Consider the following 72,089-nt stretch of genomic DNA (forward strand, 5'->3'; position numbering starts at 1 on the left):
TCACTGCACAACAGATAAAGGTATGAAGAATTTCCAGAAAACATAGCATGTGGAATGTGAAGTTAAGAAATATTAGCCTGTACAAAAGGTGTACGTCTTCCTTTCCTACATCCCTGAACAGTGCAGGAAAATAGATTTTTTACCTTATAACTTACTTCCTGCTGACCCTTATGCCACTGCTGCAATAGTACCTATCAACTGTTAGGAGCTTGAGGGGGTCAACTTCCACCCTGTGTTTTGCCTCTTTTTCCCCCTTCAGTAGATACATTCTATATTTTGTGGCTCAATTGCTGTTACTATTCCATAGTTCCTGGAAGGTCACAGTCCTATCAGACATTTTTCACATTTTAAACAATTTATTTCCCTTTTAATGTACAAAGATGTAAATTAAAAATGCACACCAAGGCAATCTTTCAACGTATGCAGAAGTTTCTACCTTAGTCAACCATCAAACATTGGTATTAGAGGAAATTATACCAATATACACGCAGAAAAACAATGGCAAAATTTAAGGGAAAACCCCACACTCAGTATTTTATATCTATATAGAGAAATCAGATGCTGACATGAAAACAGTGGTTAGTGATGCTTCAGACAAATTCAGCACTGTCCCACTGCTGCTGATATACTCTATTGGATATTCAAGAGCGCTAGTGCTAATTTCTAACTAAATAACTATTATTTTAAAGTCCACCCCAAAGTGTAGATTAACATTATCTTGTCGTTTCAGGATGATGATGGATGAAAAAGTGAACATATCAAGCAGACAATCTAGAATCATTTTATTGAATTATAGTAATTTTCTGCAGATGCTCCACCAACACCAATTTTCCTTAAAATAGAAATTTCAGTAAGAGAACTAGGTAGAACACAAATCAATCATTATATTCTTCTTTCTGAGTCACTTTGCTAGGATGGAATGGAGATATGTTCCTTTTCAGGTCTTTCTTGGAGCGTTGATCCCAGAAGATTATGCTAGGAGACTTCTGTTCCAGCCTATAATTTTGGACCTAGATGGTGTCATAAGATTCCATCTTGTCTACTATACTTTTTAACATCTACATGGAACTGCTGGATAAGGGCCTCTAGGTGTGGGCCAAATGTAATCACTATATAATGTGATGGCTCAAAATGTCCCAGGGTGTTCCAAACTGACATTGGCATGTTTTGCACATCTCTTCCTATAAATTCATTCATTTGTTTTTAAAACGTTATGTGCCATCCTTAAATATACACCCCCAGAAGTGTTGAGTGTGTATGTGTGCTTTAGAGTGAGTATCTCTATTAATTTCCAACATTTTACTATTCAACATTGCTATTCAGCCTTAGGGCAATGTTTTGCATGGGATGTTTCAAGGCTCTACACTGCAATATGTGCCCTATGTCTATCTTTACACAGAAGAAATAATAACCCCATACCTCCATTTCTATGTTATGCATTTTAAATGTTAGAGGGGGGAAAAGCTACTAGATGGTTACAATCTGTTTATAGTTACTAGCAGGAAAACCATCTTATATTCCTTTCAATGACCAAATCAAGGCATGCATGTATGAAGATTAAGATCACAATTCAACACAGACTAAATGGACAAGCCTAAATGTGGTGTTGTACTGTGGATGAAGCATTTAACTGTGCACATTAGTCTGATTTCAGTAGGACTTAAGAATGCTTAACACCTTCAGGATTGTATGTAACAACATATGTGTAATACATATACACAGATCAATCATAGAATCGTAGAGTTGGAAGGGGTCTATAAGGCCATCATGTCCAACCCCTGCTCAACGCAGGAATCAAAATTAAAGCATACTCAACAGATGGCTGTCCAGCTGCCTCTTGAATGCCTCCAGAGTTGGAGAGCCCACCACCTCCCTAGGTAATTGGTTCCAGTGTCATACTACTCTAGCAGTTAGGGGGCTTTGCCTGATGTTCAGCTGAAATCTGGCTTCCTGCAACTTGAGCCCATTATTCCGTGTCCTGCACTCTGGGATGATCGAGAAGAGACCTTGGCCCTCCTCTGCGTGGCAATCTTTCAGTTACTTGAAGAGTCCTATCATAGCTCCCCTCAGTCTTCTCTTCTCAAGGCCAAACATGCCCAGTTCTTTCATTCTCTCCTCATAGGGTTTTGCTTCCAGTCCCCTGATCATCCTCATTGCCCTCCTCTGAACCCGTTCCACTTTGTCTGCATCCTTCTTAAAGTGTGGTGTCCAGAACTGGATACAGTACTCAAGATGAGGCCTAACAAGTGCTGAATAGATGTCAGTTTCCATTGTGAGCCCCAAGCAGCCATAAACAAAAGAGATTGAGCTACAAGTGGTAACTGTTACTCAAGTATTCAGTATGCTAATCTCATAGCATGGTTACGTTTATGGTATTCATTTAGTATAATAGTAATTCATTGTACAGGATCATTTATTTTCCATAAATGCTGAGGCATTTTGTAGCAGCAGGGGATCATTATCTTATGAGAAGCTTCTTTTAATGTGGGTAATAAATCTCAATTGTATTTTGACAAATTCTGCATCATAGGAAATTAGTGGGATTGCACCTTATCTTGGTGAGCGGCCTTAAAAGAGAACTTGGTCTTGTAGAGACATCAGTTAGAATGGCATTTTCTTGAAAACTATTTTGTAGTTTAAGCCCAATCCAAGAACTATTTCACTTTCCAAACAACTTTTCCCTACAACTATTCCACTGAACTTGAAATATTGGCTAGCACCATTAAGCCACCTAGTCTATGCTCAGCATGCTATTCTGCTAGACCATATGGGGCTCCTTGATTTATTACAGCAATTTAGTCTAGAAAGAACTTGCACTGCCCAGCTAGTCAGCTCTTCCAGGTAGGTCTGGTCTACCCTATATAAGGCTTCAGTTGTCTCTAGTTCATTGCAGATTCTACCAGTTTCCCTTGTGAGCCCAAAGCACCCATGAACACCATGTGCCATTGGTTTGTGTGAGGAAGAGTTAAATGTGCTTGTATGTCCCATTAAAATCTATGGATCTCAGAAGTTGCTGAAGTACCGTGTAACAACAAAGACTCTTGTAATACCTTAAAGTCTTCCATAGACTAGAGTCCACATCATCAGTTCAATCTGATGAAGTGAACTGTAGTCTGTGAAAGCTTCTGCTATTATGAATTTGTTAGTCTTTAAGGTGATAAAAGAATCTTTGGCTGCAGCTCTATGCCCATTTACCCAGGGGTAAAATCTACTTAACTCAATGGGTATTATGTTTTAATAGATGTGTATTGGATTGTGCAATTTGTTGGGCTGCACCAAAAGACTAATACAACTACATTTCTGGAAGTTTTTAATGTGTTCTGTGTCTGTGGCTTCTAGGTTTACTATATTTTATTACAGGATATAATGTATCTGTTTAGACAATGACAGCCTTTATCTTATGAAGCCTAAGCAACAAAGGTGAGCTGAAATCCATTTTTTTAAAAAAATAAGAATTAAAAGGATGGGTGGAAAGAAGTGAAAAGCAGAAATACCCAAGCCTTTGTATCTGATTATACTCACAGAAGATAAAAGTCCTCTGGTAAACTAATAATAATAATAATAATAATAATAATAATAATAATAATAATAATAATAATAATAATAATTAATTTGTTTGTCGCCTATCTGGCAATTAGCCACTCTAGGCGACGTACATTAAAAAAGATAAAATACAATAATTTCAGATGCAATCACATTAAAACAATAGATAGAAATACTGGACAGTCATCAATACATATAAAAGCAATTAAATTAACAACATACGATAGATGAGAGACTCATGACGATTTACCCATCCCAAGGACCTCAAAGGCTTGTTGGAATAGCCACGTCTTCAGGGCCTTGCGGAATACATCTAGGGAAGGGGCATGTTGAAGATCACATGGGAGGGAGTTCCAGAGAGTGGGGGCCACCACAGAAAAGGCCTTCTCCCTAGTACCCACCAACCTATCTGTTTTGGTTGGAGGGATTGAGAGAAGGCCTTGTGTGGCTGATCTAGTTGGGCGGCATAATTGGTGGCGGTGGAGGCGCTCTTTCAGGTAAGCTGGGCCGAAACCGTACAGGGTTTTAAAGGTTAAAACCAACACCTTGAATCGGGCCCGGAAAACAACCAGCAGCCAGTGTAGATCAGATAATACTGGCGTGATGTGGTCCCGTCGGCGGCTGTTGGTAAGTAAGCGTGCCACCGCATTCTGTATAAGTTGTAATTTCTGGGTCGTTTTCAAGGGTAACCCCACGTAGAGCGCATTACAGTAGTCCAATCGAGAGGTGACCAGGGCATGCACCACGAGCGGGAGCTGTTGAACAGGGAGTTACATAAATTACATAAATCTTCTGTTGTCATTACTTTCGTCTTTTTGAAATTCAGCTGTAGTCCTGCTTTTGTGCTTTCCTCTTTAACTTTCATCAGCATTTGTTTTAAATCATTACTGGTTTCTGCTAGTAATATGGTATGTCTGCATATCTTAAATTATTGATATTTCTCCCTCCAATTTTCACACCTCCTTCATCTTGGTCCAATTCCGCTTTCCGTATGATATATTCTGCGTATAGCTTAAATAAATAGGGTGATAAAATACACCCCTGTCTCACACCCTTTCTGACGGGGAACCAAATGGGTTTCTCCATATTCTGTCCTTACAGTAGCCTCTTGTCCAGAGTATAGGTTGTGCATCGGGACAATCAGATGCTGTGGCACCCCTATCTCTTTTAAAGCATTCAATAGTTTTTCATGATCTACACAGTCAAAGGCTTTGCTGTAATCTATAAAGCACAGGGTGATTTTCTTCTGAAATTCCTTGGTCCGTTCCATTATCCAATGTATGTTTGTAATATGATCTCTGGTGCCTCTTCCCTTTCTAAATCCAGCTTGGATATCTGGCATTTCTTGCTCCATATATGGTAAGAGCCTTTGTTGTAGAATCTTGAACATTACTTTACTTGCATGAGATATTAAGGCAATAGTTCAATAATTACTGCATTCCCTGGGATCCCCTTTCTGTGGAATTGGGATGTATATTGAACTCTTCCAGTCTGTAGGCCATTGTTTAGTTTTCCGTATTTCTTGACAGATTTTTCTCAAAATTTGGACAGATTGAGTCTCAGTAGCTTGTAGCAACTCTATTGGTATGCCATCTGTTCCTGGTGATTTGTTTCTTCCAAGTATTTTAAGAGCAGCTTTCACCTCACATTCTGAAATGTCTGGTTCTTCATCATACGGTTCCTCCGTGAATGAATCTGTCATCCTGGCATCTCTTTTATAGACTTCTTTAGTGTATTGCTTTTATCTTCCTTTTATTTCATCTCGGTCAGTCAGTGTGTTCCCCTGTTCATTATTCAACATCCCTACTCTTGGTTTAAATTTCCCTTTCATTTCTCTAATCTTTTGGAATAGGGCTCTTGTTCTACTCTTTTTGTTGGCCTCTTCTATTTCTATACAATAACTATTGTAATATTTCTCTTTGTCCCTATGTACTAGTCACTGTATTGTTGCATTTAGGGTTCTGAGTGTCCAAAATACCTACCTTGGGGGAAGCTATGACACTTAAAGTGGTGTTATAGTACTTTAAATGTATAGTGTGGATGGGGTCCAAGTCAAAACATTGATGGGTACTCTTGAGACTTAAATTAAGTTCTCCACATTTCTGCAGCAATTTGATTTTTTTTAAAAAAAAATCCTCATGAAAATTCTTCAGCATTTTAGTGCACATTTCTCTTTATGAACACATTTTTGTAGGCAGTTTTGACTAATGTACACATTTTTCAAGCAATTTCTCATCATATAACACATTTTTGTGTTATTTTCACTCATCTGTTCATTTTAATGAGCACATTCCCCTAGTATATGCAGCTTGGTAAACTTTGGTTGGAGAACTGCATCACAAAATTTGGATAAGTGGGAATTTTGAAGGCTGGCTGTTTTGGGTCTTGTTTCAGAAAAGGGTGAATTTGAGAGATTCGGCTTTAAATGTGAATTGGGTTGAATTTCTCCCCCATACCTAGTTTAGAGTCTTCCAGTTCACCTTTGACCTTTACTACATAATGAGTTCCCTGAACTATTACTATCAGTCTCCTCTCCCTCTCTTGCCACACCGAAGTGGAAACGTAGAAATCAGCCAGGAGAGGGGAAGACATGGGCTGCCTATTCCTTCCTCAATAGCGATAGCATTGTATTCTACATGCATAGCAGCAGGCACACAGTCTCTGAATAGTGATTAAATCCCCCACTTCCATGCACGGAGGACTTTCAACTCCATAACAGTCTCCTGAGATAAATCCATGTATGGAAATTTCATCCAATATGCTGGAATTCCTATCACTGAATTGGGGCACTATGGCTTAGAAGCTGGGAAAATGTTATGGATTGCAGTTCAACAAGACAATTTGTAAAGTCTGATGTCTTATGCACACTTACCAGAGAATAAGTGCTTTTGAACATAGTGGGACTTATTTCTTGATAAATATGCAGAAAATTGTACTGTAAACCTTCCCCCGCCCCATCAACAGCAGTTGCTATGTAAAGTCTAGTTAACTTTATGATAGTGAATATGCTTGGAAGACAAATAATCATTTCTTTACAATCACTGTCTTCCATATTATTATGGCCATTCCTATTTTGATTTTTTTTATATGACTTTATACCTATAAAAAGGCAGTACATCTATCTCAGAGCAAAGCTTCATAGGTTCAAATACTTTGGTTCAGTTTTGAAGATAAATTTGGCTGCTTGATCTCAGAGTTGTGTTGTTTATTAAAACAGACTCCAATATTTCAAACCATATTGTCTTTCAAATGTTTTATGGAGTGTTTAATATGCTGTAACTATCCCAGAATCCTCTCTCTCTTTTGTTCTTTATAATACATGGGCCCCTTTGTAAAAGCAAAGCAAAACAAAACAAAAACACTGTTGTGTTTGTGTGTGCTTTAGGGAATGATTATTTTTATATTATGTTCTCAGCTGCTTCTTTACAATAGCAGTTCTTAACCTTCAGCTCTGTTGTTTAATAATGATATCACCCCTATGAAAAGCTGCTCCCTGTTTAGAATCAAATTAGCTTGTAAAGCCAAAAAGAAGTACAGAGATGATAAGACTGTATAAAACAGAGGTCTAACGTATTGTTTTGAGTCATGTCAAGCATAGTATTGGTAGGTTTTGGTGGGTTTTGACTTTGGTAATTCTCAAAACCTTTTCAAACCTTTATAATCTGGTTTCCAGGTGAAGTTGAAAACAATCAGTTTGCTGATTTTTGAATTTCAAATAGGAATGAGAGAGAGAGAGAGAGAGAGCATCCGTCTTCACACTTTCACCAAATGCATGGAGGGAAAAGGCGCATTATGGCCACCATCCCCATTTCTAACTAGTACATATTCGGTGGGCTGTGTGAATAGAATCTACATTAGAACATAACAAGAGCTTGCCAGATCAGCCAATGGCCCATCTAGTCCAGCATCCTGTACTGACAATGGCCAGCCAGATGCCTGCAGGAACCCTTCAATCAGGCCCTGAGTACAAGAGCACTCTCCCATCCTGTAGTTTCCAGCAGTTGGTATTCAGAAGCATACTGCTTCCAACAGTGCAGGTAGAACATAGAACATCACGAACAGGAAGAACTCCTGCTTTTCCATGGATCCCACTTGTATAGAGAGAGTTGTGAATGAGTGTACACTTTCTTCATATCCGTTGGCCGTGGAAAGGGGCCCGTTGTGCTGTAATCCTGCTCCCCACTACATCCACATGGTGAATTCCAAAATGCTATCCTGAGAATAGGACCAGCATCTCTTAAAGATGCAACATAGCTAGCAAAGGAGCATGGAAGGAGGTTCTGTGGATGCTGCTTGCCTGAGAGGTGGGTGGGAAATATTTTGCTGCATTACAGACCAACAATGCCTATCGGTTTCTTCCCACTCAATGTGCATATTTGTAAATGAACAGATCATTTAAAAGGCATCCCAAGTCCCCAATGCTCTCCTATCCAAAACAAGGCTAAACCCTGTAGAGCTGTCCTTTGGACTTCTGCTCACTAAATGAAGAAGAGGGGAACATATAACAGTATCTGGTGGTAGACAAGTCAGGGATGCCTTGGTTAGCAGTGATGTATCTCTCAGTCCTGAACTACTCTCAGATAAACTGAGAAGAGGGCTGCTGTGCTTGCTCCCAGCCTATCTTGCTGACCTTTGTACTACAAAAGGTTTCTGTAAAGATTAGCTATGTATTTAGCACCTCCAACCAGTAATTGGTGCTACACTGATTTCCTTACTGCTTAGTTAGTATTCTCTATGTATCTATCTTGTCCTGTTCTGAAGATCTGGATGTTCAACCATGTTCTAGAATGAGACTCTCTCTCCCACTCCCTTCTCTCTTTCTGTTTTATTCTATTGTGTCCTTGGTAGTGCACATCAACACAAGGAAGTAAATTTGTTTCCCCATGCTAGTGTTTTCACTGGATTGGAACAAGAATCTTTAATTCCATTTCCCCTCTTTGTTAGAATTCTGTTAAAAATGATGTCAAACTCTTTCCTTCAGGTTCATCATTGTGTGTGTCAGCTCTCACGCTCTTGTGTTTCCCCTGTTCCTTTCTTCAAAAATTTGGAAAAAATAGATTTTTTTTTAAAAAAAATAGGTTTGTTTTAGACGCGAGTGGGTAGCAATAAACAGCCACTGGCTGGAAGCACCATGGAGGTAATATGGGGCATGAAATTTGGGGACATGGTAGTTCCTATAGAGGAGATTAACCCTGCCAAATTTCAGGCGGGTAGTTCTAGGAGATTTCATGCTAACCTTTAAAGTTTGCTTTTTCCAAAACAGACTAAAAAAAAAAGACTATGAGTGCTCAACATACCATACTCTTATGCTTCCCCTGTTCCTTCCTGTCAAGATTGTGGAAAAAAGTGAGTTTTTTTAAAAAATGAGATCTGCAATACTAGACACGTGTAAGTAGCATCAGGCAGATTTTTTTTTAAAAAAGACCCTGTCATATAGGGGCAGATTGCCAATAGCAATTGGAAGTAATAATGATAATAATAATAATAATAATAATAATAATAATAATAATAATGTGTAACCACACAAGCTGGCTGCTTCTTATTGTTATAACACAGACAGCTAACTTAAAATAAATGTAAATAAGGATGGGACAGAGATTGATTTGTAAAGAACGGAAAACATACACAAGCTGAACAAATTCCGCCCAACCCCCTCCAAACATTTCTGAGACAGAACTTACAAATGTTTTCAGCATTTTAAGACTTCACCCCTTCCAAGCACTGTGACTGGAGAGTGAAGCACTGTGATTGGAGAGTATTGGGTGGAGTGCTAGCATTCTACCCTTCTTCCCTATTTCCCCACTTGAAGTTCTCCTTAATTATGTTGTAATTACTCCATTTCAGAGACACTCTGTCTGGGTTCATTAGAAACTGTTTTGAGTACTGTGGAGAGTTGTAGCTGCTTCAACCTGATTTGGACAGGATACAAGTAGGCCCAAATCAGCCCTATTTGGTTTGTTATTTGTGATTTGTACAAATAAAGTGCACAGCTTCAATGCAAAAATAAGTATCTTTTGAACCTGTGTAAATGTAGTCAAAAATGTGATGCAGTTAGACAGAATGAAGGAGCAGTAATTTCCTGGGGCTCCTGGTTTGTTTCTATGGATTTACTTAATGAAGTAGTTGTTTTTAATATTCTGTTCTCTTAATAGATCCACATAGACAGCTTCCAACTGTGTGTCAGTTCATCTCCTGGTATTTTTGTAATTACCTATAATGCACCATTTTTGTATATTCTGCAGTCTTTTAGGGAACTGGAACAAAAATTGAGTATCTTAATGAGATTGTGTGTTGAAAAATCATTATGCAGTGGATGGGCTAATTTCCATACTTTCAAGAACATGCAAATGCTGTATACATCTTAATTTATTATTCCATTTTTGTCCCAGTAGAGCTATGAATCTGCTTCTGTCCAAAATGGAACTTGTAAACACAGAATACGCCAAATCACATAAGCCAAAAATGGCAATGTATGTGGAAAGACACTCACAACGCCTTGATAATTACAATAACATATTCTTCAAGTACATGGCTGCAATTTATTATGGGAAAATTCTGAGGCAAAAGATTGAATGAAAATCACAGAGTTTGTAGGAAATTATCTCTTGTTTGGAGGGTATGCATAAATCATTTACGAAAGTACTAAACTGCTATTTCTTTACGTTGCAGAATGTATTGTTTTCTCATATATGATAAAATAAAAGGCATAGACACGTAGGACATTTATTGGGTAGAATCTAATTGATGCCCTTACGCTCACAGAAGGGTTTTTGATCCAGGGGAGGGGTCCAGTAATGGAAAAAGAGAAGGGGCAATTTTGTCCATTCCCCCTTTCCCTGCATGCTGCCTGCCCTGTCACCTTCCATTCTATTCTGGAGGTTCCCCCATCTTTCTGGAGGGGATACTGAGGGGGCACTGGAGGCTTCAGAGGAGTAGCTGAAACTGGCAGAAATCCCTTCCCTACCACTTCCATTATTTATTTATCTATTAAGATTATATTCTGCCCTTCCTCAGGGTGGCAAATACAAAAAACACTCTAAAACATCTTAAAAACAAAAGACTTTAAAACATATTGAAACAAAAAGCTTTAAAAAATCTTAAAAAGTAATCCCAACACAGACACAGACTAGGGGTATGGTGCCGAAAAGATAACAGAGATGGTGCCTGCCTAATATTTAAGGGTAGGGGCCACAACATTAAAGGTCTGCTACCTATGTTGTGCACAATGAATCTCCTGATAAGATGGTATCTGCAGGAGACCTTCATCTGCAAAGCACAGTGATCAACTGGGAATATAAGCAGTAACATGATCTTGCGGTCATCCTGGTCCCAAGCTGCATGAGGTTTTGTACAGTAAAACCAGAACCTTGAGTTTGGCCCCCTAGCTAATGGGCAGCCAGTGCAATTCTTTCAGCAGGGTGGTAACATGTTGGCGATACCCTGCCCAAGGGAGCTTTCGCACTGCTACATTTTACAACTTCTGGACCAGTTGCAACATGTAGACCAACCGCAAAGGCAGCCCCACAAAGAGCCAGAGCTTGGAAAAGTTACTTTTTTGAACCACAAGTCCCATCAGCCCAATCCAGTGGCCATGTTGGCTGGGGCTGATGGGAGTTGTAGTTCAAAAAAGTAACTTTTCCAAGCTCTGCAAAGACCACATTAAAGTTATCCAACCTGGAGGTTACCAGTGTGTGGACAACAGTGGTCAGGCTATCCCAGTCCAGAAACTGCTGCAGCTGATTCAGATGTTATAGAGAAATAGAGCTGAGTATCATCAGCATACTGCTGACACCTCACCCCAAATCTCCTGATGACTGCTCCCAAGGGCTTAATATAGATGTTAAACAGCATGGGGGATAAGATGGTACCCTGCGACACCCCATAGCACAACTGCCAGGGGGCCAAAAGACAATCACCCAAAGCTATTCTGTGAAAATGATCCTGGAGGTAGGATCAGAACCACTGTAAAGCAGGGCCTCTAATACCCATCTCACCAAGTTGGCCCAGAAGGATACCATGGTCAATGGTATCAACAGCCGTAGAGAGATCAAGTAAGAATAACAGGGTCGCACTCCCCCTGTCCTTCTCCCAATAAAGGTCATTCATCAGGGCTACAAAGGTCAATTCAGTCCCATAACCAGGCCTGAACCCAGACTGGGATGGGTGAAGATAACCTTTCATTCAAGAGTACTTGCAATTGCTGTGCCACAACCTCTCGATCACTTTCTCTAAAAAGGGGGATTTGTGACTGGGTGGTAGCTGCGCCCAAGGCAGGCTTGTTTAGGAGTAGTCAGATCGCCACCTCTTTCAGGGTGGATTGAACCACTCCATCCCGCCAAGACACTTTACCACACTCTGGATCCACTCAGTCATACTTCTTCAGCAAGCTTTAATAAACCAAGAAGGGCAAGGGTTGAGAGGATATGTTTCTGGCTGCTTTGTTGCAAGCACCTTGTCTACATCACCAGGCAGCACCAACTGAATCTGAGCCCAAGAAGCTGCAGCAGACATTGGACTGGACACCTCACTGCGGGTCTGCCATGTCAAAGGCCCTTCTGTGATGAAAGGGCACCAATTGGATCCCACATTTTCTTTTTAAGGAACTCTGTAAATCAGGGGTCCACAAATGCAGTCTTCAGGTGGCTAATGTCAACCACAAATATTTTTGACAACAGTCTGCTCCTTGCTACCCAGAATGAAGTATCATTAGGAGGGGGATGGCTGAGAGGGTTTAAAAAAAGAAAAGAAAACAGTGACATACACAGAAATGTTGGAGACTGCTTGATGCTGATGTCACTGACAGTAAACATGTCTGCCATCAGCACAGCAAAGAAAGAATGACTGGCATGACAATAAGTCTTTTTATTTGAACAATTTGTTCTGGAATTGATGAGGTTGAAGTTTCGCTTGTCTCGCAAAACAGGAAAATCTTACATTTTCAATACATTATACAATGTTAGTATAAGCTAGATTTTTGCTGCTTGCGTTGAAAACCGTAGCTAGTACATGTTGAGAGAATTCCCATTTACTCAGATTCCTATTGGGCTCAGGAGAACAACTTCCAGTGCAATCCTATACATGTCTAATCAGAAGCAAGTCCCTTTGAGTTTATTGAGGCTTATTCCCAGGTAAATGTGTATGTGATCGCATCCTTAAATGATTATTCAGTACAAAAATTTCAGAAGATTATGGCTTCAGATAATCTTCAACCATTTCAATGGGGACAGAAGTAAATAATTCCCATTATAATATTTCAACAATTTTAGAGCAGAAAACTCTCAAAAATAGAGGCAAATTGCATTTAAACAAAAAACAGACTTCTGCCTTTAATAAATAAATGAAGACGAGCAAACAAACACTTAATGTCTGGTAGACAGCTTTTATATTTTGAACTCCTGGCTCTCTTTTCTCTATATATGTATTGATTTATATAATTTATATGGTGGAAGCTTGCTGTTGCCTGTCACACACGCATGCACTGTTATAGGCTGGGCCTCTGTGATGTCCCCAGGAGGCTTCTTGGCAATACCAGTATGTGCGTCTGTGTGTGTGTGTGTGTGTGTGTGTGTGTTGTTAAGCATTTTCTCTTTAGGCAAGCTTTTGAGGATCTTGCCTGATTTTGTGTCATAGACTGGGATGTTCCACAGTATGAACTATTACCTTTCCTGCTACTTTCTTTCTTTTCTTTGCTGTTAAAATTTACTGTGTTGTGATCTTACATCTAGGTGATTCAGCACTAGGGGATTTTTCTTTGGAAAAATGATATGTAAATTTTATAAATAAATACAATCAATCCTAAGAATCTACATTTTATACCTTTAGCATATTTTCTTGATTTCAGATGATAGGTTTAAAATATGCATGTTTCATTATAAATGAGTTAGCAAAATTGTTAGGAGTTCAGAATGTGGAGGATTGAGTTTTATGCAACTAATTTGCCACTAGTAGGCAATATCTGGGAAATCATTTTATGTTTCTGCCCAGTCACCATCTGCCTAGTGATAGTAAGGTATGAATCACAACCTGAATATTCCACGAATCTGTGGATCAGCAGCTCTGGATACAGAAGTTGTAGAACAGTGATCTGACTAGACATACTTGATCACACTTTGGATGCATACACACCATACATTTAAAGCACGTGACTTCCTGCAAAGAATCCTGGGAACTGTAGTTTACCCTTCACAGAGCTAAAATTCCCAGCACCCTTACTGCAATTCCCAGGATGCTTTGGGGGAAGCCATGTCCTTTAAATCAGCTTTAAATGTATGGTGTGTATGCAGCTTTGGTAAAAACAACAACTCTGGATTGGTAATGAAGTAGTTTGACAGTCTTTGACAGCTTTTTTCTACATATCCTCAAAATTCAGGGAGAGGATGTTAGCAATAATAATCATGTGATCCTATTCTGAGGAATTCAGTCAAAATATTATGCAGTGCCACTAGCTAAATATGCAAGGTCAGGAACTATGGTAACATTAGTTGCAGCAGAAGATCGGCTGCTTTAACATTTCTTACCCTTGAAGGGAAATTACTTTCTTGTAAAACTCTGTGTGAAATGTACAGTGGAAGGACTGTGAAATTATGTAACCTCCCACAGTAATTCAGGGGTTACTAATGTAGCTTCTCCAGCAATTCTTTTTATTGTTTAAACCCTCTCTGTGTAGCACATTATTTTTGAGACAGAATGTGCTCTTAACTCCCATTTATACTGGGGGGGGGGGCACTGAGGTCACCATGGAGCATTGGCAGAGCAGGTTTCTTGCTGAAGCAATTTCAAATAATGATGCTTTAACACCCACACATGTCTTCATTGCTACTCACCTGAGCAGTTTTTTTTAAAATGTAAAAACCACAGCACATTTCCTTCTGACCGCTGCAAAGCAAACCCAGCATGAGGGAGTTGGTGAGGTTTACAGTGTTTACAATGATGCCTCTGTGGGAGCTCCTTAGCTGCTCTCAGGTGGGTCCCCTAGGGATGACACAAGTCACACTGGTGTGAGAGAAACCCAGCTAGAGGGAATCATATCTTTTGACTGTAAAAGTCCACAGAATATCTGCTCCAAAATGATTTACCAGAGAGACAACATGACACGGAAGAAGTAAGAGGCCTCAGTTTGCAGATATTCCACAATTTATTCAGAAGAGCAGAGTCTCAAGTGTCTGTTCTTAAAACAGTAACAACATTGTCAGCAAATTCTGGGTGAATTATCACTCCTTAGTAAGAGCCAGAGGATATTATCTAAGCAAAACATTGGTTTAGAAACCCATGATCTTCTGTCTGATACTGCTGCTGAGTTTTTCATTAGGGGGTTCAGACTATGAGCTCCAAATTCCATTATAAGTCAGAGCCAACTTCAAAATCCCATCAATAATAGGTGTCACTTAGCTCCATACAACTTTGGAGACCCTCCAGAGCAGGGGTTGTTAATGTGGTGCCAGTGTACCCACCAGACCTCCTATAGCACCCACCAAAGGTCTCAGTATATATCCCCTCAAATATCCACAGTAAACAAGAGACTGTTTGCTCTTCCTGCTCAGTGCCTGTTTGCACTGGCTTAGACTCTCCTGCGCTGAACATGCCTCTTCAGACATGCCCACATTTTTTTGGATACCAGGATTGGACACCTACCCTCCCTTCCATTCTGAACAGAGGACAGTTGTAAAGAGGTTCTCTCTGTGAGTGGGCATTGTGGGGGCTGATTGATGGGGGACATGTCTGCCCCTTTTTATGGTCCTGTCTCTTTTTCTGCTCCTGTAGATGTGGCAGCCATTTTGTGTTATACCATGTCCCTACACTAGCCATTATGTGTTATGCCACACCCACATGGTAGCCATTTTGTGTCTGGCACCCACGGCACTTTCAAAATTCCGAATGTGCTCCAGATCTGGACCTCCCTTTTCTCAACTATACCCTTGCACTGAGTGTGGAGTGACATGTGGGAGACTATAATAGCAAAGGCCTTGGTCTTCAGACATTCATTGTTGCCAACTGCATTCTTCTGTGGGCAGAACAGATTTCTGTTCACATGGCAGGACTTCCCTTTCCTCTCCTTCCCCCTCCAGCCCCCTGCATGCCCCCCAAATTGGATCTGGAGGGTTGGGGAACTCTCTGGAGCAGATTTGGGGGGGCATGCAGGGGGCTTTGGGGAGTAGAAGAGGAAGGAGAAGTCTTGTTGCATGAGCAGAAGTTTGCTCACGCTATAGAAAATAGAAAATCTCTCGCTTTCTATTCCACCTGGCTAAATTGAAATCTATATAAAACTAGTTATTTTATAAAATAATAGGTTATGTAAAAAGAAGGGTCAAAGTCCAAACATTTGTTAGTTTGGAAATGATTAGTAATTAAGAACATTAACTATCAGAACCTAGTTAGGGTGCAAGAAAGAAAATCCAGTCATTGATACCTATACTAGTTAATGTCTCTTCTCTTCTTTGTTTCCATATCTTACATGCATTTGCTGCACTAATTGTATGACATTTCTTTTATCTACAAAATACAGATACACTCTCTTTCTCTCCCTCTCCCTCCTCCCTGCAAAGCCCAAATATTTAACTCCTCCTCCTCATGAATCTCATGAATGAATCTGAAAACATATGGACTGTAAATGCATCTTCAGTAAGCATTAAGCATCTCATTCATTCTGGGATTCCAACTGTGTGGTGTGCCAAGCTAGCTACATCTGTTCCATTAAAATAATAAGCAGCATAAATAAAACAATAGCCAAAGTACAATTTTAAGGCAACTTTACTAAATTGAGAAAGACTTTGGGAATTCAGAACAGGTAGACTGATGTTCTTCTATGTTCAGAAAAACAAAGTAAAGGAAGATGATGAAATTAAAAGCTTTGGGATTATCTGAGAGGGGATCTTGTAGCTTTGATTCAAATACGACATCATAACATGGAATTTACCTCAATGAAGACAACAAAGTCCCATTACCAGGAGCAACTGATTCTACAACTTGCTATCTGGGCTGCCAAGAGCTTCTTTTGTTTTGCGAGTGAAGCAAACAACAGGATTCATATCTCGATTGTCATGTCAGCTATGCTTTCTCCCTACCCTATTTTTTTCCCTCGCCTCTTTATGTTGTGGCAAGGCTTTTTGTGGAAAGAAAACATCTTCCCAGATGCCTCAGGTGTTTGGTTCAAATATTGCAATTTGCAGTGAACACTAAAGGCATCTGCAAAGAAGTCTTTCTGTTACAAAAAACCTTGCCAGATTTCTAGAGGAGAGTGTAGCTATCAGCAGTAGCAGCCCATATGTTAGGGAGGAGCCATGGAGCTACCCTCCTGACACTGGTGTTGCTGCAGCTTACCTGGATGGGGATGGCGTGACAACAAGGTTGGGGTATGGACGCACAAGGGATCTGGCATTCTTGCTGCTGCATCCATGCAGATATAAACTTGCCACCGCCTTGCCCTAGCCCTGCCCAGATACGCTACAGTGATGCTGGAGGATGCTGGTGTAGCCTCACACTACATAGCCTGCTACTAGGTACTAGAATGTATAATATCTTTTTATTCTCTTAGGCTGGGTTAAGAGATCTCATTACAACCCTAAGACTATATAGCCTCTGCTTCTTAGGAGCATCACTGGGCTTGCCCACTGCTCCTAGAGCCTTAGAAATCCCACTGAGGGTTTTTTTTGGGGGGAGAGGGGAGGAAGTCTCTCTGAACACTTATTGGTGTCCAAGATTTGGACTAAGATTAGGACTGCATGTCTTGTGCACCTTTTTATCTACTTGGATATGCAATGGTGTGTTTTTTTCTATCTGTCTGAAATTTGGTATGCATGATCCCTTTGTGGGGAAGTAGAATATTGTTCTGATTTGATGGAAAACAGCAGAGAAGCACCTGTTCTGTGAAAGTATATGTTCTATTACACACAGAGACAGCTCAAGGCCATTTACTCCTTGGGGTCATGTAGGTTAAAGTGCATGGTCTTTAAAGCCAGTTAAATTATTTTGGCATCAGAGAGAGAAATCCCACAAGAGGCTCTCCCCCTTCTTAGCGGTAAAAATACAACAATAATAAATTAAACAGCTAGCAATTTGTTGCTCTTTCCCAAAATTCGCCACTTGAGTTGGCCACCTAACTTTACCTAATGGGGCCCTGCCACCATCCAGTTACCAATTTCCTGTGGTTTTGCCACAGCGTTGGTGCAAATTGTCACACACTAAGAAAACCTGAGATAAGTTTGAACTGTGTAAAAACAGGGGTAGGGAATCTTTTTCAGCCCAAAGTGGCATTCTCTCATGGGTAACTTTCCAGGGGCTGCATGCCAGTGGTTGGTAAGGTGACATGCACACTGTGGGTGGGGCCGGAGGCAAACATGGATGGAGCAATAGGTACAACACTTTCCTTTGCAGTAGAGCACCACGCACAATTCAGAGGCAAGCAAGATGCATCTCAGTTCAAGGACACTTTCCAGCCAGGCAAAAGAACTCGAGGAGGGTGCAGGACAGGGTCAGTGAGGGGGTGTGGCCTGGGAGAGTCTCACAGGCTAGACAGAGGCCTGGAGAGTCACATTGAGCCCCCAGTCCGGAGGTTCCCCATCCCAGTATAAAAGATGAATTAAAATGTCCTGCTGGGCACTTAGTTACTTGAACAAACAAAGCAACATCTTAACTATTAGAGCCAGCACTTTCTGAAATAGCTCATAAAACAGGGATGAGGAATCTGTGGCCCTCTAGTTGGGTTCCAACCCCAATCATCCAGGGCCAGTTGCCATGCTGGCTAGGGCTGATGGGAGATGTAATCCCTCCCTGCCTTAAGCAAATAATGACATCTTCACACCCTTTGCAGAAAGCAGTTCCAGTGCATTGTCTCATTGGGGAGTACACAGTGAGAAAGCAGAGCATGCCATCAGCCTCCATGCACACTGTTTTTCTTTAGCTTCCCCCTCCAGACTTCAGGCTCACCTTGATTCTGAATGAGTCACTACGCATCCATTTCATTTTACCCTTGCTTATCCATGAGGTTTGCCCATGGCACACAGAATCCAACTCTTGAATTTGATTTGCAGCATATTGTTGTCATATTGGTTTTTTTCCTCCCCCAGTTAGATCTGTGTTAGATTTTATGCACTAGAAACATTTCTCTGCATCCGTCAAAGTCTGCTGTGGCCAGCAGTGATAGTGCAGGTGACATCTGGCAGAGGAAAGGGATACAGAGATTTTGAAAAACTATAACTAATTACAAAGAAAAGATCGAGGGACTATGGCCAGCTGTATTAGGCCAGCTTTGTACTTCTCTGCTAAACACTCCCCACTACTATATTATTGTGTGAGTCAACATAGTCAGTGAGATTTAGCTATATTCACTTTGAGTGAAGGCAAAGTTCCCTGTTTCCACTCTGGCACCTTGTAGGTAAGACAAAGGTTTTGTTTTTTAAAAATGTGTCTTAATAGCAGCATAGAGAGTGATCACTGCTGCCACCACCCAATAAGTGCTGTTGTGGTGAGTGGAGAGAACGTTTTACCCATTTCACTGAAATGGAAATAGGATTTTAGAAGTCAGTGAACAGAGTGGCCAAATTATGTGTGTATTTGTCTGAGCCCTGCTTCCATTCGGAAGTACATTTGGATCTACATGGCTATCCCTATCCATGTTCCATCACAGGACTACAGAGCAAAGGGTTTGCCCTGAAGCACTGGCAGGCATTGAAACTGCAAGTGCAGTACAACAAACAAGGGAGCTTTAGCCCAGTTACTTCAATAAAGGGAATGTGTTCTGTCTTTCCCTCACCCAGGGCCAGCCCAAGGCATTTTGTTACCTGAGGCAAATGACATGATGGGGCCTCTCCCAGCCCATGTACAAAAGCCAACCAGACAGGCAGCTGAGTCTTGCTTCTGATGGGACAGTATCTTCTACCACCCCTGAGGACAGCTCTGTCTTTCTGCATCTTCCTGCTTGGTCTCTGCCCCTAACCCGCCCACCCCAGCATCTGCCACCTGAGGCAGGCATCTCACTCAGCCTAATGATAGAGTCGGCCCTGCTCTCACCCATCAGAGGGCAGGCAACACAAGGGCCTCATTAGATGTCAATGCTGTAGTCACATAATTAATCAGATTTGGCTTTGTGGACTGTGGAGTCATCACTGTTTGATCCCTGACTCACTGGGATGAATAAGAAATATGCCCTAAGAATGGTGCCAAAGTAGCAGCATATTGGGACTGTGACCTGGCATAAACCAACACACACACACAAACACCAGGGTTTGGCAGAGGCTTTGTAAAGCCTTGAAAGCTTATTTTTTCAGCTTAGATCAGGAGTTTTATGTGTATACCATTTTTAAAAAGGGACAGCTTATATCAACTTGTTTACCCAAAGTTTTCTGACAGCTATTATGACAACTATGGAAAGTTCCAATCCTAGAGTCCCCACACCCTTTATAAATAGCACTATCTCATTTTGAAGATGAGTGCAGGCACCTCTTATCTGTAAAGAATGAATGTGCCCTATTAATAAAGTTCCCAGTTGTCAAAGGACCTACTAAATTTGAGCATCCCACAATCCAACGGGAGTTTTCTTCTAAGCAGGAAAGTAGGAAACAGTCTAAAATAGGCTCTGCAAATAAGTAGAATCTTTTTTAAAAAAAAATCTGCAAAAAGTATCTGTTACTATTGAGGTTTGTCTGTATCTCTGTGTGTGTTGGGGTGGTGGTGGAAGTAAGATAATCAGTATCTGGGAGCAGGACTGAATTTATTTACTGGACATTCAGACATTCCCCATCAATTATCATCATATGAGAGGGAAAGCAGAGATGTTGCCCCTTCTGTCATGGTACTGTTTCTGCAGCCCTCCACGTGTTGCAGGCTGAACTTCAGCAGCCATCAGTCTTTTCTACTTGTGCAGGCTCTCTGTGTGATTTAGAACATTGAACTTCTTGGATTCTAAATTGTGCTTGGGATCCTGACGTTCCAGAGATCTAAAATGTGCGTAGAATCCTGATTGTCCAAGGTTAAAGCCATGATCTTTCCGAGTATGCTCCCTGCTGCAGACTTTCAGCCCCCAATGTGTGGATGGCTGGGGGACGGGTGACAATAATGCTAGGAAGCACACTCCACACTTCCCCTCGTATAATGTTAATCACATGGGGGGGAATGCATCAATAGGGCTACTATCTTCTCAACTTGAGTAGATTGGACACACCCAATAACAATAAGGAAAACTCCTCCATAGGCTATTAGTACTAGTTGTCATTTCTAACTATATAATATTTTTGTAAAATGTCATGCTGCAGTTTGCTTGGCCACAGACAGGTGGCACTGTGAACTACACAGTGCTGGGCTCAAAGCTACCCAATGCTGGGCTCAAGGCTGGTTGAGAGGAGGTGAAGGAAGGTGAAGAAGGTAGGTGGCTGTACGAGACCAAGCAGACAGCAGGAGGGCAAGCAGGTGGCGGCTAGGGCAACCCGTGGAACTGCTTCATGGGAGGCCTTGATGTCACCACTGCAAAGCCTCTTTTTCCTCCATGCCATGAGGTGGGGGAAGGAAGGAGGGTGGCTGAGACTGGGCAGAGAGAGGGGGAGGTATTTTGGTGACCTGGGGGAGGGATGCCTTGGCAATTTGGGAGAAGGGGAGGAAGGGAACCTGGGGAACCTTGGTAACCTGGAGAGGGGGAGAGGGTAGTGCCTTGGTTAGCTGGGGAAGGGGTTGGCATGCAAAATGCACAGGGACAGAGCCTTTGGTGCTACCACACTCCCCCCCTTCTGATATGTGATCAACCTACTAGGAAGAGCTGTAATGAGTTACCATTACATGCCATTGCAAGGCTAATCAACAAGGAGAGGTAATTTGGCAAGTTGTTGAGGCAGCAGCTGTTACTAACGTAGAATGATCCCACTAAGGGAACATAACAAACATAGATTGACTCTGTTGGCTGCAAGCTAGTTTTCTGCCAGGAGATTTGGGTCAAGTAAGAATGCCCCACTCCATTCCCATCAGTATAAATCTTATGCTTCCCAATTAAGCAGACCTTTGTGGTTCCCCAGCGATGACCTCAAAATGTACCTGAAAGACAGGTTTCACATTGCTTAACAAAAAGCTTTCCTATTCAGTTGCGCACCCAATAGCCAAAATATACATTTCATGGGAGATAAAACCAGCCTAGCAGAACATGAAGCATAAAAGTTAAATGAGGTTCACGCAACAAATGTAGCAGTAGTTAGGAAAGGCTAATGCAACATCATTTGCCAGGTAGTAAGTACATTGGCGAATCTACACTTAATGGAAGAAATGGTCGTAAAAGCTTATAAAGGGGCTGAAATATGGTAAAATGCTATTTCAGATTTTTAGGGCAGAGGAGAGATTTATTACAATATTTAAAGGCTCGTGGCCATATTCAAGATAAAAAAATACCCAATGTTTTTGTTTTTATTACTTTTTGTACATAATGAGGACAATAATACCATAAACAGTCAGACACTCTTCTTTTTTAAAAAAGGGATTTGTGCCTTTGACATGCATACCTAGTATGTGGACCCATTTATCTTTTTGGCTTGAACAGCAGTCAGTAGCAGGCTCCATGTGGGGTGGAAGTGCCCATGTGACCTCCCAATGGTTGAGTCACCACTGTTTACCAGGAAAGAGGGGGAAGGGCCAGGGGATGGGGAGGTCAGCATGGTCCAACACACTGGCAGATCAGGGCTGTAGCTGGGGGGGGGATGGGGGCACCACTCCCCTAGAACTGTGCTTTGCCCCCTCTAGGATTTTTGGGAAAAACTGTCTTTTTCTAATGTGTGGCATGACAGACAATAACAACTTCCATTTAAAGAATGACAACTTGTTTTAAGAACTGGAACAATTTAAGACCCTCTGAAAAATTCAGTGAATACGGCAGGGTGAGCTTACACCAAAAGCCTCATCTGGAGGAGACCCCAAGAGTCTGCTCACGTAAGGTTTTCCCTGTGGATGGATTTTTCATTATTACAGTCACATGGTGATTACTTAAGGGATCTTGAAAAAAACAGCCTGTAGAGTGGCATGACCCTTGAAGAGTTAAATATTAGAACTTTGTGTTAGGAGGTACAGTTACACTCCACCCCTTGGACTTTCCTTTGCTCTGCTTTTCAGGTTTAGCCTTATTTGTGTTCTCTACCCAGCCAGCAATAAAGAAGCATGTTTGTTTGCCTGCAGTAAAATGTAAGAGTTTGTGTATTCTGCAGTCATTATAATGAATAGAGCAGGATTGGGTAATTATTGCTAAAGGGTAAAACAAAGAGATAACTTAAAGTGATCTGAAAAAATGGTTACCCTTTGCTCTTTTAAAGTACTCACTATATTCACAATTATAGTGGCTATTTTTTTCTTCTTATTCTTGAGTACTTGATGGCAAAGGTTGAAAACAGCCCTAGAGGAATAGAAATATTGCTGTGTACACCACAGTTAGCTGTACACCACTATACCACACTGGCTTGCAATATAACAATATAATAATAATAATAATAATCTTTATTGTTACGGTCAATGACCAGCATGGATATAACAATATTATATTGTGGCCATTTGGGAAAAAAACTTGGTTCAGCAGGGATTGCTCTGATTTCCCATCCTGTAAATAGTGATGAGTAAACATCCATTACTATAGTGCAGAAATAATGTGAGTCTCATGAGTTATTTTGCTGGAAGTTCACTGGACATTGGGAATGATCCATTGGGTCCAGATTATTCCAGGACTAGAATGCCCACCCTAAACCCAGATAGAGGTTTGGCATGTGAATTACGTTTTTTTAAAACCCACATTGGTATTCCAAGCCAATTTTATACCCTGTCACATTTGCTTATTTTAGGAACCATGAAAATTAAAACTGCTTAAAATCTATTCTTCTGCCTTACTCAACCCTGTATTAACAAGGCAGTCATACATTCTCCCTCTGTTGTGGCCAATGCTGTTTTTTAAAAAATATTTATTTCAGAAACACCCTTGCAATTTAAATTATTATTTCACTGCTCATGACATCCAGGGTGCACACATGTTGACTCAATATTTATCACTCTGTTTTGTGATGCTGTTTTATCATATCTTTGAGAAGCATTTCATTTATGAATGAAACAAATCAAATGTTTTATGCAAGGAGGAATGAAAGGGGGGGATTAGAAAGGGAATTTTACCTGCAGAATGTCTCACAACAAATATCCTTATGTTTATTCATTTCTTTACTTAGATGTACATCCTGGTTTTCTTCTAGCATGGCATCCAGTGCAGCATACATGTGGCTCCCATGTGGCTCCCAGGCAATCACTCATCCAGGCACTGACCAGATCTAAACCTGTTTAGAGACAGCAAGGTGATGTCCTGCTGCGCCTTCAGACAATACCTTAGACTACTAGATCTGCATCCCACCCTTCTTCTAAGGAATTCAGAGCAGTATTCATAGGGTTGTCTCATGTTGCCCTCCTGACAACAAGCCTCTGAGATGTTAAGGTGATAATACCACCAAGTGGAGGCTCATGGGTCTCTCACACAAACATCCAAACTTGCTGGCTCTACCTATGTGTTTTCTTGGAGCTTTGGGACCATAAATGGGTGATTGATTACATTCCCTGGATGTATTCCGCAAGGCCCCGAAGACGTGGCTATTTCAACAGGCCTTTGAGATCTTTGGGATGGGTTAATTTCTATGATTTTGTCATCTATTATATGCTGTATATGTAAATGTTTTTATAAATGTACTGATGACTGTCCAGTATTTTATTTATTGAGATTAATGTGACTGCATTTGATACTATTGTATTTTATCCCATTTTAATGTACGTTGCCTAGAGTGGCTATCTGCCAGATAGGCGACACACAAATTAAATATTATTATTATTTATTATTATTACATGAAGATAGTATCCAGGCTAATCTACAATGAAGTTTAGATCAGTGAAACAGATAAGGAGCTGTTTACTTTCCAAGATCATAGACACAGGCCTGAATACATTCATCACTCTGAAGAACGAAAATGGAGCATGTCTCTCAGGTAAGAGGGTTGGGAAAGACCTCTGTTGGAGAAGAAGCAGTGCTTCTCATCAAAGGGGGTAGCACTAGACTAGATGAATCAATAACCAATACAAGAACAATTTAAGGTCCTATTCTCAGTGATCAATCAGCTGTGTTTTTTTAATCAGTCTCCAGCCATGACTGCCAAGTACCAATGTGGTCATTGACACAGCATGCATGCATCTGCTGGAATCTTATCACATGGGTTTACCACAGACCCATGATAGAATGTTAAGCATTCTTTCTCTGCTTTACTCTACAGAAGGTTCTCCAAGGTAGATCGCTGTCACCAGCAGCCAACCAAGGTTTAAGCAGGCCACCACAGGAGCATGCCACCACAAGCTTTTCCAGATGGGTGAAAAGATCTCTGCCTTAGATGTTTGTTTTGTTTTTAATTATATTTAAATCTATATCCCAACTGTCTCTCAAGGAGGCAGACAAGGTTTCTCCCTTCCTCATTTTGTTCTCACAACAACCCTGTGAGGTAGGTGAGGTCCCTACCCTGTGAGGTCTGTGAGAGAGAGTAACTGGCCATCACAGCTGTCATTTTTGGTACAGTTTTAAAAACTATTTTTAGTTGTTTTTATGTAAATCGCTGTGAGACTAATGTGAAAAGTGATTCATAAAATGATGATGATGATAATTATGATGACGATAACAACAACAACAACAACAACAAATGAATATCCAAGAATTGTAATAAATAGGATTGGGCTTTTGCCTTCCGGTCCTGCTTGTTGACTTCCCAAATGGATCTGTCTGGTGGTGGTTTTGGAAAAGAGATTGCTGGACCAAGTAGATATTTGGTCTAATCCAGCAGGGCTCTTTTTATGTTCCTGACATTCTCCTATAAGCAATAAAGAATTCATTTCACAACTAGTCATGCCAATCTCCTAGTTGCTTACACAGCAAGCAGAGAATAATCAGGGGTCTGTGGCTGTGGTTCCATCAACATATGGAAAATGTATGTAAAACCCTACCTATATTTTATTTACAGGGGGGTGGGTATTTCTTCCAGTGCTTGTAGATTTGTGTTAAACCTGCACAGACATGCACTAGAATAATCACTCCTGTCTCCCTACAATGTGTATTGTTATTTTTGTCCATTCTTGTTTCTTCTCTTGGGGAAACTCCTGTCACTCACAATCATTCCTCCACCTCCTGTCCACCAAGCAGATACTTTTGAATGTGCAAAACCATATGAAGGAGACTATCACTTGTCAGGCAGTGTACTCCAGGGAAGCTAGCTCTTTGCAGTGAGGCACGATTGATTCCTGTAAGCAAACCAAGAAAAGAATGATCTCCTACCTAACTGCTTTTAATCCCTCATGTGGATACAGTGAGCCAGGAAGAAGGGGGGAATTAAGGGTTGGGGGGGAGGGTAGAATTATATTTTCAGAAGAAAGTAACATATAATCAAACAATCCAGGCAACAGAAATCCTGAGGGGGCAGGGAGAAGGAATCTCATTCTATCCTGTTTTTAAAGTGCCTGAACTTTGATTTGCCTTCAGTGATGAGGCATTGGCATGTGTGCCTTATTATTTCAGGTGGCTCTGGAGTGGATTTCAGCTACGAGTGGTGAGAGCTGTCTCTGCAAGTCCCCTTATGGCATCCTTCACAATGGATGCACTGGCCTCCAGTGACAGGTTCACTGAAATGGGAGAGTAGGGGGTTCATACTGAATGCCATTCCTGTCAATACTTCCAAGCCCCCCTTGAAACAGTGGGTATCCAAAAGGGATTAGGGTCATTGCCATACATATAGCCCAGGCCTCCACAGAGGAGTCTCATTCACTTTTTTCTTCAACACAGTACTAGAATTTTCAAGTTCACAGAAAGGAAGGGATTTTTTCCCCAGGGGAAACAAGTATGCTACTCATACTTTGTAACAGGGATGGGAATCCAGTGACCCTCCAGATGTTGGACTTCAACTCCTGTTAGTTCCAGCCAGCATGGCCAATGGTCAGGGATGATGGGAACTGTAACCCAATACCATCTGGAGGGCCCCAGGCTGAGGGAGATTGCTGGAGGGAAAGCAGCACTAGTGTCTTTCAACAGCCCAGCTAGGATCAGGTTTTCTAACACATTGGTGGATCCAGAACCCACGGCCAGGATGTAGCCTAACCTAAAGGGAGAGCTTGGAAGTAAGTAACAAATTACTTGTAATTCATTACTTTTTGAGGAACAAGTGGGTAATTCCTTTACATTTTGATTCTAACAGAACTAGGAGTAATTGTAATGTTTCCAGCGTTACTTTGGGGCATTACTTGGGGAGGGACCAGGAGAAGTCTTCTGCTCCTCTGATTTGTGCCTCAAACTGGGCTTCTGTGCAGTGTCGCTCTTCCTCATGCTCTGTGGGTGGGTAGGAGGCGACGAAGGAGGAGGTGGACAGCGAGATGGGGTGGAGTGGAAAAAACAATTGTTTTAAAAAATGGATGGATGGTGGTGAAGAATGGAGTGGAGGGAAAAAGGAGCCGGAGGGCAAGAACATGGATAACAGAAGAGAAGGAGGCAGCAGCAGAATGGAGATAAAGAACTGTGGAGGTGAAAGATGACAATGTGTGTGTGTGTGTGTGTGTGTGTGTGTTAATACTGTGTTTGCACTTGGCACACAAAGTGGCCTCCATCACCCTCTCTGGCTACTGTGCCGCATTTGCAGTATTTTAACTTTTTTGCATCTCAGGGGAAAAATGTTCGCTTGGGTGAGTGTCCCTTAGTTGGTGGCAGGGCAGGGTCTGGGAGGTGGTTAAATGAGAGAGTTTATGCTTGCTGGCTGAGTGGGGGCAGTTGCACTTGGTTTGACGTGCAAAGATCTGAGCTGTGGCCTCTGCCTCCCTCCCCACCACCCTTACCAGCGGAGAGACCACCATTGCTATCTTATGGATAAAAAGAATTATTCTACTACCTCTGTATGTGTGTGTTTATTTTTAATGTTGTTTTAGGCTACTTAGATGTGCAGCAGCCAAGGCCAGCACCTGGTAGGCATTTTTTTAAAAGTAACTCAAAGTGTAATTGTAGTGATTACTTTTGAGAAAAAGTAAAGCAATCAGTTACTTTCAGAGCATTTGCAATTGTAATGGTAATTACTACTTTTTGGGCCATGTAATTGTAACTGTAATTTATTACTTTTAAAAAGTAATCTTCCAAGCTCTGCCTAGAGGTGAGCCATAGCAGCAGCACTACAACTATACAAATATATCTTAACAAATAATAATTATGCAGTGGGTCCCCCAAGGTATGTTTGGGTCCTGGGCCTTAAAAGGCTGAAGACTACTCCTCTAACAAGACATTCACTGTGTGCTGAGATTATTACAAACAAGATTCTCACCACAAGAGTTCTCCTGTTTTTCACAAGGCCTTCATTATTCCTAGGGTTTTGAGCTTACTTTCTGAAATTTGACTTTAGCCAAGGTTTCATGTGCATAGATCTATCATTTTTGCTCATCATCTGTTGGTAGAGCAGAAGTAAGGCAGGGATGAAATCCAGCCCCCAATCCCAATTCCACTCTGGAACCAGTGAGTGGTTAGATTGCAGCCTGTTTATTAGGGCAACATATACACAGTGCTAGTTGCTAGATCAGGCTGGGGAATTGTGTGTAGTACCTGTTTGTGTACCCCATGCTGCTAGGAATAGCCATATGGGAGTCAGCTAAGGATGGACAAATATGTCTGTTTCAGTTTCTCTCAATTACTCATTTTTCCAATCTTAAATTCAGTTCAGTTTCCCACATTTCCTCATCAGTTTGCACTTTTAAAAAGTCATCATGAAAATTCATCAGTATTTTAGTATGAATTTCTCCTAATATCTATGCAGTTTTTTGCCTAAGGTACATACTTCTTACTCATCTCTGGAGTCAGCTTCCTCACACATTTGGCCACTAGTGAAATTAGGGTGGCTTTGTGTAAACTCTCCCTCAGCCCATGTGTATGTGGTTTGTTAAGGGTTGGAGCAAGGTTACATGGACTAGGGGAAATCTGGATGCAGCTTTGGAAGATCAAGAGCCTATTTAAAAAAAAAACATGAAAAGATTTCAGCTGGGGAATCTGATCTTGTCTGTTCAAAATTGACACTCAGCAAAGCTGCCTCCAAAGGTTTCATTCATTACTTCCTCACTAAAAAGGTTATCTTACATTTTCTTAATGGTTTGCATTGTGAAAATAGTTTTGTGCAGGAGTTCTTTTTTACATTTTCATGTAACATTTTCTCATTAGTGAAGCCTCATCATGGTAGGAGATCAGATTAAACTAATCCTTTGTCAAATGTGAATTATTTCCATCATTACTTTGTTCCATTTTGCTCTGAACATGTGAAATGTTTCTCAATGGAAATTATGTGATGGGCATGCCTAGTCCTGTTGTGCTCATCTGGGCATTTGATTATAGCTTCTTTGAAAAATATCTCCGCCTGGAAACAACTTTATGTTTATTATAGTCATTTTTGTTTATTATATATTGAAAAGAGATTTTTACACCCTGTTGTCAGTATATGTATAAGAGTCAAATGTTAAAGCTGATAATAAGATTTATGGAAAAGTTATTTGCTCTTGGCAAATTACTTTAAAATGAAGTCAATCCAACACTGTTTATGTTCAGTTCTGGTCTGTAATGAATTATACAATTCATATAAAGCTTGTCATCATTGGCCTGCAATTGTAAGCCTAATTAATCAACTGGTTTGGTTCATAGCTCATGGTGATATTTTCAAAATGAGCTTTCTGCATAAGAAAAACAAGAAAGCAAACATCATTTTCAGGAATTGTCACAGGGCCTCTTCAAACCACAACTTTCATCTGGATCATGTAGAAATAGTCTGGTATAGTTAAGTTTCATAAAATGAAGGATTGCACATATTTGGATTTAAGTTCCAGAGAAACATGAGTACTAAAGATAAAGCTAGAGAAAGATAAGGGAAAGTTCAATAAGATGGAGGAGAGGAGAACCAACCAATAATAATGAGCTATCAGAAGAAGATTCTGTGGATATTAAAAAAGTAAAATGATGCAATAAGAAAGACAGGTCGATAGAGATAGCTTGCACAGAATGTGCAAGGCTAAGGGCATGAAGAAGTACCATATTGATCAAGAGAACTCAAATAATTACATAAAAAGAAGGAATAAAATATAGTTTCCTGAACAACTTACACTGGGACCATATTGGCCCTGATAAGAGTGCAATAATAGGTGACACCCCATAATTACATACTAGATAAACAGATATTGTTGGGAGAGGAATCTCCAAGCTTCTTGCAACCTTTTTTTTTTAAAAAAAAAACAAGCTGTGATGAGTTATGAACGGTGGAAGAACATGTAACATGGAATCTAAGAATTATTAGACCAGCTTTTCTCATCACCTGTCTGTGAGCCTGTTAAGGCTGATGTTGCTGGTATGTTATCACACTTTTATTTGAACCTGCCTTACTGAATCATTGTTCCATATGGCTCAGTATTGTCTACTCTGACAGTGGGTCCCCAAGGCATCAGGAGAAAGGATTTCTCCCCCCCCAGTCCTGCTACTTGAGATTCCTGTTAAATGGAGATGAGAGAGATTAAACTTGGGACCTCCTGCATGCAAAGGATGCCCTCATACTTTACTATTGAACCATAGCCTGTTCAGTTCCATCTTCCTCAAAACTGCTCTGGGTAATTTCCAGATGATAGAGCTACATGGAGAGCCAGTGTGGCATAGTGGTTAGCTTGTTGGACTACGACCTGGGAGACCAGGGTTCGAATCACTGCACAGCCATGAAGCTCACTGGGTGACCTTGGGCCAGTCACTGCCTCTCAGCCTCAGAGGAAGGCAATGGTAAACCCCATCTGAATACTGCTTACCATGAAAACCCTATTCATAGGGTTGCCATAAATCAGAATTGACTTGAAGGCAGTTCATTTCATTCCCCCCCCCAGAGCTACATGGGTGGGTTCTTTTACCCTCGTCAGTGTCAATCAATTTCAGAGAGAGTGATACTAGCATGGAACTACATCATTCATCTTGCTTTACTGTTTCTAGAATTGATGTTGCTAGAGGAGTGTGAATAGCAAACAGCAACCAATATTCATCCACAGAAAGCACATGTAGTTCCTGTTCTGGCACATGCTGTTTCCATTTGAACCAAGGGAGCAAACTTTTTCTGCCTGGTAGGCCAAGATCCTTATCTCTGCAAGTATGGCAGGTAGGTAGGGCCAACCAACTGTCAGTCTCATGATGGCATAATGCCATCTAGTGACATCAACACCTTTGAAGTGCATTCCTCATAGAAACTGCTTGGAAATGCAATTCAAAGTGCTGTCCTTCAGACCCGCTTAAGCTTATGGGCCCTGAGAAATGTTCCAGTTACCTTTTGAAGTCCATTTCAAAGTGGTCTCGATATAAACTGATCGGCACTAATAGGCTCAATAGAAACTGAGCAATGTTGATGGGTGCCTTTGAAGTGCATTCCAAGTGGTTTCCATAGAACTGCTCATGGGCACTGTGTGACATTGCCTTTGAAGTGTGTTTCCAAGCAATTTCTAATGAAGTAAAGATCACACTTACCTGCCTTCTCACTTGATGTCACATATGATGTCAAGGGCAGGTGGGTGTGGTTTTGGGAAAATGGCCCCACTGGGCAAATTAGGAACTCTGCAGGCCTAATTAAACCCATTGGCTAGAGGTTCCCCTGCTCTTGCCTTAAACTTTGTGCTTGTGGAGCTAACTCAGAGTGAAGGTACTAGTCCTCATGAATTGAAGTGTTCAACGCCACCAATTATGCCGCCCGACAAGATCAGCCACACAGGGCCTTCTCTCAATCCCGCCGACAAAAACAGCTAGATTGGCGGGTACTAGAGAGAGGGCATTCTCAGTGGCGGCCCCCACCCTTTGGAACTCCCTCCCACAAGATCTCCGGCACACCTCTTCCCTAAATACATTTCGTAAAGCTTTAAAGACCTGGCTCTTTCAACAGGCCTTTGGGATTTCCGGGGAGGATTAATTACTGAGATTGAAATGCCTCCTACCCTGTTTTAATGTTATTGTCTGCTGCTGTATTGTTTTTTATACTGTTTTTATATTGTACCATTGTATTTTATTATATTGTGTTTTAACTGCCTTGTACGTCGCCTAGAGTGGCCATTGGCCAGATAGGCGACACAGAAATTAAATTTATTATTATTATTATTATTATTATTATTCCTTGTGATCCTGGAAAGTCATGTCTTCCGTTGGACAATACTCCATCTTCAGTCATTCTCTGCAGTAGGTATCCCTAATGAAATGGTGCTTCACATCTATGTGCTTGGTACGTGAACTCGCCCCTTCTGACTCCATGAGTCTGATGCATCCTTGGTTGTCTTCATGCATCACGACATAATCAGATATAAAGATGCCTAAATATTTGAACAGTTCAAGTAGCCATGTCAGCTGCCTGCTTGCTTCAGAAGTTGACACATCCTCTGCTTCTGTGGAAGAGAGTGCTACAGCCTCTTGTTTCTTATTTGCCCACGTGATCACTGAATCACCATTGTAGAAGAAGTTTCCACTGGTGGATATTCAGTCTGTAGTGTCTTCAACCCAATCTGCGTATCCCATTAGTTTGGGATCTCGAGTAGCCGCTAACTTCAGTTTCATGATTGCAGTCCCCTTCTGATATCTCGCCACTCTCTTGATTGCTTCCCAGTCTTTCTTGGTTAGCAATCTGGTTTTTCTGCATAGGTATCCCACTACTACCACCACATCTGGCCTGGTAAATTCACTGGTATATAGAGGTTTCCTGGTGGCTTGTCTTGTATCTCTCAACATTTCCTTCAGCATTCGACTTTTTCTTGAATATCTTCTTGGAGCCTACAGCTTTTCTTCCTTGAGGAAGCTTCGTCAGTGTCCAAGTTTTAATCTTGTGTAGAGCTTCCAGCTCTTCCTTGGCTGGCTGCCTCCACCTCTCAGCTTCAGCTTTGGGTAAGGCTTCAATCTCTTTCCAGATCTCTGGCTCTGGAAGTTCATCTCTCATGAGGTAAGCAAGGCTTTCTGGTGGTACACCTTTGTTGGTGCGTTGAGAGTGTCTGGATGCTGGCACTTTGGCTGCCCCTTTTTGTCTTTATACAACACTTACATTTTTTGGTGGATTTACATTGCCCAATTTTAATGCCTCTAGCCAAATTTTCCTTCTCTAGAGCATTGATTCTGGCTAAACTGGCATGTCCCATTCTTCTATGCCAAACATGTAAACATCCAGAATCACAGGTTTCTTTGGCTACATTTGCATGCATAGTTTCAAAATATTCCAAATGCAAAAGTCTATTTTTCAATTTTGCAGTACCACATACTTCTCCTTCATCTAAAACTTGGCAGATTTTGCCATATAAACACAGTTTATGTCCAAGCTGCATTATTGTAGTGGCACTTATTAAATTATCTTTAAATGCTGGAACAAATAGGCAATTTTTCAGTTCAAGCTCTCTGGTGCCCTCTGGCACCAGTAGTACCACCGTGCTTATTCCTTGAGAATGGAACACATCTCCTGATGCTGTAATTACATTCTCTGTATGAAGGCTTAAGTTCTTAAACAATTTTTTTATCATTTATTAAATGTGAGGTACAACCTGTGACAATTAAAAATCTGGTTTTATAATCATAATTCTTTCCATCAGGTACATGGTAACTGGAATGCTTCACTTTAGTCTGGCTATATGCTTTTCTTTCAGCTTGCCTTTGTATAAAATCAACTCTTTGTCCTGTCTCTCTTCTAAGACAATCTCTTTGAAGGTGATTAGGAGATTTGCATTTGATGCAACTCTTCCTTTGTTTATCTGTGCCCTGCTGTGGCTTCAGGGCACGACACATCGCTCTATCCTGCCTTGGGTTGCTGTTTCTGCCCACAGTAAAATTTGCTTTTTCAGACAGAGCAGGTTCCTGTCTCTCTTTATAGTCCTGATCATTCAGATATGACACAATCTGATCCATATTCTCATCTGTCTGTTCTAGTATGCAAGCCACTATATAATGGCATCGATTTAGAGAGGCCAGGAGTATGACCTTTTTTCAAATCTTTGTCCAGCAATCTACCACATCTTTCTAATTCTTGGAGCAGACTTATAAATCTCTCTAGATGTGTATTCAGACTGCTACATTGTTTCAGCATGTACAGCAACTTATAGAGAAACATCACGATTTTTAGATTTTCTCTCGTACACATTTTCAAGCTTCACCCATATTTCTTTAGCATTTCTACATCCCACACAAACATTTAGTGTCTCATCTGATAAAGCAGAAATAAGAAGAGACTTCACTTTGGCATGCTTACGCTTCCAGGAGGGAGTGGCTGCTTCATCTGCTGCTGAGGATTCAGGATTGGTTAGGACTCCATGCAGTTTCTTCCCTTCCAAAAGTGCAGTCATTCAGAGACTCCAAATCGCATAATTGTCTTCTCCAGCCTTGGGATGCTTGTCTTAAGTGTTGATTCTTCAGCCATGGTTTCCTATCTTTTGTTCTGCTTTTCCTTCTCTAACCTCATCTCCTTTCAATCTCTTGTTGTAGATCACACACAGTACTTAGCCTTTTTCGCTTTCAGGCACAACTTGCAATTCAACTTAGCTTACTGGGCCAGCATAACCCTTTGGTATGGAAACTTGCAGAGACTCAGCATCTGAGCTGCATCTGTGCCACTGAGTGTATTTACCTAAGTAGCAGGCTTTTACCCTGCATTTAGATCACTGAGACGGAAGACTTAGTAAAATAAGCATAGCTACTTTATTTATAGAAATACATAGATAGGAAAGACATACCTAGTTCTAACTAACTAACTAAGTTGGAGGTGCAATGCCCAGGCTTCGGTATTGCCCTCATGGCTCAGGAGAGAGAGCAAAGACAAAGATCCTCACTCCTCGGGCGGTTGGTCGAAGAAGACAAAGGAAGGATAGGGCAGCTTCCCTGAGCATATCAGTTTACAATAGAAGGAAGTTAGGTAGAGAAGAGCACAAGTAAAGGTAGGCAAGCCTAGCCACCTGGAGGACCCTAACTCTTATCTTCCTTCTGGAATACAAACAAAAGAACCCAAATGGGAGTTGCTCTTGCCCCACTTCCAACATGATCCTGTTATTCTTATTTGATATCTCTGCTGCTTTTGATATTATTGACCATGATATCCTTCTGAGTTGACTTGGTGAGATGGGTATTGGATGCACTATTTTACAGTGGTTCTGATTCTATCTCCAGTGTCATTTTCAGAGAATAGCATTGAGTTATTGTCTTTTGGCCCCCTGGCAGTTGTGCTGTGGGGTGCCGCAGGGTACCATCTTGTCCCCCATGCTATTTAACATCTATATGAAGCTCTTAGGAATGGTCATCAGGAGCTTTGGGGTGAGGTGTCAGCAGTATGCTGACAATACCCAGCTCTATTTCTTCATAACATCTGAATTGGGAGAGGCCGTGCAAACCCTGGACCGCTGCCTGGACTTGATGGTGGGCTGGATGAGGGCCAATATACTGAGGCTGAATCCTAACAAGACAGAGGTGCTATGGGTTGGTGGTTCCCCATTTTGGATAATTGGTCAGTTGCCTACTTTGGATGGGGTCGTACTTGCTCTGAAAGAGCAGGTTCATATCCTGGTGGTGCTCCTTGATCCATCTTTATCATTAGAAGCCCAAGTGACCTCAGTGGCTAGGAGTGACTTTTACCAGCTTTGGCTAATAAGACAGCTGGGGCCATTTCTGGACTGGGATAGCCTGACTACTGTTGTCCATACACTGATAAGCTCCGGTCTGGATTACTGTAATGTGCTGTATGTGGGGCTGCCCTTGAGGTTGGTCCAGAAGCTGCAGTTGATGCAAAACATGGCAGTGTGACTGCTTACTGGGGTAGGGTATCATCAACATGTCACCCCACTGCTGAAAGAATTGCACTGGCTGCCCATTAGCTACTGGGCCAAGTTCAAGGTTGAAGTTTTGGTGTACAACGCCCTATACAGTTGGGACTAGGATACCTGAAAGATCATTTTACACCTTATATTCCCAGTTGATCACTATGTTCTGCAGGTGAGGGCCTCCTGCAGATACCATCTTATCAGGAGGTCCATTCCGCACAACACAGGAAGCGGACCTTTAATGTAGTGGAACCTACCCTTTGAAATTTCCTCCCCTTAAATATTAGACAGGCACCATCTCTGTTATCTTTTCAACAGCTACTGAAGACCTTCCTCTTTCAATAAGCCTTTTATGTAGAGATCTTATCCCAGTCTGTGTCTGTGTTGGAATTGCTTTTTAAGATGTTTTTAAAGCTTTTTAAAAAAGTTGTTTTATTTTAATATGTTTTAAAGATGTTTTGTTATATTTTAAAGTCTGTTTTTAAGATGTTTTAGAGTGCTGTTGGTGTTTTGGTTTGCTACCTTGGGCTCCTACTGGGAGGAAGGACAGGATATAATACTAATACTAATTATTATCATCATCATCATGGCTGATATAGCACGGTAGGGAGGAGAGCCTGGTTGAGAGTCTAGAGTCTGTGAGTTCAAATCCCCGCTTGTGTCTCCTGGGTGTCAAGGTCCAGCTCAAGATCACTCCCACAGTGAGTGGCTCAGGGGTTATGTGCTCTGCCACCTGTGCAGCTGTGGGCAAGCTGCATAGTCCCAAGGAGCCCAGTTGCCCCCCTCCCGCTGACAGTTGCAGACAAAGAAGGGGCTGTCTTGTGCAGCTGTGGCAAGCTGAGCAGGCCCTAGCCAGCTGGGGAGGACTAGTCTCAGAGGGAGGCAATGGTAACCCCCCTCTGAATACCGCTTACCATGAACACACTATTCATAGGGTCACCATAAGTCGGGATCGACTTGAAGGCAGTCCATTTCCATTTATTTCAAGGAGGAAAACTCTCCACCCACCGCAGGCCTAATGAAAATTGCCCTTTGTGCCTATTATTGTTATTATTAAACTCTGATGTAGTTGCCAACAACACATTTAGCATTATGTGTAGTTTGCCTCTCACATGTGATTGCATGATCTTTTGTCATTCCAAAAATTTGAGGTATCTACCATGGCCTCTGAATAGAACCAGCCCTTTGCCTCTTAGCCCCCCTTTCCAAACTAAAGAATGAACCAATTCTGTTTTATATTATTTTAGGAACAGGAAATTGGCTGACAAGGAATCTTATATGTTATAAGGCAGAAGCTTACCACCATTTAAAATGGTGCAGGTCTGATCTAATCAGTGGCATCAGCGATGGTGCTGATACCTTGCTGACAATGAGTTTAGAGCACTCCAGAAAGACGAAGTGCTCTGATTAGCTCTGATATTTCCCGAGGACTGGTTGTGCTCAGGAAACATTACAGCAGATTAGAGCACTCCTTTTTTCTAGAGCACTCTGATCTGCTCAGTAGCGGCGAGGAGAAGCAATGCTTCATTCATTGCTGCTGCTATCTAAAGCTAGAGTGATTTTTATTCCATTTGCCCTTTCTCTGCTACAGCACTAGAGTGAAGAGGGGGTAATTTTCCTTTCCATCATCCCCTCTCTAATCTGGAAGGAACGATGAAGAGAAAAACCATCCCCTCTCCATTCTAGCCCTCTAGCAGGGAGAGAGCAATACGGATGAAGCAGTGATGGGGTGAGAGGTCTCTCTCTGTGTGTGGAGTGGGATGTGTGTGTATGTCCACCTCAGTAAAAAGTAATTCATATACATATGGGAAGGATCTTGGGTTGCATGCAATTATAATTTATATTTCATTACTATCATTACAAAATATAATTTTAAATGCATTACTACCATTTTTAAAAATGACAAGCGGGGAGCTTGTCATGCACTGCTTATTCATTTTTATGCAAATTGTAAAATGCAGTTCTGTTCTAATGTGTGGCCATGCGAGTGCAAGTCTGTGGGTGACCACACCTAATTTTGGCCATATCTACTATTGGCATGCAGGCCCTGGAGGAGTTCCAATAAGCCAATGCATCCCAGAGGCTGAAAAGGGATTAGCCACTCCTCCTTGAATACAACTGGGTGGGCAAATAAATGACACTACATAATTTATTCTGTGGGGACAACATGGAAGGAGGTGAGATTTCTAATTAACAATAGCCAGACAGAGGAGGAAAAGTGAGGCTGTAGTTAGGTGCTGAAGAGAATTTTGCATGCAGGTATATTAGTTATTTCCTGAAAATGTGCACTTGTAATATTAAGGCCAGCAGAAGACCAAAGATCATATGTCTGACTGTTACTTTATTAAATTGTTACTGCTAAGGATGTGAAGTTTCCTGCTCAGTGGAAGAGAAAGCAAGCTCAGTGATTCCTACATTGTTTACAATGATCAGTGCAGCCAATTTTTCATTTACTGCTGTATCATAATTACCATGAATGCTTTGTGAATCTCCTATTGTCTGCCAGAAAATAAACAGTTTGTGTCTGCTAAACTAACAATGTATTCCAGGTGTGATGAGTACAGTGTGCAAAACAAAAGCTATGGTTAGTACTTTCTTATATGTCATGAGTCCTGAAGAAGCTGTGGTTAACTGAGAAGGAACTGACAAAGCCAGGGTAGTGTAGTGGTTGGAGTGTTGAACCAGGATCTGGGAGACCAGGCTTCATACAGTCTTGAAGCACACCAGGTGAACTTGCACCAGTTACTGTCTCTCAGTACAACCTACCTCATTAGGATCACTGTGAGGATGAAATGGGGGCGGGGAGGAGAATCATGTATGCCACCTTGAGCTCCTTGGAGGAAAGATGGGATAGAAATGTAATATATAAATAAAAAATGGAGGGTACCCTTATAATATTTCTATTTGACATATCCACACTTAATAACAAGATATTAGTGGATGTCATTTTGATCACCCAAAACAATGTCTATCTGCTCCGCTCCTACAAACTATCAAAACCAGTGAGTAGAACTTATACACTTACAACTTACATGAATGTATGTGATCAGGGGCCCACCATTTTCTGATTGCACTTACTGAATCTCAATGCATACAAGTGTGTAGATTCTGTTTACAGATGTGGATGATTTTTTGGAGGGTGAAAGACAGAAGTAGTGATGTGGTGAACATATGACCAGTTCTAATGAAGGGGAAAATAGGAAAGAAATAAAAATACATGCAAGAATGCTTTCCTAAGAATTCTGGAATGCATGCACACATTCTCTTAGCTGTTCACACCAATGTAAAATTTGCATCCACATATATCAGAGTAAATCCACTGAAATCAATGAACTTAATCATCATGTTTAACTTAAGTCTCCATTGATTTCAATAGTCTACAATAAGCATGACTGACAGCACAATCCTAACAATATATGCTCAGAATTAAATTTGTTTTATTCAGTAGGGCCTACTCTCAGTTAAATGGGGTTAGGGATGCAGCCTTAGATGGCTGTAACCCATATTAGCTAACATTAGGGGCTCAGTACTTCCATTATCCTTGTGGCATGAGAGTGTTACAAACCCATTCCTGCCTCTGCCATCAGGACCACCAAGGACCACCCAGGTGAGCACATGTTGTGGTTCTTTCCCATGTCAGCCTCAGCCCTTGGGAAATTGGGTTAAGAGTGACAAGGAGAGAAGTCACATTGTACTCCCATGTCCCCAGACTTCTCATGTTTCCCACTTGGACAGGAAGGAGTGGCATACAGTTGAGACTGGTGACTCTGATGTCAGTGGGGCAGTGAACTGGATTTTAGTGTGAACTTTCAAGGAGTTCTCCAAGGTGATGAAACCTTTCCCCCCAAATAGATCCAGCACCTTCAAAGTTTGGACTAAAACCCAACCCGGAGCAGATTCACTGACATTGGAGCCACAAGTCTCCACTGGTGGCATGGTTGCAGCTCCCAGCTATTGGAGTGGGAAACTTTGGATAACTGTTGAGGCATCAAGCAGTGCGTTCTGGGTCAGCTCAGACCTTTTTTCAACATTCAGTCTGTGAGCAAAAGGCAAAAAAGGCCTCCTAACATATGTGATGCTTCACATTTTAAAATGAGAAAAGGTTGTTTTTAAAGAACAGACTAAAAACTAATTGTTTTGCAACAGAAATAGATTTTTGTCGTGCCATGTGATGACTGTTATACTTAAACTGTGTGTGTGTGTATGATGCGCCTTCAAGTCGATTACGACATATGGCGACCCAATGAATCAGTGACTTCCAATAGCATCTGTTATAAGCCACCCTGTTCAGATCTTGTAAGTTCAGGTCTGTGGTTTCCGTTATGGAATCAATCCATCTCTTGTTTGGACTTCCTCTTTTTCTACTGCCTTCTATTTTTCCCAGCATTATTGTATTTTCTAGTGAATCAGGTCTTCTCATTATGTGTCCAAAGTAGGATAACCTCAGTTTCATCATTTTAGCTTCTAGTGATGGTTCTGCTTTAATTTGTTCTAGCACCCAGTTATTTGCCTTTTGCGTAATCCATGGTATGCACAAAGCTCTCCTTCAACACATTTCAAATTAGTTGATTTTTCTCTTATCCCCCTTTTTCACCGTCCAACTTTCACAGCCATACATAGAGATCAGGAATACCATGGTCTGAATGATCCTGACTTTGGTGTTCAGTGATACATCTTTGTATTTGAGGACCTTTTCTAGTTCTCTCATAGATGCCCTCCCCAGTCCTAGCCTTCTTCTGATTTCTTGACTATTGTCTCCATTTTGGTTAATGACTGTGCCAAGGTATTGATAATCCTTGACAAGTTCCATGTCCTTGTTGTCAACTTTAAAGGTACATAAATCTTCTGTTGTCATTACTTTAGTCTTTTTGATGTTCAGCAGTAGTCCTGCTTTTGTGCTTTCCTCTTTAACTTTCATCAGCATTCGTTTCAAATCATTACTGGTTTCTGCTAGTAGTATGTTATTGTCTGCATTTTGTAAATTATTGATATTTCTCCCACCAATTTTCACACCTCCTTCATCTTGGTCCAATCCCGCTTTTTGTATAATATGCTCTGCATATAGATTAAACAAATAGGGTGATAAAATACACCCTTGTCTCACACCCTTTCTGATGGGGAACCAATCGGTTTCTCCATATTCTGTCCTTACAGTAGCCTCTTGTCCAGAATATAGGTTGTGCATCAGAACAATCAGATGCTGTGGCATCCCTATTTCTTTTAAAGCATTCCATAGTTTTTTGTGATCGACACAATCAAAGGCTTTGCTGTAATCTATAAAGCACAGGGTGATTTTCTTCTGAAATTCCTAGGGTGAGGTTGTTCCTATAATTCAGGACTTCTTTAGAGGGAGCTCAGCTCTGAAGCTCCCTGGGTGAACTTGGGCCAGTCACTGCCTCTCAGCCTAACTTAGCTGACAGGGTTGTTGTGAGGATAAAATCGGGAGGGGGAGAACCATGTTTGTACATCACCTTGAACTCCTTGGAGGAAAGGCGGGATATAAATGCAATAAATAAATAAAATTTAATTGGCTTTCTGTTTCAGATTTTTGACCAACTCTCTAATTGTTCCATTCCCAAGTATTTTTCCCAGATGCCTTTTATGCTACCAAGATTATGGTCCTGCTTCTGACGGGCATACAGTGATACTGCTCCTTTTCTACAACTATCAGGTCCTCAAGTTGGATAGGTTCCCTGTTGTTGTTTTGTGTCTTCAAGTCAATTATGACTTATGGTGACCCTATGAGTCAGTGTCCTCCAATAGCATCTGTCATGAACCACCCTGTTCAGATCTTGTAAATTCAGGTCTGTGGCTTCCTTTATGGAATCAATCTATCTCATTTGGTCGTCCTCTTTTTCTACTCCCTTCTGTTATTCCCAGAATTATTCCATAGGTTCCCTAGTTGGACACAAAACACAGCACATGGTGAAGCTGGAACAATTAAAGGTTGTTCGAAGAAATATTTATGCCCCCTCTCCCAAAAGCACTACTTTCATTCCAGAAATAAAAAGACCATCCTTTAGAACAATTCTAGAAAGAATTAATGGGGTCTGTTTATCCAAAGCCTTCCAACTTGGTGTCTTTCAGATTTCTCAGACTACAACTCCCATCAGCCTCAGTCAGCCTGGCTAACTGTCAGGAATGATCAAAGTTGTAGTCCACAATATCTGGCAGGCACCACAATGGCTGCTCCTGATTTTTACATGACCCAGATGGTCACTGAAAACAAAATATCCCACAGTTCTATACAGACATTACTGCCACAGTATGAGTTTCCAACAAGGAAACAAATTACGTTTCCCTAAACTTTGGGTCAAAACTCATGGGTTAATGTATTTAATATATAAAACATAGTATAATATGCTTTTCTGGAATGTAGTTTAAAACTTACAGAAAGGAAGCATATAACCAATTTATAAAAAGAAAACTGGCTTAGCACATGACATTCTCAACAAGTCCAGGCTTGGTGATAAGTCTGTGATCATGCAATGAGAACCACAGGTATCCTTTGCACCCAAATACATTTATTTGGCTTTATAGTAAGTAAATATCTCTGGTTTTCCTATTAGTTATAGTAATTATAGTTCATATTTACTCCAGTGGCAGAAACCATAGCTCAAGGGTAATCAACATAGTGCCAGCCAGATGTTGAATTCCAAGTCTCATCAGCAAATGGGAGTTAGGCTGCTCATCCTAATATAATCTGCTTGGCATTCAAATTCCACTGAAATCGGGAAAAGGCTTAGGGTTGCAATGTCAGCCATATAGACAAGAGTGATTTGTGGGCAGAGCTGTCATTGACCCTATTCTGCAAAATCTTTCGAAAATCCACATTTTTATGTTTCATTCATTTGTTGAAGTTTTCATGTTGAGGTGGTATATATATGAAGGGTGGAATATTTGTTGGTAACTCTTTACTATACTTTGTAGTCATGCTTTTAAATTGCTGCTATTCACTTTCCTTTCCAGATCCAGTGTCAGACAATCACCTGACACCAATTTAAATGAGAAATGTTCTTTCTTCTGTTCATGCTTTTCAAAGAGCTTTGGAGGGCACTGGAGACATCTGTGCGATGGCTTTTCTAATAAGCAGCTTCCTTTCTTTTTCTCTTTTCTTCTTCCCCCCCCCTTTTATTTGCCAGTCCTTTGGTGTTATAGAACAGGGCTTGCTAATTACAAGTGTATCACAGTGTCAGAGATGTGATCTTCCAAGAGTTGTCATGTCATCTGTGGATCGCCTGTCTCTTTCAAGGGAGGCTCTCAAAGCGCATGGAGCTTTTATTATTGATTTCAAGGGGTCCTTATTTTCATTATACATAGGCACAAGTGATAGGCATGAACATTTATTTTAAACGAAAAGCCCTTCTGAATTCAGTTGGCCACCTCTGAAAACCTTGTGACTTACCATGCTATACACAGACTACCAACCATACAGTGTGGCATATTGGAGGTTTGACAGCTCATTTATGCAGCCTCAAACAGGTTGCAAAGCAAGTACTCCCATATTGGGTTATGTTCAATATGTCGGTCAGAAGTTAAGTTGTGCAGGCCTTGTGCAAACATACATTCAACTGCTGTGTAACTTACAAGGGGAAGGGATGAAATAGCTAAAAAACAAATGATAATAGTTACTGGATGAAACATAGACAGTAGCAGTTTGATCCTATATAATAGGGGTGATTGATCCGAAGAGCAGAAAGGGGCAATTTTCATGGCACTGGACTGGATGGGGAGGTTTAAACCTCCTCATCTAGACCAGAGATGCAATGAAACGGAAATTCTTGTCCTTTTACTCTTCAGATGATTGGTTTTTGCAACACCAGTTCTGCTGCTATCACAGATTCTGCCAGCACCAACAAAATTTGGGTGGTGGTGTCTCATGGGCCATGGAGAAAGGCTTGGAGATCTGTAAACCACCCAGAGAGCTTCAGCTATGGGTTGGTATATAAATGTAATAAATAAATAAATAAATACATACATACATGCATACATGCATACATACTATACAGGCATTTCCATCTATAAGTTCATATTGACTCCAGTGGCAGAAACCATAGCTCAAGGGTAACCAACATAGTGCCCTCCTGATGTTGAATTCCAAGTCCCATCAGTTTCATCCAGAATGGTCAATGGTCAGGGATGATGATAGTTGTAGTGCAACATCTGGAATGTCTGCTTCTCCTCCCACAACATGTGCCACTGCAGCCAAAGTGGTGTAGTGTGATTGACCAGAGTAAGGCATTCTGCTCCTCAGTAAGAAATCCCCTTGTTAATACTAATTTACCTTATTCATCTTTTACTACAGGGAAACCCACTTGCAGATCACATTGTCTAAGTTTTATTTATAGATAGCAACAGAGATGATAGCTGACCACATGATAAGCACAACTGGATACACACTATATATTTCAGCTATAAATCTGCTCAAAATAACGATCCTATATGTAAAATATATTTATTAGACTCAAATTAAATATGAGTAGGGATGGGGGAGAAATTGGATTCAGTTTGCATTTCAAGTCAAATCCATCAAATTTGCACTTTCCAAAACAATATAACTGAAACACAGCTGTCGTTTGTGGTGCAGTTCTCTAACCAAAGGAGGTTTACAAAAATGGGAAAAGGGGCATAAAATGAATGTGAGTGAAAATAACAGGCAAAATTCATTATATTAGGAGAAAAAACTGCATACAAAAATGTTTGTTAGGAGACATTCACATAATGAAAATTATGAAAAAAATTCTTGGGGATTTTTGTTTTAAATCTTTTGCAGATTGCTGCAGAAATGTGGAGAACTGAATTTAAAAATGGAAAAATGAGAAACAGAGAGAACTGAAATGGACAGATCCTTCCATCTCTAAATACGAGTGTGATTTTATTTTTGTCTTTTAGATTCCCAAAGACCAGGAAAAATGTGCTGCTCTGGGCTTGACAACTGTTACCTTTAAAAGACACAATATAACTCTAAAAGACTGGACATTTTCCTAAGGAGGTTTCCATTTGCCTGACTAAGAGGCTGCTAAAAGTTATAGGAAAATTTGGTGTAGCTGACTCTGCATGTTTCCCCCCCTGATGACAGCTCTGTGCAATGCTTTGCTAATTGGCCTCCTTTATCTGCCTTTTCAAAGGTTTAAGTCCCCAAAAACTGATAACAATGTACCTTTCTCAAGGGCATATTTGTGTAGTTCCTAGGAAAATAAATTCCTGAGTTTATCAGCAATTAGTTCATCAAACACTAGTCAGAACCTGTCATGCTCCGAGAGAAAAGGGGGTGTTAATTGAAATAGCCTGTAATTATCCTGATTCAGAAGCTGGAGATTTCCAGTCAGCCTAAGCTCTTCATTCTTGCTTTGTTCTGCACCTATGTGACTCCCCCTTTGCTCTCTTCTTCTAACTGCTTAAAATTTGGGGAGGAGCTGAGACTCTCTTTTAATTTTAATTAATTTTAATTTCTCAGTCAGGCTAAATGTCTAATACAGAGAAAAACTTATTTTAGTAATTTGCAGTTTTTCCAGTGTCAGAAGCATGGATTGTATCTGATGTAAGTCATGCTCACAGTAGACCCACTCAGTGGAGACTGGTGGCTCCTGTGTCAGTTGGGCAGTGAAGCTGGTCTGGGCTTCTCTCTGAACTTTCAAGGAGCTGAATCTATTTTGGGGAATGGGTTTCAGCACCTTGGGTGCCTTGAACGCTCAGACTAAAACCCAGAACGGATTCACTGCCCCACTGACATCAGAGCCACCAGTCTCCACTGCCACCCACTGAAATCAGTGGACATGACTAACTAAAGCCCACTGATTTTAATGGGTTTGCTGCTCTGAGTATGATTTAGTTGGCTATAACCCTATATTGTGGTTCACTTGTCTAACAATACTATTTTGTGTCTCACACCTGGAAGAAAGAGGCATGGCATAGGCATTTGGATAAACTTGGGCTATGGCTTTAAGAACATAAGAAGAGCCTGCTGGATCAGGCCAGTGACCTATCTAGTCCAGCATCCTGTTCTCAGTGGCCAACCAGGTGCCCATGGGAAGCCTGCAAGCAGGAGCTGAGGGCAAGAGCACTCTCCCCTCCTGCGGCTTGTGGCAACTGGTTTGCAGAAGCATACTGCATCCAATTATGCACAACAAAGCACAGCCATCATGGCTAGTAGCCATTGAAAGCCTTATACTCCATGAATCTAATCTAATCTAATCTAGTCTAATCCTCCTTTAAAGCTATCCAAGTTGGTGGTCAACACTCCCTCTTGATGGAGTGAGTTTCAGAGTTTAACTATGCACTGCATGAAGTACTTTCTTTTGTCTGTCTGAATCTTCCCAAATTCAGCTTCATTGAATTTAAGGTTGGAAAAATGAGACACCAAGAGAACCCAAACTGATAGATCCTTCTATCCCTAGTCATGACCAATCTAAAGCATGGGGATACCACCAAAGTCAACCGAATGAAGTGCAAAGCTCTAGGTTCTATATAGAGTAGGCAAAACAACCCAGGCTGATCAGGGTGCTGGGCAACAAAATTCTACTTGGCCTTGAGCTGAGCAGAATATTGCCGCCTATAGGGTGGATGCTGCACTTGGGCATGAGCGGAGGCAGTACCAGCGTATAAAGTTAGGTAATGCCCCACTCTCTTCATGCATACATGGCATAGGCATGCATGCACACTCCCTGATGCCTTGCCAGGTTCTGGGAGCAGGCACAAAGCCAACCTGTCCAGGTGTTCTGCTGGGACAACAAACTATAGGAATGGGCTTCTATTGTTTTTTTTTTTGTATGCTACAGTTGTGCTATCTGCACAACTTCTTTTAAGTTTTGTCTTTTGTTCTTTTTACTTAGTAGTCTTATAGGAAAACATTTTAATTTAAATACTATAATGGTGGTTCTCACTGGTACTTAAGGTTAATAAACTGCAAAAGGTCTCTGAACTGGGATAACAGTAATTGCTATGAGTTTACTTTGCATCCATTGCTATCTTAGTTGTGCAATTCTTTCGTTTGAGTATAAATGCATGTATACAAATGGGACATCATGTATTGTACATACCATAAAAGACACACTTTGGCAGGAGTTGTCAGGGCTAGAACCAGGAACCCCCAGCTCTCTGCATGGGTTCCCTGTGTGATGAGCCATGTAACCTACAGATTAGAGCATCAGCTTTGAAAATAAAGAGCTCAATGAAACTGGAGTAGCTCTGCTAACCCAGTATAGACACTGGCTGTCTTCAACATGAATGGTTTCACTATTCTGGCTGGCACTCTGGGTGTGTTCCAGCTTCTTGGGTCTGACTCCTGGCCTGATTCCTGGTTCTCACCGGCTCTGATACACACATACAGATTGTCAAATGTGAGGCTTCAAAGACTATGAATGAGTAAAGTTATCCTGGAAAGTAAGGAAAGCTACTTAACCACAATGGCCTACCTGTGTTTACTCAGGGTTTAACATGAGAAGCTTGAGTCAGACTATTTGTCCATCTAACTTAATATTGTCTATGCTGACTGACAGCATGGCTCTCCGGGGTTTCACACAGAGGACGTTCCCAGACCTACCTGGAGTTGGTGAAGATTAAACCTGGGATCTTCTGCATGCAGAGTGTATTGTATCAGTCAGCTACAGCTCTTTCCCTAAACTAAATCCCTAAAGAAACTTTAGGAACTCAGCACATTGTACATATTCAGCACCAATATGCCATCAATCTGTCACAAGTATGGCCCTGTGGTGCCTCAAACTTTTCATTGCTATATTGCTGTAGCGTAATGCTGGAGAAGTTGCACAGGTAAGATTCCAAAGCCTCAGATGCATCTCCAGCTTTCATATTTTACCTATGTGAGTTTCCTTTCAAATGCTTCACCAGCAGCACAACACCTGGAAGTGCCATCTGGGTGGCTGCGCTTGTGGTCACATACAAAACCATTCTGAGTAACAGGCACAGAGCAGTTTGATTAGGAATAAACTCATTCTGCCAGCTGCAATATCATCAGCATCTGACCCAGGATTTTACTCATAATGACATGAGCCTTGCACTAATCTGTGGCTGATCTGAAAGAACCCGTGGAGAGGGCCCTGCTATTCTGGATGGAGATGCACTAATTTCCTCATCACAATCAATCTACGAAACTAGTCTTCTCCCTAATTACTGTCATCTTGGATTACAGCCACCCCCACAAAAATGCTGCACTGTGCAAAATAGTAGAAGACATCTTAAAATACAGCAACAATGTTTAAAATTGACCTTTGGTTGTGCATAGTGATGAACTGTTAGGGCATTTTATATTAAAATGTATACCATTGTTAACAAAATGCACTCTGCTTACTTTTGTGTCTTGTCCTTTTCATTTTCTTTTCTTTTCTATAAAATAGGAAATTCCACCATGCTCCAAATACCTTAAAAGCACATTTTCCAAAAAGCCTATTTACAGGGGGGACAACATGCCCCTCACATTATGCGTGTAATAAAATTTTGTACAAGTAATACAATATTTGTTTGTGTGAAAGATTTTTAGGGTGACCTTCAGTAAATCTATCAGGACAGAACACAACAAAATAGTAAAAGCATCAGTATGAAGTTGTAATTACAACAAATACAAGGCTAAGCACAAACATAAACATTCAGCAGAGCTTATAAAACCTATTCAATCAGCCAATTCAGTATGGATGTTTGGAATATGTCTATAATGGAGAAACTGGATATGACCCACAATCTCTTGGAAGGTAATTTTGTCAGGACTGCTTTAGAATAAATGAGCTGAGGATTGCATGCTGCAGCAGATCATAGGCCATTATGAAACCATTTGCCCTGAAATGTGGCTAGGGGAATATGCGCATGGAGGTCAGCTTCCATATGCTTATTCTTAGTGGGGTGAGGAACTACATACATAAACAGGTGATGCACCTGAATTTCCTCACAATACAAGCCCCGAGAGCAGTAGTTGAGTGCCATGCACCCCCAGACTTTATCTGAAGAGGAGGGGAAAATGGGGCTTTGGATTTGCCCAGTGATATGACCACAGCAAGTTACTGCATGGGGGGGTTTGGTGTCAGGAATTGCAGGTATACATTGAGTGAGGGCTTCAGTCCTGGAAGGGAAGGAAATGTAAGGATGCTTAAGTGTTACATACCCCTTTAATGATGCTTCTTTGAACTGCCGATGATAATGATGGAAATACAACCCGCCCACAATTGGTTACAATTAGTATGCTTTTGACCCTTGCATGGAAGCTTTAAAAAAACCCACCAACATTTTTGAGTCTATAAGAACTGCCTTCTTCAGTTATTTATAGTCCAGCATATTTTGTTTCCAACAGCAGCCAAGCAGATGCATCTGGAAGCTGGTGAGCAGGGCATGAAGGGGATGACTGTACCTTAATGTTTGATTCTCAGAAGTATAGTGCTACTGTCTGTTGTTGTTTCAGTTGGATACTTTCAAGCAGAACCATTATTTAGAACTTTGGAAGCTGCCTTACGTCGAGTCAGATCATTGAACCATCCGGCTCAGTAGTGTCTCCAGTTATACTGACAAGCAGCAGCTCTCTAGAGTTTCAGAACGGCCTTTCCCAGTCTTATCTGAATATGCTGGGGATAGGTCCCCAGGACCTTCTGCATGCAAAGCATGTGCTCATGCATCCCTTCCTCTGAATGCCCCGTTTGATATGAGCTAAGGGGACTCAGGACCCATGAACAGTCTCCCAACTTTTCCCCACCCCCACTGAAAAACAGCTGCGGAAGACTGACCAGAGAAACAGTAGGAAGAGGCTGCTTAACCCTTTCACCTCCCACTGTTTGCTCAACATTATATTCCCGAAGCTGCTTCTCTCACCTCAGGGGAAATGATTCAGGTGTCCGCAGGTGGGAGAGCAGCCGGGGAGGTGATGATGAGAGGGAAAGGGTTACACATCTCATCCCTCTCCTTCATGCTCCAGATCACAACCTTCCATGCTACTTCCTTTTTAAAAAATTTTTTTAAAGGCATCTCTTGCACATAATCTAATTCTGCAATTACTGCTTACTGGATATCCCAGCTTGAATTTGTTCAGCTTTTTCATAAAAGAGTTTGCACAGTCCAAATGCTAAACGCCAAGGAAATGTGGAAATTAAAAGGAAATCATTGCAATATCCTTCAAGTGCCTGTTCCTAACAGCGCTGCTTAACATGCATTGAAAGCATTCAGTCCTGTGTGCTTGGTTGCAGGTGGCAATGCACACAATAGCACTCTATGTACTATCACTCCTCTGGGTAGTCTGTTCATTAGGAGAAGGTCTGTGGCTCATTGGTAGAGCATCTACTCTGTGGTAGGGTGGCCATCTGTCCTACTTCTGTTTGAAGAGCTGTCACTCCTCTATTTGAAGGTGTTCTGTACGTAATGACTGCCCAGCCCTAGTCTTCTTTAAAGATAAGGAACTATTTTTAAACATTGGGGGAAATGCTTTTAAAGCTTGTTTTAACTACCTTTGTAACAGATTCAGAAGATTCCTAATGTTCATGCAAAGGAACTATGGAAGGCACACACATAAACACTTTGCAAGGGAAATGACTAAACTAGAACTTTTGAATGTACTCTTCCTAGTCTTTTCTGAAGTTCAGAGGCTTTTAAAATAAAAACAAAGATATCTTCTTGATTCCTCTAAATCTTTGCTGTATACATGTTTGGACTGAACTCTATATTACTTCATTGGCAGCTCTCACGTTATGATTTCCGGAGGCAACATCATTGACAAGACTTATCTTAGATAAAACAAGTATATCCTGAACAAAAAGTAGATAAAGGAAGGGTTTCCTTAGCAACAGGAACTGTAGAATAGATCTTACACACCTACTCAGGTTAACAGTTCACATTTGTTCTGTTGCCACTGCAGCAATTCTGAGCATAAGCATACACCTAAGCATCAAACATGTTATAATTATTTCCTCCAAAACATTTCCCCTGCCTATGGCACAGACTCTCCTTATATCTGGGTAGCTAAACGTTTTGGGCCCAAGGGCTGCATTCACCTTTGGCTAACCCTATGGGGCACATGCCAATGATGGGTGCGATCATCCTGCACTCACATGGACATGTGCACACAGAGAGGCAGACCTACACACAAGGACATAGGTCCTCCTCCCTTGCTGATCTGTGCAGATCAGCTCAGGTGGATTGTTGCTCACTCTCTGTTAATCAAATGATAGACCTGATGACCGGGGATGGGGCACTTTGAATCCCCAGCAGCGCAAAGGCTCTACCCACCTCTTCACTGTGTCTACTGTGTGATTAAGAGGTATATAAGCACCTGAAATAAATAAAATACTTCAAATTATGTTTGTGGGTGCTACCAAAATTGGTAGGGTCTTTTGTGGATTGAGAAAAAATTGCTTTGTGGGGGCTGAATCAGGCCCCAACTGGTCGTTAGCCAGACTTGCGTACATGCTTGCTGCAGTTTCTGTTGGAATAGGCAAATGTTGCATGTTCCCTTTAAGGGATATTTGGGGAATATCCCATGTACCTGTTTTACCATGATGTAACTTCCTAGTGGGTGGGGTTAGTTACCTGGTTTCCTCCTCCTTTGTCCTGGGGGATTTCTTGCATATTCTCCATTGCTGATCAATCCACCATTGAGAGAGGCCGCATGACAAACGATGCTCTCTACTGAAAGCATCAATACCAAAAAGACTAAGATGGACTGAATACCTTCTATTTTCTTTCATCTAAGCTACAGCCTATGTTTCTTATGAAGAGGTCGTGAGTAAATGTTTTTATCTTTCACCTAAGAAGATTGTGTCTGTTGTTATTTATATAGAGAAAGGTGGGGCTGGTTACATTCTCACTCTGCTGCTTGTGTTTTTATATCTCTGCTAAGAAATAGGACCAACCAAATTAGTTCCTATTTCTCTCTGGTATTTTTATAATACCAAACAGTTTCAGGATCACCATTATTGCTGGCAGCATCTGATTGAAAGTTCACCAAAACCAAGGGTAACAGAGCAAAGCTAAATGCTACATGGACATTCAACCAGTGTAAAGTCAAACAAATTGAAGCTGCTTGGACTTTTAGCTAGCTTAAATCTGTCTAGCTGGATGTTCTTTATAGAAGCTTCTGTTATACCTTTTTAATTTTTTTGTTTTTAAAAAACTTTATCTGAAAGCAAACCCTTTAGATCAAAGAAATACAGATTATTTTGTTTCTCGTGTGAGCAACCCCGAGATCTCTGTTACAGGCTAGCCTCCCAATAAAAGCCAGCAAAATAATATAAAACCAGGTAAAAACAAGAATTCAGTAAAAACAAGGTCCAATCTTATGGGTCGGGGAAAGCCTGGACAAAAAGATGTATCTTTACAAGATGTCAAATCAGCTGTTGAAAAGTGGAAATGGACTCCCTTCAAGTCCATTCCGACCTATGGCAACCCTACGAATAGGGTTTTCATGATAAGCGGTATTCAGAGGTGGTTTACCATTGCCTTCCTCTGAGGCTGAGAGGTGGTGACTGGCCCAAGGTCACCCAGTGAGCTTCATGGCTGTGTGGAGATTTGAACCCTAGTGTCCCAGGTCATAGTCCAACACTCTAACCACTACACCACATTGGCTCTCAATCAGCTGTTAAAGGAGCATTATAACTCTTTAAGCATATATGGTCACAGAAAACATAATGTACAAGAGAAAAGTCATCACTCAGATCACTTCTACTTATTTCTGTAGAGCAGGTTCCATTATATTAAATCTTTATATTTAATAACCCACAGATCTCCCACATTTAACTTCATGGAGATAAATCTCTGTAGAGTTTTTCATGCCTATGAACTAGACAGGCGGTAATTTGGTTGAGAAATATTAATGTTATCTCTCTCTCTCTCACACACACACACACACTGGATTAAAAAAAAGAAAATTATATAAATAAGGATGAACATTTCCTCACAATCCGTCATGATACTGAGCAATTTTAATAAATTTTAATGATAATGGGCAATTTTAGGAAATATAGTATTATAATATTAAGCATGGATATGTCAGCTCCTTCTCTCTTGCTGAGCTTTTTAGTGAGTTAGACTTTCCTAAAAACTACAGTGTAATAAGGCATAGTACACAATAACTGTATGCTGAAATTAGATGGACGAATCTGTCAATTTGTTTTTCTTAGTTTCAGATTTTTCAATCTTAAATTAAGTCCATCACATTTCTATGTCAATTCACTAACAGGCAAAATACCTTGCGGTTAAAGAACGTACCTATAACCAACAGATATTTCTATCAGGGGAATTGGGCAGCTATAGTGAATGTACCAGGGGAGCAGGAGACCTGACCTCCTCTCTGAGATATTGTACTGCCCTGCAAACTTGTCAAAATACAAACACAATTTGGGTTGGTTTTTCACAGTCCAATCCACTTCCTGTGTAGCTTGGAAGAATTTCTCCTTTATGGTGCTGTAATTGCTCCATTTCAGAGACCTCTTGTTCATTAGAGACTGTTGTGAGCTACGAATCTGTACAAATCTTTACAAATCGATTTGGGACTATCTGATCTACTCTGTGGAGATTTGTAGCTACTTTAATCAGATCTGGACAGGACACAAATAGGCCAGAATTAGCTCCATTGGTTTGTTATCTGTGATTTGTACATTTCACAGCCACCCAGTAACCTGAAAGGATGAATGACACAGAGGGATGCAGACCAGAGACAACATATATTTTCCCATTCATGTTAGCCTCATTTGCGTTTTACCACTTAAGGCACTTGCAGACTGTGGTTATTTGGAGGGGAGAATTTAGTCACATATCAGGAAATTCAGATTGTGCACTTCAAGTTGGTTTGGAGCTCTTGGGCAACAAACCTGCTTCACCCCAAGATTGGACTTTTTGCAAAAAGGAAAGTAATGGGAAAATGCAACAGAAAGTGTGGGATATTTGGTTGACACAATGTTGTCTAATCTGTCCACAAACAAATCAAAATGAAGCTAAATCTCCCTATAAACAACTCAGGATGAATTTGTACAATAAATAGGAAATGCATAATCAATAAACAGCAAGCGACTTTAGTTTCAACAGTACTATTTTATGACACAATGTTTCAGCCCAGTACTGCTTTCAAGCAGGAATGGGTGGACAGGTTCAAGGACTACATTAAGTCCTTGAGAAAAAGTAATGTTCTATCGCTAGCGTGCTGCCAAATCTTCCTATGGTTGTTATGGGGAGGGAATTTGTATGTTGTATGAAAATGTTTTACTTGATTTTTCTTTTTTTCTCTATGGTATAATGTATTATGTTTAAATATAAGTCACTTGAAGACCTTTTAGGTGATCAGCGACTAATAAGTTTTAACAATAGAAATAATAGTAATACTAATAATAGTGTTGTATTGCATATAATTAAACATTATTATGTAACGAAAATACATTATTTTTGGTGATGCACACTTGCTTTGTAGGTTGCTCTTCCACATTAAGACCTCACATCAATTCACACTTCTGTAGCAACTGTTCTTTTTCATCCCTATATGCTCATCCCTTCTCAGGTGCTCTCTCCCTTGAAAGCCTAGGAACGCTACGCCTTCATAGATACCTTTCACCCTCAGCTTAGATATTTCCATTATCCACTCAGCAGTTACCTACCTTCCATTGTTGCTCCTCCCAACTGCTCAGGCAAGGAGAACAAGAGCAAAGGGGGGAAGCCTGATAATGGTGCTTAAAAATGTGTCATGGTTGCACTTAAGCTCTCTTATCAAAGTTCTACTACCAAGACAACATTTCTCACCCTGAAATGACTGTCTTCAACCAAAACATGTTGGGCCTTTCAGTATTTCATAAGGATTATATTATTTGATAAAGTTTGCTATTGTTACACATGCCCCAATCTCTGAGCACCAAGGGTTCCTGCATGGAACCTTGCTTCCTTGGCTTTGGTTCCTTTGGAGTGAAGGTCACTGGAGACTTGTGACATTTCTATGATTTTAGGTTTATATATATATACATATATACATATATATATATATATATATACATATACATATATATACATATATATACACATATATATATACACACATATACATATATATACACACACACATATATATATACACAAACACACACACACACATATATATATACATACATATATATATATACATACATATATATATATACACACACACACACACACACACACACACACACAGGCTGAACATAAGATTTGGGTTCTTGGAGCATTAATGGTCCAATAGATTCTGCTCTTTATGTTTCGGGGGGGGGTCCCTCACAAAAATGCCTCTTTTAAATTCAGTTTTAGTACTGTTTATGGTCCTCTTTCATGCACTGGCACACACACACATTTCAATGGCATCACCTGCCACAGCAAGCAGGGGTGAGGGGGTTAAGCTGATTCCCAAATGGATCTCTCCTGCCAGAAGAGCCCATCCATTGAAAGACCTCTCCTTAGCAAAAGCAGGATAGTTGACCACTTTTCTTCTTCTTCTTCTCCTTCTTCTTCTTCTTCTTATTAAATTTATTTCTACCCCGCCTTTTGGCCAAAGGCCCTCAAGGTGGCTTACAAAAAAATAGGCACAAGCATAAAAATACATAAATGAAGGCAATACAATTTACAAAAATTAAATAAGAAATATTATTTTTTTAAAAAAACAGCAATTACAACATTATTTTAAAAAAACAATTACAACTTATACCCCTGCATATGTTGCTGGACTGGATTGATTGTATGCATTGTCACCTATTCTCAGAAATGGAACCCGAGAAACAGTGAACAGTCACCTATGCCATGAATAACATCAGAAACAGATAGGACAGAGTCATTGAAGTTGTTAGGAGTTGCTGGCACATTTAGTTGGAATCAGCATGAATTACTCTGCAAGAGCCAATAAGACAATGTCCAGCAGTCCTGACCAGACCTTGGTCTTACAACCAAGAATTACAGGGCTGTGTACCTGTAAGGGACTCTTCAGATGACATCCAGACTAACCTCCCTCCAAACTTACAATACACACACATTATGAAGCATCATCTCTTTTTGGTCTTTGGTGCCATCCCCTTTTCTCCCAGCAAGAGCATATACAGTTGATTAGCACCATGGCTGCCAGACAAGATCTTCTGAAACTGGGATATGCTATTTGTGCATAGGCTGCACTTGGCCTCATGACAGCCCCTTTGAGTTCTGATGCTCATGAGGCAGGTTCACCTCTCCTCTCCTGCATGTGGTTCTGATTAGCTCTCTCTACACTCTATCTGCACAGCCTTCTTGACACAAATTGCCACCTCCCTTCAGAATTACTGAGTTCTTCCTCAGAGGCATATGGATGGCAAGCAATTTGCCAAAGGTTATTGTCACAATAGTTTTTGAATTTATATTACATTGGGCTTTTTATTCTTTAATTGTAGAGACTACTATTCCCTGGAAGAATTCTGATTTTTGCCCTGAGTTTTGGAAAAGTTGCAGGTAAAAGCAAACTAAATTCGCTACTCCTTAATTGTAACTTACCATTTGTTTGTTAAATTCGTGTTTACCATTCTGTAGCGAATCTAGTGGGACAGTCAAGCTTGGTTGCTGTTCAACACAGTACATTCTTCTGATGAAGTATTGAAAAAGAAAAATAATCCAGAGTATCCATCATATTTGCTGTATTGTTATGGATATTTACTCTATTATAAAGGAAATTTATTGTATTGCTATAAATACCTACTCTACTGTAATATAGGAATTTGTTTTTCTATTGAGTATACAGATTGTGGACTCTGAATTTATTGTTTTGTATTCCTTCTGATTATTCTGTTGTTTATTGTATATATACATATTTATACACCACTTTTGTTTTTCATGATTCATGACTTGGTTTTTTTGCTTGTGAACTCCCTTTATTGTCATGAGGCTTACCATATTCTTAACAAAACAAAACAACACTTTATGAATCCAGCATTGACAACAGATAAAGAAATTGTTGTTCTCATTAATGTCAAGGTTTAACAATAGTAATTGTATTTGGATTAAGAACATTCAGAATCAACAGTAGACTTCTTTTTCTTTTTGCAACTATGTTCAGTTTTCTGTAGAAGCAAATGCTCTATGCTTTTGGCTGTATTTTTCCATCTTTCTAATACAGCCCTTTTAAGGTGTTCATGGTTTCTAGTTTAGAGCATTTATTTCTTACAGTTTATAAGGCCATCAAAGGAGATTGATAAAATCTCGATCCATTAATTTTGTTAATTCCTGGTGGGGTGTATCACAGAACGATAATTGCTACCAATATAGTGAAACAGCCACAGTTTCCCCCATGCAGATTTGCAAGTGTGATTCTTTGCATGTCGTGGCTTGCAGAGATATCATTAGTGATTCTCGGTTTATGATACTCGAGAAATGATCTGCTGAACTTCTTGTGATGGAAATGAATACCTTGGCTAAAAAGCAAACAAGCTAAAGAGTGCTAGATGTGTTCCTGTTTGTTCCGTCTGGTATCCATAGAAACAGAAAGGATTCCACAAATGGGGCCATCTTATTAAATTATTTTACAAGCTTATTTCATTGCTGGCCCACACTCAGGGCTGGGCTATGGGGAGCAGGTTGTGGGCAGCCACGAGACCCGTCAGGAAATGTGGGACAAGCTCATAGTCATGACAGAAGAGCAAGTCAGAGCAAAAGACAAGGCAGGAAGCAAATTTGAGGAGCAAGCCAAATGTCACAGCCAAAGGCTACAGGGACACATTAGAGCTCAGGAAGACCTTGTTGCCCAAGTAAGGCTTAGCTGGAACAGAAGGCTCTCATACACCTTCCTGCTCAAGAGGAATAATAGCCAGCCTAAGAGGGCAGGGTCATTCCAGGGCCTGAGTACACAAATCTGCCTCTGCAGAAGCTGCAACATGTAGTTCAGTGACTTACCACACAGGGCACCTGCACACAAACCCAAAGGCTCTCAGTTCAAACCCCATCAGCTCCTAACACCATTCATGCATGGTCCCAAGTTGTTTAGGACTTTACATGTGAACAACAAAACACTGAACCTGGCTTGGTAGCTAATACGCAGTCAGATATTGCATCAACAGCAGCATTTAAGTCTGTATGAAGATGGGGAATTTTCTCCTCATAGTTCTTCACAAAACAGTCACAGCCATTTTGATCTAGCTCTTGAATGATACATGGCTAATGAGAAACATTTGGCTTGGTGGGACATTACTGGTGCAGACCTGATTTATAAATAGAATTATAGAAGGAACAGAATGACTGTGTAGTCCAACCTTTGTTCTAAAACTGAAGCATCCCTAACAAGTCCCTTGGCAATATACTTTGAAAATATGTTAAGCAAGAGATATGCACATGAATCAGTTCCATCTATACTGGGAATGTGCAGGACAAAAACAAAGAAATATGTAAACACAGAAGAAGCTAATGTAGCCATCTGCTGGCTATGGGCACAGATTAGCTGCAATACAGACTCAAGATCACATACTGACACACAAAAGAAGGTATTTTGTGCTACAGGTGGTTCTTCCATGATCCATAATGGAGAATGATATTCTGCCCAGAGAGTGCTGAAGAAGATGCTGCAGGCAAAAAATATCCATGTTTGTGCAGATGCTAAGAATCAATATTCCGAGTTTAATCACACACATATACTTGACAAATGGTGGCATAATTTGTTTTTAGTGCAGTGTCAGCTGTGGATTTTTTGCAACAGGATAAATGTAGTGTCTGTGTCACTAAGGGATACAATGTTCAAAATTGGATGTGCACTTGCACTTCACTATGCAGGAGAAAAAGACAACAAGTAGCAAGTCAAGAAAATAGCAAGGAAGATAATCCATAATATCTTTCAGACTTATCTATTGGGATTCTTTGAGACTGGATCACTATTTCATGTGGAAAAGAACCATTTTGGAAAAAAAGGGTAGACACTTTTCCTCATGTTTTGAAGCAACAAGCCTCATTGTTTATGAAGAATGCTGTTAGAAGAATGAGCTATAATGTAAAACTTTGAAACCTTAGGCTAAGAAAACACACCTACCCCCAAAAATGGGTATTCTGCCTAGTTTTTTTAATCAAAGATGTGCACGATGGAAAAGGGATGGTGGAATGAAGCTAAACATTTTTATCTTAGGGACTGAATGGATGACATCTGCTCAATAACTAAAGCTGAGATTGACATTTCTCCTTTATCAGATGGACTGGGGACACTCATCAAAGCTTTAGAAATCCCCTTGCGAGTTTATCAACAGCAAATGATTTTCCTCTTCAGGAAAGGGGATTGCAGCAGAGCTAGGAGTAGACAAGGCAGCAGAAGACACACATTAAGTGGACTCTACAATGGATGTGCTCTTGTGACAGTGAAGGTGGAGAGCAGTGACCCAATCAACAGTGATGCACTCTCCAGTCTTGCAAGACCTGGGGATTTTGCTGGAATTCAGGAGGGAAACAGTCATGTTAAGCCAGTTATAAGATGTTGGGAACTTGCTAGCCGATGGAGAATTTGCTATGGAAGATTAACTCTTCTACCCAGGCACCAGTAAGGAGAACAAACAGTGCATGCCCAAGACATTTTGAGACAAAGAAGGTTGAACTTGAAGAGCTTTAGGAATCTCTGCTAAATCTAATATTCGGGAACAACACATAGTAATACAGCTTGGGGTTATTGTGGGACTGCATGCCATCTTCCCCAGCAAGAGGTTTTGACCTAAGTTACAATTTATTGCTGAAGTAAAAGGACTCCCATTATTTATGCAACACTTTGCTCTGATTTCTTCATGGCATTCAAGAAAGTCTTAACAGTTTATCTCTCTCAGTGTGCCAAGCAACAATGTGGCATATGGCTTTTTTCTTTTAACCCTCCAGAGATACAAGTAGTGCTTTTGAAGGTCCATTTTACTGAAGAGCTTTTAATAGATTTGTGGTGGGTGGGTGGGTGGAGAGAGAGAGGTCTCTAGACATTCTGGTTAGAGCAGCTAAGTGCCCAAGGGAGGCAATGGGAAGAACAGTACTTGTAAATTCACAGAAGGGAAACTTGTAAACTTATAAACTAACACAGTCATTAATATGAAGAAAATGCATTACCCAAAAGAATGCAGGTTTCTCTGTATTACACAAACTTTAAAAAAATTATTTTATTTAGGAGCATGTATACCTCATCTACTAACTGAAGCTCTTGAGGTAGCTTATAATATATTTAACACACAATAAAAACAGACAATGGCACAACAGTTATTAGAGCAGGGAACAGGTGTATACAGGTTTTGTCCCATGTTCTCCAATGTTCCACTATGTGCCCTTCTGCAGCTGAATCTCCTGGCCTGGGGCTGGCTGTTGAAGCAGCCAGATGTTTGCCCCTTAGAGGCCAGGGATTCCTTAATGGGCTGCTCTGCTCCTGCCTCTCACAGCCCCTGGCTCTGATGGCAGAAGCTGATGGGGGGGGGGAGAGATAGCTTTATCACTGCCAGAACCATCATGGCATTGCACCATGAGAATGGTGCCACTGTGTCCTCAGCAGCCCTGTAGCCAGCCTGCCTTGTTAGGTGGGGCAGCCACTTTGCCAGGAAGGGCATGGGGGGAAGCACATAGAGCTAGCTAATCCCTCCCTCACTGATGGAGAGGATGTGAGGGAAAGGCCAGGGGAAGAGAAAGGCAGTAACCTTCCTCCTTACTCCTCCTCCCTGCAGAGAATGTGTTAACGTACATGAATGAAGTTTAATCTGTTGAATCTTGTCAATTTTTCTTTGAGAAATCCCCCATTGCCAGCCTCAAAAGCTTGCTATTGCCTGTAACTAACTCTTTCACCTGTGGTCTGTCCCTGTGTTCTCATTTTTTATGAACTGAGCTAATTTGGTAATGACAGTTTGCTCCTCAGCTTGGATTTGATGCTGCATCGTTTATTTTATTTATTATTTGATTTATATCCCGCCCTTCCTCCCAGCAGGAGCCCAGGGCGGCAAACAGAAGTGCTAAAAACACTTTAAAACATCATAAAAAAACCTTAAAATACATTAAAACAAAACAAAGTTGAAAACATTTTTAAAAGCTTTAAAAACATCTTTTAAAAAAGGGTTAAAAACATGATTAAAAAAACATATTAACAAGCAAATCTAACACAGACGCAGACTGGGATAGGTCTCAACTTAAAAGGCATGTTGAAAGAGGAAAGTCTTCAAAAGGCACCAAAATGATAGCACAGATGGCACCTGCCTAATATTTAAGGGGAGGGAATTCCACAGGGTAGGTGCTGCCACACAAAAGGTGCGTTTCCTATAATGTGCAGAACGAACCTCCTGATAAGATGGTATCTGCAGGAGGCCCTCACCTGCAGAGCACAGTGATCAACTGGATATATAGGGGATAAGACGGGCTTTCAGGCATCCTGGTCCCGAGCTGTATAGGGTTTTATACACCAAAACTAGAACCTTGAACTTGGCCAGCAAATGGGCAACCAGTGCAGTTTTCAGTAGAGGGATGACATGTTGGCAATACCCTGCTCCAGTGAGCAGTCTCGCTGCCACATTTTGCATCAGCTGCAGCTTCCGGAACAACCTCAAGGGCAGCCCCACATACAGCACATTACAGTAATCCAGCCTGGAGGTTACCAGTGCGTGGACAACAGTGGTCAGGCTATCCCGGTCCAGAAACGACTGCAGCTGTCTTATCAGCCGAAGCTGGAAAAAGGCACTCCTAGCCATGGAGGGGCCTCTAGCGACAAAGATGGATCCAGGAACACATCTAGACTATGGACCTGCTCTTTCAGAGGGAGTACGACCCCATCCAAAGCAGGCAACTGACCAATTATCCGAACTTGGGAACCACCCACCCACAGTGCCTCTGTCTTGCTAGGATTCAGACTCGGTTTATTGGCCCTCATCCAGCCCACCACCGAGTCCAGGCAGCGGTCCAGGGCTTGCACGGCCTCTCCCGATTCAGATGTTACAGAGAAGTAGAGCTGGGCATCGTCAGCACACTGCTGACACCTCACCCCAAAGCTCCTGATGACTGCTCTCAAGGGCTTCATATAGATGTTAAACAGCATGGGGGACAATATGGCACCCTGCGGCACTCCACAGCACAACTGCCAGGGGGCAGAAAGAAAGTCACCCAATGCTATTCTCTGAGAGTGACCCTGGAGATAGGTTCGGAACCACTGTAAAACAGTGCCTCCAATACCCATCTCACCAAGTCAGCCCAGAAGGATACCATGGTCAACGGTATCAAAAGTCGCTGAGAGATCAAGTAAGAATAACAGGGTCACACTCCCTGTCCATCTTCCAATAAAGGTCATCCATCAGGGCGACCAAGGCCAATTAAGTCCCATAACCAGGCCTGAATCCAGACTGGGATGGGTCAAGATATGTTTCATCCAAGAGTACTTGCAATTGCTACACCACAACCCTCTCAATCACCTTCCCTAAAAGGGGGTATTTGCAACCGGTCGATAGTTTTCACAAACCAATGGGTCCAGGGTGGGCTTTTTCAGGAGTGGTCGGATCACTGCCTCTTTCAGGGTGGCTGGAACCACTCCCTCCCACAATGATGCATTGACCACACCCTGAATCCACTCTGTCAGACCCCCTCAGAAAGCTTTAATAAGCCAAAAAGGGCAAGGGTCAAGAGGACACGTTGCTGGCCGCATCATCGCAAGCACCTTGTCCACGTCATCTGGCTGCATCAACTGAAACCATTCCCAAGAAGTTGCAGCAGCCGTTGCACTGGACACCTCATTGGGGACCACAGTAGATGTGGATGGGGCATCAAGACTGCTACGGAGGCGAGCAACTTTACCCTCAAAGTGCCTTGCAAACAATTCACAGTGGGCCTCCGAAGGTTCTAAAACTCCATTTCCTGGAGTTGATGTCAACAGGCCCGACAATACGAAAAAGCTCCACCCGACGGCTATTTGAGGATGTGATGGAGGCAGAGAAGTGGGCCTTCTTCTCTGCTCTCACCGCCACAAAGTAGGCATGATTATGTTTGACTCCTGCCCAATCAGCCTCACAGCACATCTTTCGCCACTTGTGCTCTAGCCGTTGTCCTTTAGGTATCTGTTTTAGATTCCACCTGAAAAACAAACTTATATCCTGCAAGTTTAGGGGAGACAATAAATACTTTAAAGTATGCTTGTTAGCTCCTCTTTGAACGATCAAGGGAAACCTTTTTTAACTGGTTGCTATATAAAGGACTAACTAAGCAATTGGATGCTAATTGTGGAAAGCAATAATCACTCCTTGCTACTCCCTTGTACTTTTGTACTTTCAATTAATTAATTAGTTACGAGTTCAAGCAAGCCATAGCTGCCCTCAGCTACTGGGACAAGGTCAAGGTTCTGGTTTTGGTGTACAAAGCCCTATAAAGGTTGGGACCAGGATATCTGAAAGATCGTTTTATCCCTTATATACTCAGTTGATTATTACACTCTGCAGGTGAGGACCTCCTGCAGATACCATCTCATCCGCTGGTCTGTTCCAAACTACATAGGGAGCGGACCTTTAGTGTAGTGGCGCCTACCACTTGGAATTCCCTCCTCTTAAATAATAGGCAGATGTAATCTCTCTTATCTTTTCGGCACCTACTGAGGACCTTCCTCTTTCAACAAGCCTTTTAAGTAGAGACCTTATACCAGTCTGCATCTGTGGAACTATGTGGAACTCTTCAAACAGCTATGAGTCTGAAGCATTTAAGGTATATTCAGTAACAGGCAAAAAAAACCCCTTGCTGTTTAAGAACGTACCTATAGCCAACAGATATGCCTATCAAACTTAAAAACAAATTGAGCAGCTATAGTGAATACATCAGGGGAGCAAGAGACCTGACCTCCTCTCTGAGATATTGTACTGCCCTACAAATTGGTCAAAATGCAAACACAATTTGGGTTGGTCTTTCACAGTCCAATCCACTTCCTGTGAAGCTTGGAAGAATTGGGTAACATGTCTCTGAGCATGTGGTGAGTGGCGGCAACACTTGCCATCTCCAAAGATGGAGAATTACATTTTTGTATGTTTGTTGGTGGTGTTTTTACTTTGCTTCTTTTCTGTGTTACTACTGTTTCTACAGAGACACTAAGCTAGAAAATTATATTTCTCTCATTATTCATCCTAGAAATCTGTGTGAAATTTATTTTTATTAATTTCAAAGCCTTTTTATTGGTTAATTTCATATGATGGTGAAGAGAGCCTTTTGTGTTTCAAACTGGAGGTTATGCTCTATTTCTATGTTGGGCATTTTAATCTGAAATTGCAGTTTGATGTAAAATCAGACTAAGTACATTTTGCTACTTAAGCAATGACTCTAGCTGCTGGAAAAAACAAACTTGGCCTGCCCAAGATGAATGTTTTCAGTCTGCTACGCTTAAACTACTCCACTTAAGGAAGGTGGGCACAGTGAATTAAAAACATAGAGCACACCTAGAATTTTGCTAGAATATACTTCACCCCCCACTGTTTTATCTTGTGCAAACTGAGACACTCCTCATGTCAATTGGAAACTATTCTGCAGAACAGTCAGTGCCATTATTCCACAACTGGTTTTGGAGCTTTTTTTTTTACTGTTGCAAAGTGTTGCTGTATTTCACATATTCACAGAAACAGAAGCAAAACAAATGATTTACTATAGGAAACTTCACTAAAATTGCAAAGTAAATCAAACATTTATAGTGACTATCTGAACTATATCAACTGTTTTAATATTGTTGCTTCCTCCCTGGTACGTTGGAGTTAAGTTGAGCAAGAAACTTCTTCAGAGCATTAGAGCATGTTAAGAGTCTTTATTCAGACATTATGGCCAAAGGCTTAAGAGTAAATACATGTAGAGTTTCTTCAGTCACCCCCCTTCTGGTACATCTCTCTCCAAAGGTAAACACAGAAGAGAACCTCTCCGTTCAGAGGCAATACACAGAAGACACAGCTTAACACAGATAGCTGCTAGAACCTTTCCCAGTTTATCGCGATGGCTACCATAGCAACGGCCTTGGCAGTCCGTTCCCAGACTGGGCAAAGACATAACTCCCCCTAGTTACAGTTTTTCAGGCTTGATGGAAAACAAACTCAGTGACAGTGCGGTTCAATGGTCAACAATCCCCCCTTTTTCCCCATCATGTCTAACTCATTACAACAATAACAACAATACACTTCTCCAATACATTTTGCAATACAGCTCACATTTCAGTACAGTTCAAAACATCTCTGTACATTTAGCTAGAACTTTATTCAATCAAACTTTGGCTCATTCCAAGCCTTGTCACCAGTTTGCCATATTTCTCCTCACACAAAGGCTTGGTCATTATGTCAGCCACCATGTTTTGTTTCTTGCTGCTCCAGTCAATGCATGACCCGTGCCACATCACAACTATGCCAGAGGTTGACTTACGACTGCTCAGTTCCCCTGCATGATCTGAATCCACAAAACATTCAAGACCTCCTGTCTTTGCTCCTGACAAAACCAGACCCTTTGTCTTCATGCCTTTCAGATTTATGTCAAGATCTGGTTTAAATGTTTGCGCTTGTGTTTCTGGACACCAAACTCTGAAATATGCATTCTCTTGTGCTCTAGGTGCACGTTTGCCACGTCTCTTACCCTGTGGCTTGTAAACTCGGCTGCGATGCACTCTTTCAGGCATCAGCCTGACTGCATTACATGAATACTGTGGCCGTGTGCTTTTAACAGCTATCTTCTTACAGCTCTGACCGTCATTCTCTTTCCGCCCCATTAAACTCAAGGCATCAGCACACTTCACACCCACGGTCATTCTAAACAGCCCTTGTGTCATAAAACCCTGACAGACAACTTTGCCTCTTCTTTGCACAAAACATTTTCCTCTATCAAATGTTACACAATACCCAGAATCCACCAGTTTTTGAACTGATAAAATATTATGAGCCAATTCTGGAACAAACAAACATTCTGACATTATCCCAAGTTTATTAAATCTCACCAGTCCTCGGGCTTCCACCCGTTTCTGTGATCCATCCGCAAGTTGCACAAAATCCTGCACTTCTTCTGAAGCATAAAACAAACTTCTGTCTTTGATTAATATATGGCTTGCCCCGCTGTCAACAAGCCTGTCAATAGGTGCTAAAGTTTGTGGCTTCTGTTTACAAACAAAGTTCACACTTCCCTGCTTCAAGCCTCCGTCCCTGGAGTTGCGCTTCACTGCACAGTCTTTTCGGAGGTGCCCACGAGCCCCACAGGCATAACAAGCCTTTAGCCTTTGATGCTTGTAATCCTGTTTGCTTTCGGCTGCCTCCTCCGGTTCGGCACTTTTCTCCTCCTTGCTTCTGACAGCTTCCATCAGCTCGGCTCTCTGCGCCTTCTGCCTCCGCTGCCATTCCTGGGACAAATACTGCAACGCGTCCCACATCTGTTTAGCCGACGGCTCATCTCTCACACACATCAGTTGAGAATCCGATAGAGCCAAGATTATAAATGCCTGCGCCCTCTGATCTTTGTGCTTCCAGGCCGCGGTCAATACTGCCGGGGGTGGTCCATCTATAATGTCCCATAAATCCTCTGTTATCAGCAAAGCCCGCATCCTCGGCTTCCAGCTGCCATAATTCTTTTCCATCAATCTTTCCATTGGCAAGCCTCCCCCAGACAGGTTTACAGCCATGTTGCTCACCTCTGTCTGGTACAATCAATCAAGCTGCCCTCTCGAACTCCATCTGCCGTTCAGACCAGCAACTTACTCCCGTGTAATGCGCTGTGGATCTGGGCCCATAACCCTTGTTGACGTGTGTGCGTTGTTGCGTGAAACAGCATACATTACGTTGGAGTTAAGTTGAGCAAGAAACTTCTTCAGAGCATTAGAGCATGTTAAGAGTCTTTATTAAGACATTATGGCCAAAGGCTTAAGAGTAAATACATGTAGAGTTTCTTCAGTCACCCCCCTTCTGGTACATCTCTCTCCAAAGGTAAACACAGAAGAGAACCTCTCCGTTCAGAGGCAATACACAGAAGACACAGCTTAACACAGATAGCTGCTAGAACCTTTCCCAGTTTATCGCGATGGCTACCATAGCAACGGCCTTGGCAGTCCATTCCCAGACTGGGCAAAGACATAACTCCCCCTAGTTACAGTTTTTCAGGCTTGATGGAAAACAAACTCAGTGACAGTGCGGTTCAAGGGTCAACACACAGCACGTCTTGTTTCTGTTATGTGGGCTGAGTGCTGAATGAATGAATTCTTTATTGCATAGTCAACAGACCTCAGCAATCGAGAAATAAAATACAGAGGAATAGATAAATACAAAAAAAACACAGAAGCATAAAATCAAGGCTGTATGCCAAGCAGGTTCTTCCTTATCTGCATGGCCTGGTTTATAAATTTGCCTACAGCAAGGGTAATAAACTCATCTATACCTTGTAAAAGAAGAATTAGCAATGTGTTTTTAGATTGGCCTGGGAAGGTTAGAAAAATAGGGGATAAAAGATCATTTCTAACAATATCATAAAATTTACAGTGGAATAAAACGTGCGAAACAGTCTCAGTCTCCTGGGCATTGCATGGGCAAAACCTAAGATTTCTTGGGATCTTATTAAATCTTCCTTCAAGAAATTTGGAGGGCAGGGTGTCGAAACGGGCCAAAGTAAAGGCCCTTCTGTATTTAGGAACAGAGAGCCAGTGTAAATAGCGCTGGCCGTTATCACTAGGTAGAACACTCAGGCCCAAAGCCCGGGGAGAGCAAGGTCCTGACGCCTTGGCCAGTAGCTCTTGGTTGTCGATATCAACTAGCCTACATCTGACTACAGCCTTAGCCGCAATAAAATCCATATTTAACAATTCTGAAGGAGAGAGCCCGACTGATAAAAATTTTTCTACGACAAGTGATGGCCATGAGGCATTAAAGGAGTCGGCCAATACTCGCCTGGCGTAAGATTCTGGGGTAAGTGTGTAGAAGCAGCGGAGCCAGAAGTAGATGGTACATAGCCAAGTTTGACAATATAAAGAATTTAGTCCTGCTTCGAGTAGGATCGTAGCCCCAGAAACGCATCTGGGGACACCAAAGATGGATCTTAGGGAAGAGTAGAGAATGCCGTCAATACGGCCTTTGGAATATGGCAGCCAAATTGGGGTTCCGTATGTCAGCATCGGTATAATTTTGGTTCGAATTATGCGTGTTGCTGCCGGGATGCACTTTCCACCATTGGTAAAGTAAAAACGAGTGATAGCTCCCAGATTTTTGCTTGCCTTTGCTTTTATATAATTGATTTGGGAGGTCCAGCAGCCCGACTCTTGAAACCATATCCCAAGATATTTATACGAATTAACTTGCTCAATTCTAGTAGAGCCTAGGCGCCAGGAAAATCTAACCTTTTTCTTTGAAAAGACTACCACTTTGGATTTTGTGTGATTAATAGATAAAGTATTAGCATTGCAGTAAGCTGCAAAGCCAGTCAGTAGTCTTTTCATGCCAAGTTGAGTTCGTGATAATAAGACTGTGTCGTCCGCATAAAGGAGAATATGGACTTTGTCATCACCTAGTTTGGGAGAATGTGATTGTATATCCTCCAAGGCTGAGGGGAGATCAGCCAGATAAAGGTTAAATAGCATAGGCGCCAATACGCAGCCTTGCCTGACGCCTTGTGTAGACCGTATCTCATGAGAGAGATGGCCCTGAGGGTTACACCGAACTCGGACCGAGGTGTTGTGGTATAATGCTGCTATAAGGCATAAGAGTCGCTTGTCGATATGTAAGGATTCCAGTTTATTCCAAAGACGAGGCCGTGAGATGGAGTCAAAGACTGACTTTAAGTCGATGAAGGCAGCAAAAAGTTTGCCTCCACCTGGTCTAGAGTACTTATAAGCCAGCTGGGCCAGGGTTAGACAGTGATCTAAGGCCGAGTGGCCTGGTTTGAAACCAATCTGTTCGTTGCCCAGGATATTATTGGAGCTAACCCATGAATTTAGCTTATTGCCAAGGTAACTGGCACAAATCTTGCCCACGACCGAGAGCAAGCTTATTGGTCGATAGTTGTTCGGGTCATTACGTGGTCCTTTCTTGTAAATTGGGATAACAAAAGCCTTAAGCCAAGAGACCGGGATCAATCCAGATTTGTTAATATTCGTAAAAACAGAGGCTAACATAGGGGCCCACCAGGTTATGTTAGACTTGAGAAGTTCAGGTGGGATGCCATCAGGGCCTGCTGCCTTGCCATTTTTTAGTTTTATAATCAAATCGGCAATGGAGTCGGGTTCAACTGGGGGCCATTTGGGAATATCTTTCAGTACGGGGAAGGAAGAGTAGATATCTGAAGAGACCTCGTTATTAAATACATCATGAAAGTGTTGTTCCCAGGTTTCAGTGGTTATGAGGCAATTGGGGCTGTCGTAGTTAGATAGAGCTCCTGAGACTAGCTGCCAAAAAGTCTTGGAATTGCGAGTTGCAATTGCAACCTCAAGCAAGTGCCAAAATTCATGTATAGCCTCATGTTTCTTTTTAATTATCAGTTTTTTGTATTCTCTGCGCAGAACATAATAAGAGTGTGGAAGCTGACGTTCGTTGTTACTGCGATAAGCACGATATGCAGAACTAATCTTATGCTTTAAGGCTCTACAGTCTTTATCAAACCAACGGTTACGTGGGGCTTTGTAGTGACCGTGGTTGGGCGCTAGAGACTTTTGGAATATAGCATTTGCAGATTTAATCAAGTCAGCATAAATGGTCAAGCCTACGCTCGGCAAATCGGTCAGGGTCAGTTGAGTTACCAGTTGTACTGTATGGGGAGATTTGACAAATTGGGAAAATATCTGGTCAAATTTAGGTGACCACTTGATTTTATTATAAGTATCCAGTGGGGGTAAGTTTGAAGAACACAAAGGAGATTTGTATAAATGGGCTTTACCATGAACATTAAAAGAATACTCAAGAGGTAAATGGTCACTGTCTGTGCAATCAGCAACTCTGAAGTAATGATTAGTATAGTCCTTCCGGGTAGGTATGATGATGTAGTCGACTACACTTGAACCCCATGAGGAAATGAAAGTACATTCTCCCCAATCATCTCCTGCGCAGGACCCATTTAGAATAGACAATTGGTGTTTAAATACAAACTGAAGAAGGGCAGTTCCAGCTGTGTTTAAAAGGCAGTCTTTTGAGTGGCGGGCTTTGCTCTTGAGATGTTTCTTGTTGACATTCAAAAGAAAACCTAACTGAGGGGCATCCACCAGGTAAGACCCAGTCCTTGCATTGAAATCACCAGCTAAGACAGGACAAGCTTGAGGATACAAAGAAGTCCAATAGACATACAGGGAATCAAACCAAATCCAGTTAGACAGGATGGTCTCTCTGTTAGAAGTAGGAGAGAAGTAAATATTAAAGACTAGCAGGGGCATATGAAATGACCTAAATTCCATAAGCAGGATAGAAACCATAAGGCTATTAATCATTGAATCTGTAATCGGGAGCTCAGTTACTTTAACGTCTAGCGCAGAGGAGACAAAGGTACAAAGGCCTTGTCTGGCTCTTCCCTTTCTTCTGGAAGAGATAGCTGGGGTGCAGAAGGAAGCAAATCCATCAATGTAGATCTGATTTTCACACCAGGTCTCCTGAAGTAAAATAACATCAAAGTTAGTTAAATAGGCCAGGAGACCAGGGTCGCTACACTTACAGTTCCACCCAGCAATATTCCAGGATAGAATTTTTAGAGAGAGAGGAGAAGAAAGGGAAACTGGTCAATCACTCTCATCTAAAATTTCTAGTTGGGGAAGAGAGGTCATCAGAACGCAGCAGTTGTTAAAAGGGGCAAGAGGAGTCAAAGGTTGAGACGGAGATTTCAATGGTCTGCTTTTAGTAATTGGGGCTCTCAATTGATGGGGGTTCAGAAAGCGGGTGGCCTGCCAGTCGAGGGGTTTCTGGTTAGAATTTTCTGTATGGTCATAATGTACCGAGGTTTGAAGTGGCTCCACATTTGTTTTGAGAGCCATTGGGGGAGATGAGATCTTTACACGTTCCCATTTAGGTGGACTTGTGAGGCCCCTGCACTGGGGCAGCTTAGATCGTGATAGAAGGACTATGTCAGGGCTTGAAGGAGGGCCTGTTATTAAAGTAGTATTATGATGGGTTATTACAGGATAAACTTCAGGAGATAAGTTAGTGTAAAACTGCTTGTCGGAGGACATGGCCTCATGAAATAGAGAGGGCATAGGAGGAGAGGAAGTTAGGTCAGCATTGTTATCATTATTGTCAGGTAAAGTCTGGCATGTGACTTTTTGTTTCTGAGTATTACCACTGTTAGTCCTGTTTTTAAGGAGAGCAGTTCGAGATAACAGTCGGGACAGGATTTGATGCTGTTCTTGAGTAGGAAGGGCGTCAAAACTATTAACCAATAGAGATTCTTCTGGGTATAGGAGTTCCACAGCAAAGTCTAAGTTAGACCTGGGAAAATTTTCTGTGCCGCCCTTACCAAAGGAGTTAGACAAGATCAATTTAGGGGGCACTGGATCATCTGTTGGTAATTTTATAGGGGAACAAACTCCTATGTCAAATTCTCCACTTGAAAGTTTCAATGGGCTTAGTATATGACTAACGGATCGTGGCTTGTTATTGCCTTTAAGCAAGGGAAAAGGAGGGGAGTTGTCGCTAAAGTATCTCTTGATCTCAACACCTTGAGGTAGGAACTTTGTCTTACAAGAATACACTACGTTGGCAATATAGGATGAAGTAAACGTGACCAGAGCACGGGCCGTTCTTGAGTTATAGTAGAGGTATTCGATCTTTTTGAAGGAGTCAGAGCCCATCCGATGATTAACTATTGGAGACAGAAATTCCAGTAGATGAGCTATACGATCTTTCTGGGACAGCCACCCATAGGGTTTCGGGAAGTTGGTGAAAACCAGAGACAGTTGGTCTAGCTGAAGGCGCCATCTCCGGGTTTCCCAAGATAGAGGGTGGGAATCAACAAAGTTAATGGAAATACCAGTTCCAACAGGAGGAGAAACTACTCCTGTTTCCAATGGTTGTATAAGTATGTGCTGTTCGGTGGAGATGGTGGCAGTAGAGCATGAAGGGCAGGCCTTGGCACGATGAGTGAGCTGAGATGATTTAAGTCCGGAGCCTGGTTTTGCTGAAGTTTTGTTTCTTCGATTCAGAGCAGCTTTCCCCTTTTCCTTTCTGTCCATTAATTTAAAGAGTCTATTAAAATTCATCTTTGAGACCTTCCTGGAATTGCCAGCAGCTTTGATGTTTTTTGTTTTCCTTTTTAAGTTAGGTGGAGCTTTAGCAGACTTTCCTTTGATGTTCTTTTTGGCAATTGTCACAACATTACTCCGAGATTTACTGCAGCTGGAGTTTGGGTTTGTTGTGTTGGGGGGTCTACCAGCAAAGGTATGGAATTATCTGGGTGGTAGATCAGGTGGAAGACCATGTTCAGGTATAGGGTTAGAACCTTTGATTGGCTGAGATGGCAGAGCCAGTTCTCGAGTGAGCATAGTAGAGGTGGAGGGCTGGAGCAAAACTGGATCCCCTTGACAAGGCAAGAGGGAAGCTGTAAGCAGTGAGAGTTGTCCCATGCTTTCCGTTAGAAGATTCTTTTTATGTTGTAAATCCTCAGTCCATCTGAAAAACAGGCTCTTTATTAAATCAAGTTGCATATTTAGAAGTTTGGTTGTCGTATTCTGATCCGTGGCACCCACTTCTTCCGCATTAGAGGGCTGATTTAAAAGAAACGAATGAGACTGTAGAGATGACAACGGAATAGGAGATCTCGCTGCCAGTCCGGGGTCGATTGAAGTAGAACATGCAGGGCTTGGAGATAAAGAGGACTGGGCTGGGTTGAGGACCTGCGTAAAGTTTGGAGCAGGAGTG

This window comes from Rhineura floridana, chromosome 2 (genome assembly GCF_030035675.1).
Source record: "Rhineura floridana isolate rRhiFlo1 chromosome 2, rRhiFlo1.hap2, whole genome shotgun sequence".
Taxonomy (NCBI): domain Eukaryota; kingdom Metazoa; phylum Chordata; class Lepidosauria; order Squamata; family Rhineuridae; genus Rhineura; species Rhineura floridana.